The sequence below is a fragment of the Erinaceus europaeus genome, chromosome 2 (genome assembly GCF_950295315.1).
Source record: "Erinaceus europaeus chromosome 2, mEriEur2.1, whole genome shotgun sequence".
NCBI classification, from domain to species: domain Eukaryota; kingdom Metazoa; phylum Chordata; class Mammalia; order Eulipotyphla; family Erinaceidae; genus Erinaceus; species Erinaceus europaeus.
In genome coordinates, this window is record NC_080163.1 from 22,565,682 (window position 1) to 22,637,770 (window position 72,089).

The following is a 72,089-nucleotide window of genomic DNA, read 5'->3' on the forward strand; positions in this document are numbered from 1 at the left end:
TTTAGACCATGAAATAGACTCCTGATGGGACAATGGGGGTGCTAAATGTTGTGGATAATGTGGGTTCACCCACATGGGTATTATTACTCCTGGAGTGGCTCCATTATTTTCAGGTTCCATTAATTTATAAAAGCAGGCTAACTTATGGGGGAGTCAACAGATTTAAATAAGTATTGAAGCTGATCTGTGACTCTGGAACAGTAGAAACAAGTAACTTACACTTTCTGATATCCAGTCACTACTTCCAGATCTTGTCTTTTGCTCATTTGATATTACTATGTGTACAATGTAAACCTCTTCTTAGAAGAAAATACTTCTTAGTATCTCTGTGGCCAAGATAGCTGTTGAATTATTGAGTGTCAGAAATTCCTGGTAATGGATTCTTCTCCGTGTTCTCCTTTTTTCCCTCTCTTTATGGCAATTCTTGCACCTTCTATAGGATGAAAGTCTCCAGCCACTTTAGTACAGTTATTAGAAGTCCCTGAAAAATAGTACCAGTTTTAAAAAATTAACATTTTATATTTAGTATAGAGTATGGAGATAGTTTGGGATTGTTTTCTTTTCTTTTTTTTTTATTTAAGAAAGAAGACATTAACAAAACCGTAGCATAGGAGGGGTACAACTCCACACAATTCCCACCACCGGATCTCCATATCCCATCCCTCCCCTAATAGCTTTCCTATTCTCTATCCCTCTGGGAGTATGGACCCAGGGTAGTTGTGGGTTGCAGAAGGTGGATGGGATTGTTTTCAAAGAGTTAATGTTATTACTATTTTAGCTTCTGTGTTTTATTTAATTCAGAAAGGGATCAATAATAGTAAAATATAATATATATATATTACCAGAACACTGCTTAGCTTTGGCTTAAAGGGGACTGGGGGATTGTGGTAAAATATTCTTGAGGAGTTAGATGAAGAGAAGTTAGAGAGATCATTGGAGAAGAAACAAGGATATAGAAAAGTAAAATTGGATTTTTTTCTCTTTGTTTACTGCTTCCCTATGAACTGAATTGTGGATTTTATTTAAAGCATACATCTTTTCATTCTCTCCTTTCAGAAAAAAAAAATGTAACTGACTGAGGAAAATAGAGCATTACATCATCTTAAATGGTTATAAGGCAATACATTAGATTGTCATTTCAGCTGTGTACAAAGATTGTCATAGCACAAAAGTTGTTCCTCCAGGATATTGCTGTTATCACTATGAATCTTTCTCTTAGAGCTGTTTGATGGAGACCTGAACATCTAAGTCAGATGGTGTGTGCTTGTCTTATAATTTTAAAGGCAAACATATGTTTCCATTTCATTTGGAATACAAGTCTTGAAGTTACTGGCTTTATAGATGCATTCTCTATAATTTATAATTTACAGCTGCAGATAAGAAACAAAATCTAGTTGAACATCTATGTTCACTGCCAGATCTTCAATATTGTTTAATGTTAAAGTGTATACTAAGTTACTGTACACAGTGTTACTCTTGTTTTGATTACTAGGGAATGATCTGGGGCAGGCAGGGTTGGGATTGAGCAAATGGGTTTCAACGTATAGAAGCTTATCTATATGCCAGGTGATTTATAGTTATTGTCTCATGATAGCGTTATAAATAAGTGATCTGGCTTATAGTAATAACTCACTCACTATCACAGAATTAGACAAAACACTCCCTAACTTTGTATATAATTTTCTAGGTAATAACATACTGGAGTTCCTTCTCTTTTTCTTTTCTTCTCCCTTCTCTAATTTTTTTTCCCATTTCTCTTAGTATAGATGAAACCAATTATTACCATCTAATGGGGATAGGCAAAGAAGAGAAAAAAATATAATTCAGACTTCGAAAAGTTCTAATTGTGATGATTTGCTACATATTTGGTTACATAATGCTACTTTGTTTATGCTTCATTAAGCTATTGTGTTAGTTTTTATTACCACACAGCAACTACTTTTGATAAGTAATTAGCAATTCTAGTCACTAGTGAACTAATCAGCTATAATTATTAGTTGGTTGGGCTGCCATTCTGCATATGATCCGATGCTCTCATTAAATGTGCAGTCTGTAAATGCCCTGTGATTTTGTTTACATTAATGAAATTATCAAATGTGAGAGAAACATATACTTTGCCCTCGACAATTACGAGTTTAGATTAATAGTTGTACCACAGCAAGCTCTTTGCCTATCTTTCCTGAGCTTTTGCTTCTTTATCTTTAGAACTGGTAATGAGAATACTTGTTAAAGAATATATATATATATATATATACATATATATGTATATATATTATTTTTTTTAAATCCTTATTTATTGGATAAGGACAGCCGGAAATCAAGAGGGAAGGGGGTTATAGAGAGGGAGATAGACAGCGAGACACCTGAAGCACTGCTTCACGACTCGCAAAGCTTTCCCCCTGCAGGTGGGGACCCGGCATTCGAACCCACATCCTTGCACATCGCAATACATGCACTCAACCAGGTGTGCCACCACCCAGCCCCTAGGAATATATTTTTTAAAGGTAAAGTCAATTTTAAAAATTAATCTAAAAGCAAAAATTATATATATATATTTTCATGAAACAAAAAACCAAGCACCATTCCATCGTAAATGGAGCCATTGAGTTCATTTTGGCTAATCTCATGCGACACCAAGAATTGAATTTAGGGCCTCGCACATGCAAGACACTTGATCTACTCACTCAGCCACTGACTTGGTCATCTCTCTTTCTCCTTCCCTTCTTTCCTCCCTACCTTCCTCCCTCTCTTTCTCTCTCACTCTCCAAATATATATTTAATTTGAATGTTGTTTTATACATGTAAAGCAAAACCACATAATGTTTATCTATGTATAACTTATCTCTAACAATTATTAACATGAAAATTTACATCATTCGTTTAGACTATAATTATGTTAAATAAAATATTTATTCATGACACTTGCTAATGAGTTGTAAGGCAGGGTTTATTCAGGGAGATTACTATAATGGGTTTTTATATGTCAGGTGGAGAAATTGGGCCCAACTCTGAATAGAGGCAGAAGTGGAGATTTAAAGTTATGTAGTGGGCAGAGGGTAGATAGTATAATGGTTATGCAAAGAGTCTCTCATGCCTGAAGCCCCAAAGTCCCAGGTTCAACCCCCCACATCACCATAAGCCAGAGCTGAGCAGTGCTCTGGTAAAATAAAATAAAGTAAAATAAAATAAAATAAATAAAATAAAATAAAGTTATGTAGCAAGGCCAGGTGGTGGCATACCTGGTGAGGTGCCTACATTGCTATGCTCAAAGGACCCTGGTCTAAGCTCCTGGTCCCCACATGTAGGTTGAAAGGTATATGAGTGGTGGACCAGTTGCTTAGGTGTATCTTTCTCATTCTCTCTCTCTCTCCCTTAATATCTCCTCCATTCTCAATTACTCTCTGACTCTACTGATAAAAAAAATAAAATAAACAGTCAAAGACATTTTTAAACAAGTTAAGTAGCAATTACATGAGGAAATAGCTCAATAGGTAGAGAGTTGTATGTGCATGCCTACACTTTCAAGTTTCATCTTTGGCACCACAAATACCAGAATGATACTCTGGCTTCTCTCTTTTCTTCTGTTTAAATGTGAATTTATCTCTCCTTTTTGTGTGTAACAAATAAAATGCATCTTAAAAATAAAGCAATTAAGTAGCAGGATGTGAAGCACTGAATGAGGAGATTTCTGAGCAGAAGTCTACAGAACATACGTGAAGGATGGATTCTGGTTAAACTGGCTTGACACTGTCATTGGCAGAGACTGACAGGCTGATTCATATGTCATGTCTAGGGTGGAGAACAAGCAATTTGATCAATACCAAGGATGGTGGGCAGAACCAAGAATGGTGGGGGATGAGAAAAGGGTTTGAGATCTTAGTTAATCAGCAGGATTCTTGCAAAAAGTTGACTAAGCCAGTGAAAGACAGAATCTGAGACCAAATTTCAGTCAAAGAGAACTCTGAGAGGCCTGACTAAAGTATGTTTGAAGATAGTTTTCAACAAATAGCAAGATTTAGGTGGATCCATTTAGATGGCTTGCTGATTGTAAAATCTTTGGCTAATGGTGATCTTGAATTATGAGTCATTCTATGGAAGAGATATAGGGAAAGGTTCAAAATTAAAGCAAATCATTCATTGCTAAGCACTAATCTGAAAATATTAAAAGGCCCGTTATACTTTGACACCTCTGTCTTGTGTATGAATGAGCTGACAACTTTGCTTTAACAAGTTTATGCCACTTTTTTTTTTTAATGATCAAGACTTTTCATCCTTTAGACTATCAATTGGAACAGTAAAAGAGAAGCATGTATGTCAAAATCAAGACACTCCACTGATCAAATACCTAGAAGATATCAGATGTGATATCACATACTAGGTCCCCACGTTTGGACACACACACACACACACATATACACACACACACACAAAGACTTGGCATTGGCATGTATGAGGCACTAAGGAAGGAATGTGGTGACCAAAATAAAGGTTCTGTGCTAACATTTATTTGTGAGGAAAAAGGGATTTGATTTTAATTATTCAAGTATTATTCAGCCTCTGCTCTCCTGATCCATCCTTTTATCCTTTCTGCCCTAATTGGATGCCTGAGGGGCTAATTTCCATGACCATAGCATTTTGACTTCTTTTCCCTTAGGCACTTCCGGTTTAGGTCATTTGTCTGAACACAAGGAGACTTCCCTCTGGAGTCATCTTCCACTGGTGGATCAAGCAAATTAACATCAGTCGTATGAGTAGAAGAGAAGTATCAGATTTAAATAGTTATGTAAGTGTGTACGGCTTTCTTTTCTCTTTCTTTCTCTCTTTCTTTCTTTCTTTCTTTCTTTCTTTCTTTCTTTCTTTCTTTCTTTCTTTCTTTCTTATTGCCCCTAGTGTTATTGCTGGGGTATGGTGCTGGTAATATGAATCCACCAGTCCCAGCAGCCATTTTTCCCCCCTTTTTATAGTTTGTTTTGAGAGGACAGACATTAAGAGATTTTAAGGGGTCTTAGAGAGGGGGAGAATTAAACTTCTGCATACCTGCTTCATCCTTACAGGTGGTAAAAGGGGGGTTGAACCTGAATCCTTGAGCATGGCAATGTGTATACTTGCCTGGGTATGCTACCACCTGGCCCCCTGTATGCAGAACTTACTTACATGACTGTAAGCCCTAGAGTGATTTGGACAAACTGAAGGTTTATAATGGATGCAAAAGAATGGAATTCAGGTGTGGGTTATTAACAAGAAGGTCTCCTATGACATGGAGGGCTCTGATAAATACATTACTTGCAGATGTTTGTCCTTCCTTCTTATAGACTGCTCTAGTTAAAAGACTGTTTATGGAGCTGAGTTTCAAAAGTAAACATTGCCTTAAAGAATGTTTATTTATTACACAACAGAATTTAAGGCCATCTCTAGAAATAGCGCTTAGGTCCATATGCCATGATGTTTGTTATATGTTGGAGAAAGTCTATCTAGACCTGTCTTGGGAGGCCAACTCTACTGGGACAGCCACTGTCCCCCATTCTAAGAGTTTGCCCTGCCTTTTCCCAACAAAGAATTGATAAAAAGCATGATTGATTGAAAGAGGGAGAGGGAGAGGGAGAGGGGGGAGGGGGAGGGGGAAGGGGGGAGAGGTGAAGAGGGGGAGGGGAGGGGAGGGGAAGGGGAGGGGAGGGGGGAGGGGAGGGGGAGGAGAGAGGGAGGGGGAGGGGGAGAGGGAGAGGAAGAAGAAAGAAATGGGGCTTACTTACAGGCTTGATGGTCACATGGTAGTCGGAAAAGGAAAAATAAAGAAAGCCTGAAAGGTTTACCCCCTGTAAAGTCAAAGGCTCCACCTACACTTGAACCACTCCCATTTCTGGGTGTTTCCTTCTTTCCCTCAGCACTACCACTGAAAATGGAAACCAGCCTCCCTTTCCGATGTTGTGCTTCCCTATTTGTGTTGACACTCATACCTTTACTTGCCACTTTGGACTTAGTGCTTCTAGTCTTAGGGTCCCCAGTCTCCTCCCGACCCTTTTTTTTTTTTGCCTCTAGGGTTATCGCTGGGGCTCGTGCCTGCACTACAAATCCACTGCTCTTAGCGACCAATTTTTTCTATTTTGTTCTTGTTACTGGATAGAACAGAGAGAAATCGAGAGAGGAGGGAAAGACAGAGAAGGAGAGAGAAAAATAGAGACTTGCAGACCTGATTCACCACTTGTGAGCGACCCCCAATGCAGGTGGGGAGCCAGGGCCTCTAACTGGGCTCCTTGAGCTGGTCCTTAAGCTTTGTGCTATGTGCACTTAACCTGGTGTGCTACCACCGCCTGACACCCTCTTCCCTTTTTATTCCTTATTTTGTGAATGGCTGTGACGCCCATGAAAATAACCTCGATATTATATTAGCTTTACAATTCTAGCTCTCTGTGTGTTTTTTGTTTATTCCTAGACTTTCAATGGAATTCAATGGTACATAACAACAGTCACCTATTGAGAAATAACTATAACTTGAGAGTCACACACCTTGGAGCTGGGTGGTGATATCCCTGGTAAAGCATGCATGGTATCATGTATGAGGACCAATGTTCAAGTCCTCAACTCCCACTTGCAGTGGGGAAGGTCTATGAGCAGTGAAGCTGTGCTATAAGTGTCGCTTTCTCTCTCCGTGTCTACTTCTCTCTTCTCTTTCAACTGCTCTGTCTCTATAAAAAATAGCTACAACTTAAGAGAATAATTAAAAAAAATAGTTACATATCTTCAATTGTTTCTTTTTTTCTCTCTGGTTTATGGTGGTGCAGGGGATTGAACCTGGGACTTTGGAGCCTCAGGCATGAGAGTCTCTTTGCATAACCATTATGCTATCTACCCCTATATCTTCAATTTAATACCATTGTAGTCTGAAATTTCCTGAAGATGCTTATGTATTGTTATTAGTGTTCAGCAGATCAGGGAACTGAGGCACAAAGAACTTCATTGACTTGACAGAGGTGCATCTAACTTTAAACAGGGGAGTTGAGGATGTCCATGCTGTGGTGAGTAATTAACAAAAAGTTCATGCTGCTTTTAAAAAATAGTCTCTTTCTCTTTATTTGATGCCTTTCCCTCTTCCAAATGGTTTTGTGCTGCTATCATAAATGATTCTATATTTCTCCAGTGAGGGTCAAGTGTGCTCTGTGTTACCTGTATTTGATTGCATAAATCATTTCATTTTGTCCTACTTAAAATGCATCAAGTTACAGAACTCATAACATTATCACATTTATTACTCACTACGAGACCATTAATCACTGGTGGTCATAAAGGGTAGAGAAATTAACAATAGAGTTTTCTGGAAATTGTTTTAATCATGTGGCATCTTGAAAATGTCAGATTACAAAAATGCTGCTCTTTCTTGCTATTGAAAGTTCATGAACTTGTGACAGAGAAAGGAGATGATACAGAATTAATGCTACTCTTTAAAACTGATCTCACTCAATTACACAGTGCAGCTATGTATAGGGCCTGTTCAAGGTTATTTGTATGTGCTATATCACTTAAGCTTCCTAAGGATTACGCAAGTTATACACAACCATGCATTTCTCATATGTGAAAATGGAAACTCTTCAACATTGTCAAGGTCTTGTAACTACTAGGCAGCAGAACAACAACTTGGTAGCCTTTGTGAACTGTGATGTATCTGACTCTATACTAAAAGAGTGTACCCCATTTAAGAAAAAAAAAATACATATGTATCATTGTGATATGGAGGTTAGATTTTATTTCATTTACTTAATGCCAGTGGTCTGACTTAGATTTGTCAGAAATGTCTATCCCTTAGACATAGTCCGAGTCAACATCCCTTTGTGACTTGTGGAGTTGAGGGTGCTTCCCAGAGAGGGCTTATAAAAACCTATAATATTGAGTATCAGTGGGAGGCATATAGTTTTAGAGGCTTGGGTTTATGAACTATTTGGCAGGTACTTTGAAAGTTAGTGTAAGAAATACACCCATATTCAGGACTAAAAATATAAAACACACTGTCATTAGATGTAAACTGATCTTTATTACATATAACTTTTTCCCCCTTTTCTTTTATTCTGATGGTTTTGAAATAGAAGGCTTCCTGGTGGTAGTTTACAGCAACATGACTATAGGGAGCAGTCAAATCAACTGGAGAGAAGCCATGTGTCTCCATTTTTCTCTGTAAAGTGTAAGTGAATTATAGTGTATTTCATCATTCTTCTTAAATACTGTTATTTCATAATTAAAAAAATACTTTGTGTGTACTGTAAAGATCTCCTGTGTCACATTTTGAAATGAATTTTCCTTAGTTAACCCTGATTTCCATGACTACTAACAAATAAATGCCAATAAAGGTAATTGTAAGGAAGGAATTTTCAAGAACAGAGGATAATTCATAATCTTTCTTTTAAAGCCATCCCTGATAAAAATAGTAGGTCATGGTGAAGCCTAAGATGGGCCAGTTAGCCAGTAGAAAGTCAAATACTGTAAGAAGGGAAAGACGTGGTGTGGTTCAGAGTACAAAAGGTAGTATGATGCTTAAATCTATGGTTTTGTTTGTTTCAGGGAATATTTATTAAGGTGGTAGAAGATGTCAGAGACATCTATGTTATCTATTTCTTGAAAAATAGGAGGTGAATTCTGGGATAAAAAGGATGAGACACTGTGTTTATTAGATCTTTGGTCTCCTGAATCTTAATGGGCTCTTCATAGGTTTCTTCCTGGTAATAGGTCATAATTTCTGCTGTTTCTTGGAATACAAAACACAAGTAGGAACAAAGGTGTATGAATGACTTTCTGCTTGGTATTTTTATTTGCAAAGTCAGTTTTAATGAATTTACAGCAGGTGTATATAGATTGAAGTCATTGTTTTTTCCTTAAGCCAATTTATCAATGTTAGGCCACTTCCTCTTTCTAGGACTGTGTCAGGAAACCCTATCTCTTTAGGGCCACAGTTTCTCTAGGTTGTCAAGATTATTTGCACACAAACACACACACACACACACATACACACACACTTTTTTTTTTTTTACTTCCAGGATTATTGTTGGGGCTCATACAGTGTATATGATTCTGCCACCATTTCTTGCTGCCCCACTCTTGCACCAATCACAGTTCTCCATGAACACAGAGTTCTAGTGGACTCATATTGCTTTACAGACTTTATGATAAATTCCCACGTAATTGGCAGTTTAAAAACCATACACATGTTTGCATAACAGTTTCTATGGGTCAGGGTTCTGAGGAGTGCTAAACTGAGACTTCTCTTTAAGGACTCATAAAGTCTGGCTGCATGCTCATTTGGGTACTTGACTGAAAAGGATACACTTCCAAACTCCCTGGAATTATTAGTAGATTTCCTTGAAAATGCAGTGTCCATAGTATTTTGTTTTTTCAGTCTCAAATCAACAGGTTGAGTGAGAAAAAGTGGAAAAGGATTAGGGAAGAGAGAGGAAGCAAGGGTGAGGGAGACCCACTGTCATTTTTTATTTTCTTCAGTGAAAGACCTAATGTAAACTTTTCAATAATAACATTTTTGTAGTATGTAAGCATCTTTGCTTTATGCAGTTCATAGAAGTTTGATTGGGGCTAGGTGACGGTACACTTGGTTGAATGCACACTTTACAATGTGCAAGGATTGGGGTTCAACCCTTAGTCCACACTTGCAGGAGGAAGCTTCGTGAGTGGTGAAAAAGTACTCTCTGTTGTTTGTTGTTTTCGATGGGCTGGCTTCACGGGCGGGTAACAGACGACCCGGGACTCATGGCTGGGTTGTACGCAGTATCTCTTTATTCATGCAGGACGCAGCACAATCTATACCAAGCTAAGCTAAACTTAAAAACTACTAACAATCTTGTCCTTATAAATATACTAGCCCAGTAGGGTGGGAACAGGATGCGATGCAGAGAGGGTGGAGAGAAAAGTGACTGGTGAAAATCAGGGTATGACAAGGAGAGGGGGTGGAGCAGGCAAGAATTCTACCACTTAACCACCAATGCCCTGGAGGGAGGGTGGTGCTTGTTAACAGAGGTTATGTAAATAGAATACAGTGTTATATAAATAGAATGCAGGGGGGATTAAACCAAATGAAACAGAAGGGGTTTTTAAAAGCAGAATTAGAAGCATACCAACAACTCTCAATTTCTCTCTGTTCTTTCAAATAAATGAAATTCAATAAAAAGATATTTAAGCAATTTAATTGATTAGGAATGACTCAGAGCCATGGCTTTTCCAGACTTATCATGTTATTATTTAGTCTAAATAATAGAGGCAAAGTCATTTTCTTAATTTTGATAAAGAAGTATATATATAAAGACTGCATTTTTAATTTAGACATCATTGGCATGAAAAAACATAAATCTGATATTTTTGTGAATACATGTACATATTTCAGGATATGGAAGAATGACATAGTTACTTATCCATTACTATTTTTTAGAGCATGTGAGATTTCATCACTCATGGACTGATTTTTTCTTTTATTCAGATAGATCAATACTTAGAAAGAAATAAACAAACAATAGCACCATGATATTCTCAGTGCCATGACACTCTGAGGTCATGCCAAAACTTGAACCCAGACTAGATGCACATATGACATGTGCCTTACCTGATGACCTGTCTCTCCAACCCTGGAATAACATAATCTGGAATAAAGAAATTTATTTTCTAGGGAGTTGGGCAGTAGCAAATCAGGTTAAGCACACAGAGTGAAATGCAAGAACCTGCTCTAGGATCCTGGTTTGAGCCCCCTGCTCCCCACCTGTACTGGAGTCACTTCACAGCAGTGAAGCAGGTCTGTAGGTGTCTATCTATCTCTCACTCTATCTCCCCTCCCCCTCTCAGTTTCTCTCTGTTCTATAAAATAAAAATGAAATATGGCTACAAGGAGCAGTGGATTCGTAGTGTCATGTACTAAGGATCCCCAACAATAACCCTGGAGGCAAAAAAAATAGAAGAAGAAATTTATTTTGTTTTCTGGTTTGTACTGCAGCTCTCTAGCTATAACTTTGTCTTTGAGATATGCTTTCTTGAAGGGCTTAGTTTCTCTTCTATCAAAGCATTTAAAAGTTGGTAGTTATTTAAGTGTAGAAATTAACAAACATATAGTAGTCAAACATTTGTAGTCATTGCATGTATTTCTTGTTACAAAGAAGTCAAGGGAAGGACCAAACCTGTGATATTATTTTGAGAATCAACTTCTTTGAAATGCTTATTAATGATGCTATTATAAGTTCTGTAGTAGTAATATCTTCTGACTTCATCAAATGTCAAAACAAGGAATGATGCTCTTTAATCACCTACTGGACATACGGGCTGCCATAGCAATAAGAAACAGTCTGTCATCAGTTATTCCAAACACTTTCAAATGTGAATTCTAAGTACCATGTGGTGCCATTTCTAATTGCTTACCATCAGGTCTTACTGATGTAGAGTCCAGCTCTGTGGGGTCTGAAGGAGAGGAGAGAAATGATACACTCAGGCAAGGAACCTTGGAACCATTCAGGGGATGGAACACTGAGCGCATTTATTGGGAGTGTTCTTATATAGCAGTTTTCTTGTTGGTCCACTCCTCCATGAATCTGGATTGTCACCCAATTATCTAATTATTTGTCTTTTCGGTCTGAGACAGACTTTTCTTTTAGCCTAGTCTGTGAGAAGGTCAGGAGCAGCTAGTTGTGGTCTTTACAGCATGTAGTTCATTAAGATTTTTCCTCAGAAAGCTGACTCATGGTGCACAGAGGTTTGCATCTGAAAGCCATTTCTCTCTATAGGTTTACCTGGTCTATAACAGATAACAACAATGTTTGGTGCACTTTTATTTTATTTTTATTTATTTATTTATTTGCCTCTAGCTGGGCAAATAGCTGCTATAGCTGGGGCTTGGTGCCAGCACTGCAAATCTCATTATTATTTTAATGTCCTTTTTATTGGATAGGACAGAGAGAAATTGAGAGAGGAGGGGGAGACAAAGAGGGGGATAGAAAGATAGACAGACACCTGCAGACCTGTTTCACTGCATGTGAAGCACCCCCTCTGCAAGTCGGGAGCCAGGGGCTTGAACCAGGATTCTCGTGCGGGAAGGGTCCTTGTGATTTGTACTGTATGTGTTTAACCTGGTGTGCTACTGCCCAACTCTGGCGCATTTTCTTCGTATGAGGTAAATGTTATAAATACTATTGCCTTGGAGAAATTTCCCATGATTATCAGCATATTATTTGTGAAATCTGTCTGATGACTTTGAGATGTGGTCATCACAGAGTTTTATCAAGTGATGAGGTGTGAATGTCACTGAATTATATTAACTTAATCCTCTTGGGGTTTTTTATATCCATTTATCTCACTGCACTTTATTCAAATTCTTGAATTAATTTTTAGCTACATAGTGTTCAATTTGGGGGCAGATGGTGGCTCACCAGGTAAAAATTACCCATTATCATGCACAAGGACCTGAGTTCAAACCCTGGTCCCCACGTGTGTGTGTGTGTGTGTGTGTGTGTGTGTGTGTGTGTGTGTGTGTGTGTGCAGTGGTGGGGATTTTCACAATTACTGCATCAGTGCTGCTAGTGTCTTTCCTTACCTTTATCTCTTTCTCCTTATTTCTGTTTTTTACCCCCTATCAAAAGATTAAAAACATTTCATTTTAGGAACTTGGTGTATATAATTAGCATCTTGTTTTTTCCCCAACATAAATATTTGATCTTGAGTTGCTTCATGCATGTGTAAAACCACTCAGAGACCCATTGTCTACTCTTTCTTTCCCTTTCTTTCTTTCTTCCTTCCTTCCTTCCTTCCTTCCTTCCTTCCTTCCTTCCTTTCTTCCTTCCTTCCTTCCTTCATTTCTTTCTTTCCTTCTTCCTTTCTTTCTTTCTCTCTCCCTTTCTTCCCTTCTTTCTTCCTTTATTTCTCTCTTTCTCTCTTACTCTCTATCTCGGGAAAGAGAAGAGAAGAAGGGCTGGAGAAAGAGGAGAAACACCTTAATACCATTCCATCATCTATGCAACTCCGTATTCTGCTGTTCATCATGTTTTCAGGATCCTTTCAGGGGCATTGAAACCCATGTTCAGGAACCCAAGATATCCCTAACATTCCACACCCCCAATATCTTATTATGTGTCTATTTCATGGTCTAAAAATTTCCTCATCATTTCCCCAAAGGACTTCCTCCTTTAAATAAAGCCTATTCCTTAGCACATCTAATTTGAAATAGCTCATGCTATATAGGAAACACCTCTGACAAATCAATGTAACTAATGAAATCTGCTACTAGGGTGTAAAACTGTCTAGACTTACTGTATCTTGAGATGAACAGGATGTCATCCCTTCCCAACTATAATTTTTCTCAGCTGCTTTCAGTAACCAGTGTCTTTTATACAGTAAGGAACATGCTCTACTACTTGAACTATTTCCCAGACTTTTGAAATACTTTTAGGATTGAGGCATACTCCAGGTTTCTGTATGTGTTCCATGGCATTCTAATACATTTGCTGAAATCCCACTCAAGGAGTGAATGCTATTTTTGTTATGATTATGGATATTTTTATTGGTTTGAAGATGCTTCTGGAAGACTTTTCCCCTCTCGAAAGTTGTGAGTTTTCTGAAATAAGGAATTTGTGACTTTTGCGATCATGTGGTATTCTATCTCCATAGAGTTGTGATTTATGAGTAATTTGACTTGATCTATGACTGAGTAGTGATTTAATGATTTCTTGTTATCCTTCATACCTGTAATGACTTTATAACATTTTGTGTTTCTACTTTTATTATTATTATTCATTCAGAAAAAATAAAACCTTATGGGTTTTAGCTTTGTGGAGATGGGACCTCACACATAAATGATTTCACTACTTCTGGGCCACTTTCTCTTCCATTCCTTTAGGGGGAGCCATAAGCCAGAGCTCCCCCTGATGTGGTGGCACTTCCCTGTGGTACTGGACTCCAGCCTGGGCCACATGTGTAGCAAAGCACGCCTCCTACCAGGTGAGCTGTCTCTCTGGTCCAAACCCTTCTTGTGTTAAAATAGTAAAAGAGTAAAAAGATTATAATTGTATTCATTCTTTATTGAATAATACATATAATGCTAGGTATAAAGTGGATATAAGATATTATCCCAGATTCTCCACATCTCACATTAAAACATAGTGTAGGAAACTTTTTTTGACATTGTCATACACACACACACACACACACACTAATTTAATTATATAAATTGTAAATGATTCCACTCTTTGGACATAATCTAGCTGTAGAAATAGAGTGCATTTCGGAAGTAGTTGCTTAGATCAGAAAACACTTGAGACATTTGAAAATACAAATTCGATCTAGGCATGCTCTTAAACCTAAACATTTATTGCACCTGAGACAGAACCCTGGCTTGTTGGATTTTTGTCTCGCTTGAAATTGTTCAACAGTATTTGTACTTGAATATGAGTATTTTGACTGGAACATTCTAGCTCTCCTATTGTAGAGTTGGCTTCTCTCACTTCTCTTGTTTACTTTCTAACTTTTTTTTTTAACCTCTGCCTTGCTCCTATAGTATTGAACACTGTATCGCCAAATGAATGTTATAGAATTAGAGAGTTTATTGTTTGAGATTTCTAAGTGGCAAATTAATGTTAAAGTAAGATAAATTGGAGAATAAAATTATATTCTTCAAAGCCAATATTAAATTAATTGTACCAATATGACTATACCAGTGGGTTATGGGATTTTTTTCCTTCTGATTAGGTATTTCATTCATTCGATAGTTTGATCCATGCTTCACTAGTTGTTACCTGATTTTCTCTTTATTTATTTTTTAACAAAGAGACAGTAAGGGAGAGAGATAGCAAGAGATAAAATGGAAGAGACTATAGCACTGAAACTTCCTTCAATGCACTGGAGGCTGCCATTGAACCTTGGTGGTTTCCATGGCAAGGCATCACACTATCTGAGTGGACTATTTGGCCAGCTCTGTCACATCTTTTTCATATTGACCCTGATGGATGTACTGCCAACATAGCCTTGGGTGTGAGTGTGTATGTGTGTGTATGGGGGCGCATTTTTGTCCATTGCAAGCACTGTGCTTACCAGGTTTTCTTTGTGAAAAATCCTTCAACATCAGTAGCCTCCTTGTTTAACTTTGCTTCCTGCCCTAACAAATGACTTTTTCTTCAAAGATGACAAGAGATCAGTTAAGGAGAAAGAAGAATGTTATTCCAAGATGAAATAGGCCCACCCTAATTGAAGAATGGTGAACAAGAACCTGGCAAATGAATTACAACCTCATTTTAAAATCCATTCATCCATTTGATAATTAATTCTGATGGCATCTTACATAATCATCAGAGGCTTTCCCAGAAAAGTACATGAAGGTAAATGAACTTCTGCTTCAAGCTTGACATCTATCTTTGACTCACTGTTGAAGAACATATTCTAGTGAAATCAATAGACAGGATACCTGATCGCTCAAGTTTGGTGAAGAAGCAAGCAAGATTAATAGCACTGATGTGTAATGAAATAATTTTCAGCTATGAAACACTGTGTCCTTTACTCTTGAAAGAACTCTTTAATCCTGTGGATTTACAAATGCTTCATTTCAATTTTTGTGATTAGAAAAAAAATCCATTTCTTGTTGAGTATGATTTCTAACTTCAGTATAAATGGGGGGGGGGTGGCAAATGGTGGTGTACCTAGTTAAGTGCACATAGTACTGAGCACAAGAACCTGCCCAAGGATCCAGGTTTGAGCCCCCAGATCACCACCTGCAATGAGTAATGCTTCCCATATGGCAAAGCAGGGCTGAAGTTGTCTTTCTTACTATCTCCCCCTCTTCCTCCTCCTCCTCTCTCAATTTCTCTCTGTCCTAATCAATTAAGTAGAAAAAATGTCTCTTAGGAGTAGTGGATTCATAGTGCTGGCACCAAACCCCAGCAATACCCTGGAGTTAAGAAAAAAAACATAGAGGAAAGGCATGAATAAATATTCTCCCTACTAAGAGACGCTGGTTGTTGATTATGCCCCTTCACCTGATTTGGTTTTAAGTTGAAAATGAAGGAAGTTCCTTTTTTTACATGCAAGGATGCCCCATAATTAGGAGTCAGTGACTGATCCAAAGCAGTCTTCAGGTAAGCCACACTTAAGTATAGAAATAGGTCTTTGCAGCCCTCAGAAGTTGGTGCCTGTTGCTTTCAGAACTTTCATGAACTGCTGGAAGCTGCTTGAAGAATGCAGCGTATTTCTGTAGCACCTGCAGGAAATCAGGACTACGGCTATCTTCTCCAGGGTATAATTCTAAAACGTAAGCCACAGTCTGGTAACATTAGAGGTGTCAGCAATGGATGTTCCAATCACAGCGACCTCATTTTCATTCTTCTTCAGTGTCTCCAAGCCAAGGTATTTAAGCAAATTAAAGCACTTCCCACCCCCACACCAGTGGTTGGCTAAATTCGTTTACTGTTAAAAGTAGGGATGCTAATATATAAAAATAAAAGAAAAGTCCTCCAGTTTGGCATTTTGTCTGTAGGGATGAATCTGACTTCAGCCACGGGCCAGTGTTCTGCATCTAGGTCCCGTGAGATGACCACTGTTTTCACTAGACTGAACCTGTCTTCGTGTGGCATGGCACTAAGGCTCATTCAAGTGTGTGAGATTTCTGTGGGAATTCCAGCAAGGTTCACACCATATCCCTCCTCATGGATTTTAATCTTTTAGTATCTTATTCTACTTTAATCACCAGAATTGGAACATTTTTATTTTTTACCAGCTCATTAACTTTTGACTTCTTTAGTGAGCACAAACTCAGCCATCCTAGTAATAGACACATTTTTATTCTTTGCAATTGCTGGCAAACCCAAGCTTATGTCTCTTTCCTCTAAAGCACTATATTCAACACTAAAATCAACAAGACAACTCAAAACTCCTATCCTTTCTTTTCTTTAGGCAAGATATTCATAAACAAAACATTTACTACATAAACATTCTTGACAACCAGCAACTCCTATTCCCTCTGCTCTGAAGACAATATCATAAAAGTTTTAAAGGCATTCACGTGGAGGATAAGGATTGCCTTAAGAAACAGATACTGATAGCTTAGATCAGCTAGGTAATAGGAGAAAGAAATGAATGCACAAAGACCTGTATTCCTTTCCTTTCCTTTCCTTTCCTTTCCTTTCCTTTCCTTTCCTTTCCTTTCCTTTCCTTTCCTTTCCTTTCCTTTCCTTTCCTTTCCTTTCCTTTCCTTTCCTTTCCTTTCCTTTCCTTTCCTTTCCTTTCCTTTCCTTCCCTTCCCTTCCCTTCCCTTCCCTTCCCTTCCCTTCCCTTCCCTCTCCCCTTCCCTCCCATCTCCCCTTCCCTCCCATCTCCCATTCCCTCCTCCCTCCCCTCCCCTCCCCTCCCCCTCCCCTCCCCTCCCCACCCCTTCCCTCCCCTCCCCACCCCTTCCCTTCCCTTCCCTCTCCCCTCCCCCTTCCCCTCTTTTTTTTGTTCATTGAAATTTTAAAATATTGGGAGTTTTTCGGTAGCACAGCAGGTTAAGCACATGTAGCACAAAGTGCAAGGATTGGAGTAAGGATCCTGGTTCAAGCCCCTGGCTCCCCATTTGCAGGGGAATCATTTCACAGGTGATGAAGCAGGTCTGCAAGTGTCTTTCTCTTTCCCTTTCTGTCTTCCCCTCCTCTTTCCATTACTCTCTGTTCTGCCAACAACAATGACATCAACATCAACAGCAATAATAACTACAACAATAAAACAAGGACAAAAAGTGGAGTAAATAAATAAATATTTTAAAAAGTTAAAAAAAATTAGAAATATCTTGACCTCTCAGTATCAGCCTTAGATCTTTTACTTCCTTTACTCCACTAAATATTTCTTTCTTTTTTTTTTAAGTTGATTTAATTATGATCGACAAGACCATAGGTTAAGAGGGCTACAATGCCACACAGTTCCTACCACCAGAGTTCCATATCCCATCCCCTCTATTTGAAGCTTCCCTATTCTTTATCCCTCTGGGAGCATGGACCTAGGATCATTACGAGGTGCAGAAAGTGGAAGGTCTGATTTTTGTAACTGCTTCTCCACTGAACATTGGCATTGGCATGATCCATACTCTCAGCCTGTCTGTCTTTCCCTAGTGGGGCAGGACTGTGGAAAGGTGGGCTTCCAGGACACATTGGTGAGGTCATCTGCCCAGGTCAGTCAGGTTGGTATCATGGTAGCACCTGCAATGTTGTGGCTGAAAAAGCAGTAAAATATAAAGCAGAACAAATTAGTTAATAACTAGGAACCTAAAGGCAAAAATATAGAAAATTAGATTTGGGGGGTCTCCATTTTGATCATTTATTTCCTGTATAATTATTCCCTTATGTAAGTATCTTTGTTGTTGCCCATGTCTCATAATTCTGTGTGTGACATCTTGATGTTGAATATTGAGATAAGCTCTTGGAGAAATGGTTTCAAGTTTCATTTATAAAATTCATCATTTATATCATAGCACACCATATGGTCAAACACCTACTGTATCATATGCAGAATATATGTATGATATAAAAATGTTCTTAAAACATGTTTTATTTATTTCACATGAAATATAGGCTTTCCAAAAAGAGAAAAGACAGAATACCCTTCCATTACTGCTGGTCCTGGGGGCTGAATCAGGATCCTCAGAAATGCAAGTCCTTTTTTCTACTAGTTGAGCTATTTTCCCAGCCATAATATTCACAACAACAAACAAACATAAATAAATAAATAAACTGACTGAAATTTAAAGATGGCTTTTAAAAATCTTACTGAAAAGAGAACCTAACAATTTAAAATATAGAAAAATTATATGGAAGTGAAATATTCATAGATTACAATACTGGAACTTCTAAAAATATTACAGTGGTATTTCTTCTATATAGACTTTGTACATACTTATCCCCAGAGTCAGCAGTTGAACCTAAGTCCTCAGTATAATAGAACACATTCATCACTATCAAGTTTTAATTATATAGCAAGAAAAAATTCCGATCAGTTACTGCTACCCCACTAAGAGCATTTGAATATTCCTTATAAAGGAAACCCTACATAATACTAAGTCATATAAAAATATAAAAACTTTGACATTTCAATGTATAATCACAGACCTGGGGATGGTAATTTCCCCTTGTGGTCCTACAGGCAGCTAATTATTCTTGCATACAGTTGACTTTATAGCATGACCCTTTATCCCTTCTACAGCATCACCATATAGTGTATCTGTCAGATCATTTATCTCAAAACTTGACAGCTACTTAAGACTTTAGTATCAGCTGTTAAAATAATTACTCAAATATAAAGCATATTTACCCCCCATCACTTTGCTTAGAACCTTCTGCATTCATAGTCGAAATATATATGCTGGTCTGTAGAACTTTCTCTATACCGCCTGTTATTGTCCTTTTTAGACTTCAGCTCACAGTCCTTCCTGACTTTTACTCTAATGACCTTACTCTATTTTTCATTTAACTTATTGAATTTGCCACTCATATCTGACTTTTCAAACATCTGGAGCTCTTTCTTGTTATTTTTTTTTTCTTACTCTGGAATGCACCCTCTTATGACCATTTACAAGAAAAAATCCGTCAAGCCCCATCTCATATTCTACCTCTCTAAAAAGGCTTAGTTAGTACTTCTTGTAGAACCACTTTCTTATTCTAAGAAATTTTAGGGGCTCCGGTGGTAGCCCTTCTGGGTTCCACACACATAGTAGGAAGCGCAAGGACCTGGCACAAGGATCCTTGTTTGTACCCCAGCTCTCCCCCTACAGGAGGGAAGCTTGACAAGCATGAAGCAGGTCTGCAGACATCTCTCTTTCTCTCTCCCTCTCTATATTCCCACCTTTCTCAATTTCTCTCTTATTCAACACAATGGAAAAATGGCCTCCAGGAGCAGTGGACACATAGTGCAGGTACTGAACCCCAGTGATAACCCTGGAGGCAAGAAAATAAAAGCAATTTTTTAACTTTAAAAATATCAAATTTTATTTGCATCTTTTAAAACTTTAGGTTTAATTGAACAAATAGTTATTGAGCTTAGATTGTATAACAAGTCCAGGGCTGGAACTGGGATCCTTAATCGGGTCCTTGTGTTTTGTGCCATATGCACTTAACCCACTGCACTACTGCCTGACTCCCAGGTATGGCAATTTTGAAGTAATGCTGAGACAGCCAAGTAAAACTGCTGAGACAATTGTTGGGAACAGTAAGGTTGGAATTTTTAGGAGGAATATATGAACTAGTTCTCTTTTCTTGCCTCTGTCCATCTCCACATATCTAAGTCATATAGCCCTGAAGCTAAATAAAGGGCCAAAAGAATGAGTGTTATAGAAAAGACACCCTGAGTCTTTTTTTTCTGTAATTGCTTCCCTGATGAACATGAGAATTGACAGTTTGATCCATACTCCCAGCTTGCCTCTCTCTTTCCTTAGTGGGGAAGGAAAAGCTAGGGAAGAGGAGCTCCAGGACACATTGGTGGGGTTGTTTGTCCATGGAAGTCTGGTCAGCATCATGCTAGCATCTGGAACCTATTGGTTGAAAATATAGTTAACATACAAAGCCAAGCAAACTGTTGATTAATCATAGACCTAAAAGCTGAAATAGTGCAGATGAAGAGTTGGGGGTTCCTCCATTTTGTAGATGGCTAGTAGGCATATTTTAGTTATATTCCAAAGGGCCTGTGGCTATACTAGTTTTCTTTTTTCCCTGAGCCTGAAATATGATATGCAGGTGAAAACAAGTTATTGTCTGGGGAGATGATGATGTCACGGCTGGAAAAAGGACCATAAAGCTGGATCAGGGAAAAGAGTAGCTCCCAAATATAAGGAGATGTATAAATATTGTTGACTGTAACCCCCATTTATTTGATGACACTCATTGAGATATAACTGATAGGGAGTCAGTGGGGTAGCAGCAGGTTAAGGCACCTGGCACAAAGCACAAGGATCAGCATAAGGATCCTCATTCAAACCCCCGACCCCCCACCTGCAGGGGAGTCACTTCTCAAATGGTGAAGCCAGTCTGCAGGTGTCTATCTTTCTCTCCCCCTGTCTGTCTTCTCCTCCTCTATTTCTCGCTGATATATCCAACAATGACATCAGTTACAACAAGGGCAAGAAAAGGAAAAGTTATGTCTTTTTTATATTAAAAAATTATATTTAAAAAAAGACATAACTGATAAGAGAAAGAATGGCTAAAATAAGTCAAGTGATACATGATGTCAGAAGGAACTAAATGAAAATATAGTTTCAATCAGTGATACTAGAAAGAAAACCAAAGGGAAGAGTGCCGAGCTTATGTAGTGGCTCTGCCCATGGACTCTGAGGCAGAAAGAAAACCAAAGGGAAATGAAGTCTTACATGCCAATAAGACAGAATAAATATATAAATATATTGAGGAGAAGCAAGTATTTACTCCATCAAGTGTGGCCTCACATAAAGTGCAGACTGAGTGTAAGCTCTGGGCTTATTAATGTGGAGGTCATAAGGTGGGCAGTATGGAAGAGGCTGTTGGTATGCTTCTTTTTTTTTATTTAAGAAAGTATTAATTAACAAAACCATAGGGTAGGAGGGGTACAATTCCACACAATTCCCCACACCTATTCTCTATATCCCACCCCCTCCCCTGATAGCTTTCCCATTCTCTATCCCTCGGGGAGCATGGACCCAGAGTCATTGTGGGTTGCAGAAGGTCGAAGGTCTGGCTTCTGTAATTGCTTCCCTGCTGAACATGGGCATTGACTGGTCGGTCCATACTCCCAGTCTGCCTCTCTCTTTCCCCAGTAGGGTGGGTCTCTGGGGAAGCGGAGCTAAAGGACACATGGGTGGGGTCTTCAGTCCAGGGAAGCCTGGCCAGCATCCTGATGGCATCTGGAACCTGGTGACTGAAAAGAGAGTTAACATGCGAAGCCAAACAAATTGTTGAGCAATCATGGACCCAAAGCTTGGAATAGTGGAGAGGAAGTGTTAGGGGGATACTCACTGCAAACTCTAGTGTACATCTGCTTTCAGGTATATATTTCCCAGTGGTTTACGGATACGTGTGAATATATGTTCTCTCTCACAGAAAGTGGTGTATATCTAGGTTTTGGGACTTTGTTAGAAAGTGAACCACCTGAGATGGAATTAGAGTATACTATGAAAGGAAAGGTCTCACTGAGTAATGAAGCTGAAGGGTTGTCATTCCACATGTGTAGTCTCTGGACACAGTCTGAAGTGAAGCATGTTGAGGTGGCAATCGTTTTGTTGGTTAGGTTGTGATCAGCAGATACAATATTATTTGATATGGATTGGGAGAGGCATATGGGAAAGTGGGCCCTATCCAAGGGTTCCAGGACTGGGGGAAGTAGAGGCTCTATAGTGGACATGTGAGGTTCCTGCTCTCTTAGGGTTCAAAAAGACAATTGATAGTTAATGTTATCATCACATTATTTGGTAATTGGGTTAACTTTGAAAAGTCCTTTTGTTAGGGTTTGCTGTACAGTACCCAGTATCTTGTATATGGTTGTGCTATTTGTTGCTTCTGATCTACTTGGTCTAGGATTTTGAGAGAGTCTGAATATCAATTACACTGCATATATTGAGAAAAGATTCAGTTTGTGTTTTGAAAAACTTTGAGACATACAATTAATTTTCCCCCTCTCATATTAATTAACTAGTGATGTATATGACTACATTTTACTAGGAGTGTACATAAACACCATTCCCACCAGCAAAAGACTATGACCCATCCCTCCCACCCACTCCCACCCCCCACTGGCCCAGGAAGCTGCATGTTTACCCCTCACCTCAGGGTTATTACTTTGGTGCCCTACTTACAATTTGGTCAGGTCCTGTTTTTAGTTTCCCTTTCAGATCTTCTTCCTCAACTTCTGTTGATGAGTGGGATCATCCCATACTCATCTTTATCTTTCTGACTTAGCTCACTTAACATAATTCCTGCAAGCTCTGTCCAAGATGGGTCAGAGAAGGTGGGTTCATTGTTCTTTTTTTTTTTTTTTAATAATTTATTTCTTTATTGGGGAATTAATGTTTTACATTCAACAGTAAATACAATAGTTTGTACATGCATAACATTCCCCAGATTCCCATTTAACAATACAACCCCCACTATGATAGCTGCATAGTATCCCACTGTGTATATATACCACAGCTTTATCAGCCACTCATCTGTTGTTGGGCACCTGGGTTGCTTCCAGGTTTTAGCTATTATGAATTGTTCTGCTATGAACATAAGAGTACACACCTCTTTTTGGTTGGGTCTTATGGAGTCCTTGGGGTATAACCCCAGGAGAGGAATTACTGGATCATATGGAAGGTCCATGTCTAGCCTTGTGAGAGTTTTCCAGACTGCTCTCCAAAGAGGCTGTACCAATTTACATTCCCACCAGCAATGTAAAAGAGTTCCTCTGTCTCCAGCAACCTCTCCAGCATTTGTTGCTGCTGTCCTTTTGGATGTATGCCATTCTTACAGGAGTGAGGTGGTATCTTAGTGTTGTCTTACTTTGCATTTCTCTGACAATCAGTGACCTAGAGCAGTTTTTCATATGTTTGTTAGCCCTTTGGATCTCCTCTGTAGTGAATGTTTTGTTCATATCCTCTGCCTATTTTTGGATGGGGTCATTTGCTCTTTTGGTGCTAAGTTTGTTGAGCTTTTTATATATTTTGGTGATTAGTTTCTCGTCTGATGTATGGCATGTGAAGATCTTCTCCCATTCTGTGAGGGGTCTCTTTGTTTGTTTGATAGTTTCTTTGGATGTACAGAAGCTTTTCAATTTGATGTATTCCCATTGGTTTGTTTCTGCTTTAGTCTTCCTTGCAATTGGGTTTGATTCATCAAAGATGTCCTTGAGATGTAGGTGGGAAAGTGTTTTACCAAAGTTTCCTCTAAGTATTTGATTGTTTCTGGTCTGACATCTAGGTCTTTGATCCATTTGGAGTTGATTTTTGTTTCTGGTGAGATAAAGTGGTTCAATTTCACTCTTCTGCATGTTACAACCCAGTTTTCCCAGCACCATTTATTGAAGAGAGCCTCCTTCTTCCATTTAATCCTTTGGGCCCCTTTATCAAAGATTAGATGTCCGTAGGTGTGGGGATTAATTTCTGGGCTTTCAATTCTGTTCCACTGGTCTGTGTGCCTATTTTTGTTCCAGTACCATGCTGTTTTGATGATGATGGATTTATAATGTAGTTTAAGGTCTGGGAGTGTGATGCCTCCATTTCTGTTTCTTTTCCTTAAGATGGTTTTGGCAATACTAGGTGTTTTCAGGTTCCAGATAAATGATTGTAGTGTTTGTTCTATTCTCTTAAAGAAGCTTGGTGGAACTTTGATGGGTATTGCATTAAATTTGTATATGGCTCTGGGGAGAATATTCATTTTGATAATATTTATTCTTCCAATCCATGAGCATGGGATATTTTTCCATTTCTTGGTATCAGTTTCTATTTCCTTGAGTAGCGACTCATAGTTTTCAGTATACAAGTCTTTCACTTCTTTGGTCAACTTTATTCCTAGGTATTTGATTGATTTTGCTGAAACAGTAAATGGGAGTGATTTCTGGATGTCTTCTTCTTCAGATTTAGTGTTTGCATAAAGAAATGCCACTGATTTTTGTACATTGATTTTGTAGCCTCATACCTTGCTACATTGCCTAATAACTTCCAGTAATTTTCTGCTGGATTCTTTAGGTCTTTCTATGTATACTATCATATCTTCTGTAAATAGTGAGAGATTGACTTCTTCCCTTCCAATCTGTATTCCTTTGATTTCTTTCTCTTGCCTCATTGCTATGGCAAGAACTTCCAATACTATGTTGAAGAGTAACAGTGACAGTGGACAGCCCTGTCTAGTCCCCGATCTGAGGGAGAATGCTTTCAGCTTCTGTCCATTGAGTATGATGTTGGCTGTAGGTTTGCTATATATATAGACTCCACTATCTTGAGGAATTTCCCATCTATTCCCATTTTTTGTAGAGTTTTGAGCATGAATGGGTGTTGGATTTTGTCAAAGGCTTTCTCTGCATCTATTGAGATAATCATGTGGTTTTTGGCTTTGCTTTTATTGATGTGGTGAATGACATTGATTGACTTACGGATGTTGAACCAGCCTTGCATTCCTGGGATGAATCCCACTTGGTCGTGATGAACAATCTTCTTGATATGTTGCTGTATCCCGTTGGCCAAGAGCTTGTTTAATATTTTGGCATCTACGTTCATCAGAGATATTGGTCTGTAGTTTTCCTTTTTTGTTCTGTCCCTATCAGCTTTTGGTACCAGAGTGATGTTGGCTTCATAGAAGGTAGAACGGAGTATTCCTGTTTCTTCAATCTTATGGAAAAGCTTCGGAAGTATGGGTACTAACTGTTTCCTGAATGTTTTATAGAATTCGTTTGTGAAGCCATCTGGTCCAGGACTTTTGTTGTTGGGGAGGTTCTTAATAACAGTTTCAATTTCTTTGTCTGTTATTGGTGCATTTAGATTTTGTAGTTGTTCTTGGTTCAGTTTTGGAAGCGCATATGCTTCTAGGAATTGTTCCATTTCTTCCAGATTCTCTAGATTGGTGGTGTATAGTTCTTTATAGAAGTTTCGCAGGATTCTCTGGATTTCTGTGGTGTCAGTTGTGATATCTCCTCCATCGTTTACAATTCTATGAATTTTAGTCTTCTCCCTTTTTTGTTTGGTGAGTCTGGCTAGGGGTTTGTCAATTTTGTTTAATCTTTCAAAGAACCAACATTTGGCTTCATTGATCTTTTGTATGGTTCTTTTATTTTCGATGTTGTTTATTTCTGCTCTAACTTTAGTGATTTCTGTTCTTCTGGATGCTTTAGGGTTCCTTTGTTCCTCTTCCTCTAAGTCCTTGAGGTGTGCAGTAAGGTCGTTTATTTGAGCTTCTTCTTAGTGTTTAATATGTAATTGTATGGCTGTAAGTTTCCCTCTCAGTACTGCTTTAGCTGTGTCCCAAATATTTTGATAGGTTGTGTCTTCATTTTCATTTGTTTCCAGGAACATTTGAATTTCCTGCCTGAGTGAATCTCTGACTGATTGCTTCTTAAGAAGTATGTTGTTTAGTTTCCAAATTCTGTGACTTTTAATAATTGTCTGTCTGTTGTTAAATGTTAGTTTTAATCCACTGTGGTCTGAGAAGATACTTGGGATGATTTCAATGCTCTTGAATTTATTGTTGCTGTCTTTGTGGTCTAACATGTGGTCTATCCTTGAGTATGTGTTATGTGGATTTGAAATGAAGGTATATTACAGTTTTTTTGGGTGAAGGACTCTGAAAATGTCCAAGAGGTCTAGTCTGTCAATCTCTTCATTCAATTCTCTTGTATCTTTGTTGGTTCTCTGCTTTGTTGATCTGTCTAAGTGTGAGAGTGGGGTATTGATGTCTCCCATTATTATTGTATTACTATTGATGTATTTTTGAAATTCTTTCAGTAAGTGCTTGACGGATTTAGATGGTCCCTCATTGGGTGCATAGATGTTACTGATAGTTAAGTCTTCTTGGGTGATTTATCCTCTAATCATTATGTATGTCCTTTCCTATCTTTTATTATTTTATTTAATTTAAAATCTATCATGTCTGAGATGAGAATGGCTGTTCCTGCCCTTTTTGTGGTCCATTAGCCTGTATGATAGTTTTCCATCCTTTCACTTTAAGTTTGTGTTTATCTTGTTGTGACAGATGGGATTCTTGCAAGCAGCATATAGTTGGATTATGTTTTCTGATCCATCCCCCAACTCTCTGTATTTTGATGGGTGAGTTTAAGCCATTGACATTTATTGATATTATGGATTGAATGTATTGTAGTGCCATTGTTCAAAAAAAATTTTTTTTTGTTTGCTCTGATATATTGCCAGTATTGTAGTGGTGTTCTCGTTTATAAGAGGTCTTTTAGAACCTCTTTCAGGGCCGGTTTGGTGATGGTTGCCTCCTTTAACTGTTGTTTGTCTAAGAAGGTTTTGATCCCTCCATCTAGTTTGAATGAAAGTCTAGCAGGATATATTATCCTTGGTTGAAAACCTTTTTCAGTCAGGGCTCGATAGATATCTTGTCATTCTCTTCTGGCTTTTAGAGTATGAGTGGAGAAGTCTGCAGATAATCTTATGGGTTTTCCCTTGTATGTGACTTTTTGTTTCTCTCTTGCAGCCTTTAGGATCCTTTCTTTATCCTTACTTCTTCTCATTGTGACTATGATGTGTCTTGGTGTCTTCAGGTCTGGGTTGATTTTGTTTGGTACTCTCTTGGCCTCTTGAATCTTGATGTCCTTTCTGTTATTCAGGTCTGGGAAGTTTTCTTCTATTATTTCCTCTAGAGTGTTTGCTTCCCCTTCCTCTCTTTCTTCCTCTGGTAGGCCAATTCTGCTAATGTAACTTCTTTTGAGATCATCCCATATGTCTCTGTTGTTGTTTTCAGTGTCTATCAATCTCTTTTTAAGCTCTTTCACCTCTTTCTTCATTTTTCTCTAACTCATTCTCTGTCTGACTAATTCTGTTTTCTGCTTCTGTTAATCTGCTTTCCCTTGCCACAGCTTCTTTCTTCATTACAGTTATTTCAGCTTTCAGTTCTCTAATTGCCTCAAGATAATCAGTATTTTCCTTGGGGGTCTCAACTATTGTTTCCCTACTACTGCCATTCCTTTCCTCCAATGTTGTTTTCATTTCTATGATTAAAAATTTTATTATTGCTTGCATACTTTTCTTATCTATGGTTACTTCTGGCTGATTTGTAGTTTCTTCTGGGCTCTTTTCTTCATTCATTGGAGTAGTGGTTTTTTTGTTTTTGATCTACCATTTTTTTTGATTTATGTGTTTCTTTTTTTATGCTCTGTTGTTCCTCAGTTGTTGTGTCTTGAGTACAAGCAACACTGTACCAAATACCTTTATGACAATTACACTCACCAACCTCAGGAATTACAGTAGCAACTGAAGCAAGTATTGAAGCAGTTTAATCACTACCAGTTAGTCAAGCAATTTCTCCAGTCTGTGAAAGAATAGTATCCAAATCCCAGTGAAGAAGAAAGAGAAAAAAAAGGGGATAGCAAGAATAGACAGTTATGCAAGTCTACTATCCACTGTAAATTCTAGGGGTAACAAGAGGGGAAAGGGAACTAGAGCAGAGACACACACCTAGAGAGTCCACTCTGAGTCAGAATTATCCCCAAAATAATTCCCAAATGTGTATCAGCGAGTTCAAAAAAGCACACTGTTTGGGGGCTGGGGCCTGTGGCTTTGGGAGCTGTTGGATTAAGGAAAAAAGGATGACAAGAATGAGAAAAAGAATTAAAAAAGAGAGAGAGAAAAAAGAAAAAGATAAGAAAAAGAACAGTCATAAAAGAGCGGTAAAAGGAAAGAGTTTATTTATTTATTTTTAATTATTTAATTAACTATGTGGGGTGAGGTGGGGGGGTTGGCTACTAAGAAAGAAAAAATGCCAGAGGTTTCAGAAGGGTATTGACTTAGAATGAATGATACTCCCTGGTGGGACAGGAATTTGGTAACTAAAGAAGCTCAGCAGGGGATTCTGCTAGGAGCTGGTCCCCAGGGACTGGTTAGGGGCAGGGGGTGGGGTGGTGTGCTTAATAATTAAAAGGAAAAAAAAAATTGTTCCCTTTTTTTCTACTCTAATTCTTAACCCAAATTAAGTTATAGTCACCTCCTTGGTGTCACTACTAGGACCCCTTATTGACTGGCCTACTAAAGGCAGAAAATCCTACCATTTCCAGAAGATGTGATCAGAGCTCAAGCCACTAGCAGCTTCTCAGTCCGCCATCTTCTGGGAACCCCTGGTATGCTTCTTACACCCCTTTCGTTTCATTGGTTTAATCCCCCCTGTTTAACACTGTATTCTATTTACATAAACCACTGTTAACTAAGCACCACCCTGCCTCCAGGGCATTGGTTTAATCCCCACTGTTTCATGATGTCTTTTTGCTCAGCCCCCTCTCCTTGTCACAGCCTGATTTTCACCAATCTCTTTTCGCTCCACCCTCTCTACTTCACATCCTGTTTCCACCCTGCTTGGCGAGTATATATATAAGGACAGGATTGTGATTAGAGATAGCTTATCTTGGCTTAGATTGTGCTGCATTCCACATGAATAAAGAGATACTGCGTATAGCTCAGCCATGAGTCTCTGTTAGTCTGTCTCCCGCCCTCGAAGCCAGCCCAGCAGAGGCAACAGAAAGAAGGAAAAGTGTGGGAAGAAAAATAAAAATACAGCACTCAAAAAGGTTTAAATGGAAAGACTATACAGAAACAAACATGTATTTTCTATTAAAGTGATAAAGTAAAAACAAAACAAAACAAAACAAAAAAACAGACGGTAGGGCACTGGGTAGTGGCACAGCAGGCTAAGTGCACTTGACATGAAGCTCAGGGAACCAACCGCATAAGGATCTGGGTTAGATCACTGGGCTCCCCACCTTCAGGGGAGGCCCTTCACAGGTGGTGAAGCAGGTCTGCAGTTGTCTATCTTTCTCTCCCCCTCTCTGTTTTCCTCCTCTTCTCTCCATTTCTCTCTGTTGTATCCAACAACAATAATAACAATACTACTAACAATAATAATAACAGTAATGATAAAGAACAAGGGCAACACAAGTGGAAAAATTAGCTTCCAGGAGCAGAGGATTCATGGTGCAGGCATTGTGTTCCAGCAATAACCTTGGAGGCAAAAACAAACAAAAAAAAAACAACAAAACACATGGCCAAATAAAGGGTTTGGATGATGATAAATGCTGAATTTTGAAAAGATAGTGGAATTTTAAGTGATGGGGAGTGGTAGAGAAAAGAATTAGATGTACCTTTGCAATGTGATTTTTTTTTTTGCCTCCAGGGTTATTGCTGGGGTTCTGTGCCTGCACCACAAATCTTGATACCATTTTCCCCACTTTGTTGCCCTTGTTGTCATTATTGTTATTGTTGCCATTGAGGTTGTTGGATAGGACAGAGAGAAATTGACAGAGGAGGAGAGACAGAGAGGGGGAGAGAAAGACACCTGCAGACCTGCTTCACTACTTGTGAAGTGACCCTGTCTCCGCCCCGCAGGTGGGGAACCAGAAGCTTGAAACGGGATGTTTACTTTGGTCCGTGTGCTTTGCCCACACCATGTGCACTTAACCTGCTGCACCACCGTAAACCCCGACCCCCTCCCTACCCCGAAATGTAACTTTGAAAGTTAACCTGATAAAGGGCAAAGGGAATAATCAGATTCCCCTTGTTGGAACCACATATACTGTGGCAATGTTGTATGTTTAGGGTGTGGTGAATAGTTAAACTGGAGTGCTTACTTTTGGACCCATGCATATAAAAAATCAAAATGCTGTAGAATGCCTTCTTAGTCTGAATATTTTCATACAGATTTCTCCTTGATAAATGAGGTAAAAGAGAGACGAGGCATAGTCTGCACTTTAGTCATTTAGTTATAGAATGAGCTTCTATCAAATGTGGAAACTTCACTTTAACCCTTTTGAGCCTGAGGACTCTGGGGAAGCCTAGCATCTCTCTGTGCTATGTGATTCCTGTGGCCATAGCAAGTAGAGTCCTTCAACTCTGAGTTCAGTCGAATGAACCAACCAATTTAATTACCCACATGGCTCACACTTACTTCAACAGCATCTTTGCACTCTCTGGAGAGAATTCCTACGTGAGGAGGGAAAGGACCAGGCACAGTCAATCAGGTCCATATCAAGGGTGGATACTAAGGAGAGAGTGAAATAACCATGTGTTCTATATGCAACCCTAGTGCCTGTCAAAAATTTCAGAGCTCTAATGCCTCCTGGAAAAAAAGCAGTCTGTAGCAGATAGCAGTGCAGAAATAGTAGTGGGACCTCAGCATGAGATTGAAGACTGCCCTTCAGCAGTCAGATAAGGATTAGCAAAATTAGAGTTATTACTGTTAATAAGAACTCCATTTATTGCCAACAGACTAATGAGGCCTGAAAAAAAATTGTATTACACAGTAATGAAAGCAAATTGCTCTGTTCTACTGGCTTGTGAGTTTGGGGATAAGGTAACACTTTTATTCCCTACTGCATACAGCTTAATGAATTTGTTGAACTGGTTATATAAAAGGATAGACTTGGTATTGTAAATTATTTGTCATTGTTCAGAAGGTTCCTATAATAATTTTCAGCCCTAGTAGCCAGAGGGGCAGAGGAAAAGAATCTCAAGTTATGCTAGTGTGGCCATAATGGTCTATTACCAATGGGTTCAGTTATTATTATTTTTTTCTGTACAAAAAAATCTTGACAAAAAATTTCCAGTGATAGTTTACAGAATGAACCTGATCTTTGTTGCACATCTACAATAGTATTTTAGGACAATATCACAAATGTTTCAATATGAGATTAATTCTAAATTCAGATTTAACTAAAATTTATGTATTTTGGACAAAGATGATGGATTTTCTTTACAATTCCTCACTGAGAGGTTACATCCACAGTCATCAACATAGAATAAGTGTTGGGTAAATTAATATGACATTTAGATATGGATGAGAAGAAAATTAGTAAATAAGGATATGACACTGAAGACTAAAAATATGAAGAAATAGAAAAAAGCAAAGATTGGAATATGTGGAGATTTTGCTTCTCTTTTTTCTTGACATAAATCTCATCTTTTCCAAAGGATCTCCTTGAATCACTCCACCTAAACATGATAACATTTTTATTTTTCTCTGACTCAATCCATAGTTTTTGTATCTGTTAATTTTTTAATTTTATTTTGTGGCCATCTTCACCAATGGAAAATTTTGTAAGGTCAGAAACAATTTTGTACTTTATTAATCACTTTTCCTTTTTAAAATTTTTATTATCTTTATTTATTGGATAGAGACCTCCAGAAATCAAGAGGGAAGGGGGTGATAGAGTGAGAGAGGCAGAAAGACACCTGCAGCTCTGTTTCTTCACTCTCAAAGCTTTCCCCTTGTCGGTGGGGACCTGGAATTCGAACCTGGGTCCTTGTGCATAATAACATGTATGCTCAACCAGAAGTGCCACTGCCAATCCCCAACTTTGTCTTTTTATTAATCCTGATATCTAGCATATCAAAGGCATCAGTATTATTTTTATATATGAATAAATGAATGGAAAGTGAAAATATTTTGTGTTGTGTTGCACATTTATAATTTTCCATATACATTGATCATATTAATCTTATTTAATCTCTGCAAATAGAGTTATGTCTCTCAGTTCCAGGAAACCACAAACACTCCTAAAATGAGTTAAACACTTTTGATAGGTCATTAATGAGAAAAATATCACTTATTTATAGTACTCTGAGTATTGGGGATAATATGAATCCACCTAGGTATGCCTAGATTGTCTTGGGCTATTTAATTCTAAAGTCAGAGAGCTGGTGACAGATCCCATAGGATAGGTATTACTGTAGAAAACAGACTTCATTTAAAGATAAATAATTATCACAATATACCAGTTTAAATTCCCTCAAAGTAACCTCCAAAAGTCCCAATTTCTTGATAAATAAATTAACAAAATTTGCTTTTGCAGAATCTGCTATTGCTTCCACATGATCTGGTTGTTCTATTGTTGGGATTGCATGTCATGAGTTGATGTTATACTAATCTTTAAGAATAGTTACTGAGTATGATGTATTGCACCACAACAAAAAGACTCTGGGCAAGGGAAGAGAGGGAGGGTGTGGAGGGAAACTTGAGGCCCTGTTTCATGATGTACAGGGATATAAGAAATTCTATCCGTGTGTCTACAACTGCACCATAAACCACTAATACCCCCTCCAATAAAAATAAAAAAAAACTCTAGGAAACTTCTAGAGCCCTAGCTATGTGGTAACAGCAGACTCACTTTGCTCTTTTTGTCACCTAGAAAAGCAACAAAAATCACCTGAAAACTCAACAAAATATGACCAAGATTTCTTCAAAGACTTACCAAGCCGCAGGTCAGTATAGACACATATTGTTCCTGAATACAAAAGGGGTGTGGGAGAGATTCCCAAGAATAAAAAGCCAGGATTGGGCACTGCAGGTGCAAAACTGGGAGATTAGCAGTTGAGATGCACCAATTCCAGGTCTGAGTCAAAGCACTAACTGCTTAAGAAAGAAAGAAGGAAAGAAAGAAAGGAAAGAAGGAAGGAAGAAAGGGAGGAAGGAAGGGAGAAAGAAAAGGAAGGAAGGAAGGAAGGAAGAGAAAGAAAGAAAGAAAGAAAGAAAGAAAGAAAGAAAGAAAGAAAAGAAAAGAAAAGAAAACATAATTACCTAAGCCACAGGTGAGTACAGACACATGTAGCTCCTGGACAGAAAAGACGAGAGGGAGAGACTCCTATGCCTAAAAAGCCACAATCAGGGATGAACACACAGAAGTAAAAGAATACACCTTGTTCCTGGATTGGAAGAATAAACATTATTAAAATGGCTATTCTACCAAAATCAACCTACAATGGAATTTTTCAAAAAATTAAACAACTAATCAAAAAAAATTGTGTGGAACCACAAAAGGCCACAAATTACCAAAGCAGTTCTGAGAGAAAAGGAAAAAAAAAAAAAAACCAAAAACATACTCCAGTTTATACTACATAAAACAACTTTAGTTTATACTACATAGCAATAGTAATCAAAACATCTTGGTGCTGGAATTAAAATGGGCACTTGAATCAATGGAGTAGAATCAAAAGCCCAGAAATGAGCCCATACATATATAACCACCTAATATCTGACAAAGGGGCCAGAACCATTCAATGGAGTAGTGAAGTTCTTTTCAACAGATAGAGCGGGGAAAATTTTACAGCAGCATGTAGAAAAATGGAACTATTCCACTACCTAACACAACATATTATCCTCAAATCAAAATGTATTAAAGATCTAGATATTAGACCAGAAACTCTAAACTTTGTAGAGTAAAATGTTGGTGAAGATTTGCAGGGTTTTCATATCAATGATATATTTGGAAACTCAACCCTCTGAGCATGGAGAATGAAAATAAGAATAAGTAAATGAAAAAAATGAAAATAAATAAATTATATCTTCTTCTTCTAGCGTTTGCCCAATAAATTACATGAAACTAAAAAGCACACATCAAAAGAAAACTACACAGGATAACCAGGCAACCCAGTAAATGGGAGAAGATATTTGCACGTCACACATAAAACAAGTGACTGATATGAAACATCTATACACAATTGGTCCAAATATTCAAATGAAACAAAAATAACCCAATTAAAAAGTGGGTCACAGAACTAACAAATAGTTTTCCATAACCCTCTAGGAGCATGGACCCAAAATCAATGTGGAAGGTCTGGCTTCTGTAATTGCTTCCCCACTGAACATGGGTGTTGACAGGTTGATCCATACTCCCAGCCTGTTATCTCTCTTTCCCTAGTGGGGCAGGACTCTGGGGAAGCAGATCTCCAGGACACATTGGTGAGGCTGTCTGTCCAGGGAAGTCTGGTTGGCATTATGCTAGCATCTGGAACTTGTTGGTTGAAAAGAGAGTTAACATACAAAGCCAAGCAAATCGTTGACTAATCATGGACCTAAAGGCTGGAATAGTGTCACAGAATGTGAGTTCAGATCTATAGGGATGCAGAGGTCACATAGGCTCCTAAGCTGAATATGGGACCCAGACCACATCAAATCGATGGGTTTTTATACCCCTTTCCCATATTACAGAGCTACTCTATTCCCTGATCCAGCTTTCTGGTCCTTTTTACAGCCGTGACATCATCTCCCCAGACAATAACTTGGATCCATCTGCATATCAGATTTCAGGCTCAGGGGAAAAAAGAACAAATAGTTTTCTAAAGAAGAGAAACACATGGCTGCTCACAGAATACATGAACAAATGTTCCACTTCATTTATCATTAAAGAAATGCAAATTAAAAATACACTGGAGAACCATTTCACACCTGAAAGAATGGCTTCTATCAACAATGTAGTAAATGGCAGATGTTAGAGAGGTTGTGGAGAAGACAGAACTCTGCTTCACTGCTGGTGAGAATACAAACTGGTACAGCCTCTTTGGAAGACTGTATAGACAACCCTTAAACAAATAAAAATGGAGTTACCTTATGATACAGAATTACCATTCCTAGGCAATTATCTAGGGGGGACTGGAATCTTAATTTAAAGATACATGCACCTCTGTGTTCATAGCTATCACAATAGACAGAATGGAAGTTGACTAAATGTTCCTCATCGGATGACTGGCTCAAAAAAGTATGGGATGCAATAATAAAAAAGTTGATATTGTGTTCTTTGAGGGAAAATGTGTGGAACTGGAGGGGATTATGCTTAGCCATATAAGAGATGAAAACATCTACCAGATGGTATCATTCATATGTGAAATCTAGAGTGCTAAGTCACATGAACTTGCCAAAAATAAAAACAAATAAAAGCAAGCAAACTGTAAGACCTGTGAGAGCTATTGCTTTTTTTGTATTTTATTTTATATATTTTCACATTTGTTGCCCTTGTTGATTATTGTTGTAGTTATTGTTATTGTTGTAATTGATTTCATCATTATTGGATAGGACAGAGAGAAATAGAGAGAGGAGGGGGAAGACAGAGAGGGGGAGAGAAAGATAGACACCTACAGACCTGCTTCAGCACCTGTGAAGTGACTCCCCTGCAGGTGGGGGGCTGGGGGCTGGAACCAGGAGCCTTAAGCTGGTCCTTGTGCTTTGTGCCACATGCACTTAACCTGCTGTGCTACTGCCTGACTCCCAAGAGAACTATTGCTTTTATCTTTGTGTGAGTGGAGATACAAAACTTGGTGACAGGTGTGGTATGGAACTATACATTGTAATCGTATAATCTTAAAACCTACTGTTAATTACAAATAAAATACAATAAAACTAAAATAAAATTAAAAAGAAACCAGTTATTAATTGAAGTATCCATAACTTACCTATGGGAGTATATAGGAGCAGGCTTGTACAAGAAGTGTGGTATTAGATCTATTCCTCTTTCACTCCTCAGTTGTGCCCATCTTGAGCAACTAAACAGTTGAGGTTGCCCACAGCTCAGTCAAGAGACCAGAACAAAAGAGAATAGAACAAAAACTACAATCATTTATCTGGAACTAGAAAACACCTAAATTGCCAAAACAAACTTGAAGAAAAGAGACAGAAATGGAGGCATCACACTCCCATATCTCAAACTATATTATAAGGCCATCATCAACAAAACAGCCTTGTAATGGAAAAAAAAATTAAATACACAGACCAGTGGAACAGAATTGAAAGCCCAGAATTAACCCCCAAACCTATGGACATCTAATCTTAGATAAGGGGGGGGGTCAAAGTATTAAATAGAGAAAGAAATCTCTCTTCTATAAATGGTGCTGGGAAAACTGGGTTGAAACATGCAGAAGAATGAAACTGAGCCACTTTATCTCACCAGAAACAAAAGTCAACTCCAAATGGATGAAGGACCTGGATATTAGACCAGACACTACCAAACACTTAGAGGATGTCCCAAAGCATAAGAGCTGAGTAAGGATCCTGGTTCAAGCACCCGGCTCCCCACCTCCAGGGTAGTCACTTCACAGGTGATGAAGCAAGCAGATCTGCTGGTGTTTTTCTCTCTCCCTCTCTGTCTTCCCCCTCCTCTCTCCATTTCTCTCTGTCCTATCCAACAATGAGAACAACAATAATAACTGCAACAATAAAACAACAAGGGCAACAAAAGGGAATAAATAAATAAATATTAAAAAAAACACTTAGAGGAAAACATTGGTGGAACACTTTCCCACCTAAACCTCAAGGACACCTTTGATGATACAAACCCAATTGCAAGGAAGACTAAAGCAGAAACATATCAATGGGACTACATCAAATTGAAACTATCTACTGCCTTCTTAAACCCTAGTACAACAGGAACTGCATCCACCTACCCCAACCTAAAGAATGCTTCACTGTGTCCAGAGACATTAGGCATGGAATATCAACCTTTCAGCCTCATTACTGGGGTGAGACCTTTCCTTTCATAGGATTCTCTAATTCCAGGTGGTTCACTTCCTAACAAAGTCCCAAAACTTAGAAGTAGACCAGGTCCTGAGATAGAGCATATATTCACATGTATACATAAATTAGGGCAAAATATATACGTGAAAGCAAAAGTGCACAAAATTCTGCAGTGAGTCAATATGAAGTTCATAATGAAATAGTGTCTACTTATACTTAGATACCCTCCTCACCTACTTCCTATTACACTTCCCTCACTCACTCCAAAGCAACCCTTATCAAAGCAAGGACTGCAAAAGCTGAATAAGGGCAAGAGACTGGCAGACTTTAACGATGACTCTTTAATCATTATCAGGCACCTCATCAGCTGGGCCCCTAATCAGGGAGTCCTGAGATTTCCAAAGAGGCATGATGGACCTAGACCTTGAATAAATCACTCTCTCCATTATTACTGATCATTTCTATCAAGAACAACACAATAGACACCTTTGTGGACCCCTATAGGGCCTTGCCCTCAACTTGGATCAACAATGGTAAAGAATGTTCCATCCTCTGAAGGGAGGATAGACAACATACTCTATGCTACACATGAGGAAGATGGGTCAATATTGGGGCTGCTTGGAATGTGACCACAGAATCTGAGCTCAGACCTACAGGGATGCAGTGGTCACATAGGCTCCTAAGCTGAATATGGGCCCCAGATCACATCAAATTGATGTGGTTTACAGTCAACAATATCTATACAACTTTCCCATATCTGGGAGCTACTCTTTTCCCTGATGCAGCTTTCAGGTCCTTTTTACAGCCATGACATCATCTCCTCATACAATAACTTGGATCCACATGTATTTCAGATATCAGGCTCAGGGAAAAAAAAAAAACTTGTATAGCTATGGGCCCTTTGGAATATAACTAAAATATGCCTACTAGCTATCTATAAAACAGAGGCCCTGCTACTCTTCATTTGCACTATTCCAGCCTTTAGGTTCATGATTAGTTAACAACTTGTTTGGCTTTAAATGTTAACTTTCATTTCAGCCACAAGGTTCCAGATGCTAGCAGGATGGCAACCAGACTTTCCTAAACATACAACCCCACCAATGTGTCCTGGAGCTCCAATTCCCCAGAGCCCCACCCCACTAGGGAAAGAGAGAGGCAGGCTAGGAGTATGGATCGACCTGTCAATACCCATGTTCAGAGGGGAAGCAATTACAGAAGCCAGACCTTCCACCTTCTGCATCCCACAAGGACCTTGGGTGCATACTCCCAGAGGGTTGAAAAGTAGGGAAGTTATCAGGTGAGGGGATGGGATACGGAGTTCTAGTGGTAGGAATTGTGTGGAGTTGTACTCCTCTTATCCTATGGTTTTGTCAATGTTTCCTTTTTATGAATAATAAAAAATAATAATAAATAGAGACTAGAGGCAATGTCTGTATCTCTTCACATTGTGACATTTTCCCCTCCCCTTTTAAGATATTTATTTATTTATTTATTTATTTTGTGAGCATAGAGAAGCAAGTAGTCCAGACACTGTATCCTGTTAATGAGACTGATGAACTGCTAGAGTCTCTAACCTACTGCTTATGGGTTTATATCTCTTGCACATTTATTTGTAACTCTCCTCCTGGCCTCAAGAACCTTTTGTACTGAATTTTAAGTACAATATGATGTTGTTCCTCATGAGTTCCTGTGGCTACTAAAGTTTAGAATGGAATCCCCAAGTAGTTTTTAATCTAGTGACCAATATGTATGCAAAATACCCAGAGATACCAATACTGCTCCTAAAACTCATTTCTGGCAAAGCATTATTTTATTACTCACTCTTTAAATTATATTTCCTTTCATGTAAGTGATAGAACAGAACATTATTCAGCTCTAGTATACCTGAAATTGGACCTGGGGTCTCAGGCATGCAAGCCATGTGCATGAAATGCACTGATCTATCTCCCTGGCCATGGTAAAGTTTTTTTAAACTAGTTTCTAAATATTTATGACTTCGAGGCTTGTCTCATTGTTTCTAACTATTTGCACTAGTGGACTCTAGGTCTTAATTGGCACTATAAAAAGTTAGATAATATAAAGTGTTAGATACAATGATTGAAAGGATAATTCTTTTTAAAAAAAACTTTATTTTATTCGATAGAATAGAGAGAAATTGAGAGTGGGGGGATGAAAGAGGGAGATAGACACCTGCAGCCGTCTTCAACACTCATAAAGCTTTATCCTTGTGAGTAGGGGCCAGGGGTTTGAACGCAGATCCTTGTGCATGGTAATATGTGCCCTTAACCAGGTACACCATTACCTAGCTCCATTGTAAGGATATTTTTTTCTTTCCTTCTTTACCTTTCCCCTCCTCCCCCTCCCCCTGCCCCTCCCCCTCCTCCTCCTCCTCCTCCTCCTTCTCCTTCTTCTTCTTTTTTGCCTCCAGAATTATTGCTGGAGCTCAATGACTACACTACAAATCCACTGCTCCTGGAATACATTTTTTTCATTTTTTTTTGCCCTTGCTGTTGTTGTTATTGTTGCCATTGCTGTTGTTGTTGTTGGATAGTACCGAAAAATTGAGAGAGGAGGGGAAGACAAAGTGTGGTGAAAGAAAGATAGAGACTTACAGACCTGCTTCACTGCTTGTGAAGCACCCCTTACCCCTGCAGGTGGGGAACTAGGGACTTGAACAGGGATCCTTGAGCTGGTTCTTGCGCTTTGCGCCATGTGCACTTAACTAGCTCTATTGCCTGGCCTCCAGGATAATTCTTTAGAATACTCATGTCATATATATTTTCCCAATAAAACAAAACTGTAAGGGAAAATTTCAAGTAATTGTTAAATAAAGGAAGAAGATAACTTTGAAGTTTAAAATAAAAATTGCTGTATTTGTAATAAACTCTTGCCATGTCTTGCATTTGGTCATCAGTATAATGTTGGTTGACCCTCAGTTTCCTGGATTGTGCTGGATGTAATCAGAACTGGTGTCTGTGGATGGCAGCTTTCTAATAAATTCAACATGTGCATGTTTGATAATACTTTTCTCCCCTTCATAGACACTGAGCACTTATTCCAGATCACCAATCTTGTTTTCTATTAGCTTCTTGAGATTGCAAGAGAGCAATTCTGCAGAAACATGGTTACCTTATTTTCTTTTATCTTTTACCATCATATTAGTCAAAACAAAAATAAATATCCATTTTTCTTTCTCTGTCACTAGCCAGCTAAAGGTCATTTCATGTGTTTACTCCATGAAGAGAACTTGTACAGGCACCTAACTTAAAGAGATTTCAATTTTTGACTTGAAAACTCATGTTTTCGGTGCCTATTTTCACTCCATAAATCAAGCAGATTTTAGCTTTCATCACAGCTCTCTCTTTATTTTAATGAGTAAATAAGGTGTTGATGACAATGATTTCATGAGTTTTTATTTCTTAATCTGTAACACATATAGATGGTAAAATTCAAATGAGTGGGAATCCTGTTTAGACCACCCAACATCCAGATTTGCTAATAGCTTGTGCATGATAAATGTTCAGTACTTTTTCACTGTAAGAAGTATCAGACCACTTTTAAAATTATATGTTTAAGCTACAGAAATAGTCTGCATCCTTGCTTTTAGTTATCTTTTATGTTTATTTCTTTAAACTTCTATTTTCTAAATAAGAATAATCTAAAAAAAATCTTTTCACAAGACTTGTTTTTTTGTTCCATTATGGATAAAGAAAATTGCAATAGCCTATGGATAAAAAGTTTGAATAGTTTACTAGCTCATTTGTAAACTAATGTGTTTCAAATGCTGGACACAGCAAATGGTTTCTTTCTGTGAACCTTCCCAATCATTCTGTGGTAAGATTTACCTTCAGGTTCATTAAGCCGATGCTACTGGTGTTTAGTATACATATTGGGAGTGCTTCATTAGTGTTTCTTTTGCAGAACATTTGGCAGGATAGTAAGAATAGTAACAGAAGCCAGCTAGCATTAATGTTCCACGATAAAATTTAACCTTTGACTATATTACCAATGTGCAGTGCAATGCTATACAGAGAGAAAAGGTGCTGTGTCCAAATAGAAGTAAATAGGCTAATTAGGTGCTAGACTTTTAGATCTCACCCAGGGGCCATGATCCTGCTTATTAGGGCAAAAGAATGCAGGGAGGGGGCTTGGGTGATGTTGTACCCATACAACATACAAATTACTAGGTGCAAGGCCAGAGTTAGAGTCCCCAGTCTCCACCTGCAGAAAGGAAGCTTCATGAGTGGTGAAGTAGTACTGCAAATGTCTTATTTTATTTTATTTTTTGACTTTGTATATAAAAGGAGAAAAATAACCTCCAGACCTCCAGAATCAATGGAGTCCTAGAACAGACATCAAGTTCCAGAGATAGCCCTGATGGTACACACACATACACACACACACACCAAACAAATGAGGAATGAAGAAAGGGTCCATAAATGGTTGTTTTGATTTAAACATTTTAAGAAAAATGACAAGAGGAAGATTACTTCAAGAAAGTTAAGGTGTGAGGGTAGGGCGGTAGCACTGTGGGTTAAGTGTACATGGCACAAAGCACAAGGACTTGGTGTAAGGATCTGGGTTTTAGCTCCCGGCTCCCCACTTCAGGGAGGGCCACTTCACAAGTGGTGAAGCAGGTCTTCAGGTGTCTTTTTCTCCCCCTCTCTGTCTTACCGTTCTGTTCTCTTTCCATTTCTCTCTGTCCTGTCCAACAACAACATCATCAACGACAACAATAGTAATAACCACAGAAACGATAAAACAACTAGGGCAACAAAAAGGGGAAAAGAAAGACTCCAGGAGCAGTGGATTCATGGTGCACACTGACCCTCTGTGATAACCCTGGAGGAAAAAAAAATGAAAGAAAGAAAGAAAGAAAGAAAGAAAGAAAGAAGGAAAGAAAAAGAAAGAAAGAGAAAGAAAGAAAGAGAAAGAAAGTAAGTAAGTTAAGGTGCATCTGCAGGTTTGGGGAGGGGGGTCTGGGATCTGCTGTTCTCATTTGGTGGCAACAGTACAAATCCAGAGAACTGTTTAAAACCTAAGACTTCTGGCAGCAGTTGTGCAAAGAAAGCATGTTTCACTGGCACGTAAGATGAATCATTCTGGCCAAAAAGATATAACAGGGCTTGAATATTGTGGAATTTTTGTATGGTATAGTTTACCTGGGTTACTGGGAGCCTTTGGGTAGGCAGTACCAGAAGAATATTTGTATTATCCACATTGTAGCAATAGCAGCTACAAAGAGTTAGTGAGCATGTGGTGCAGTGATTTTTCTGGAACATTCACAAAACTGATGAGATAACCCAGCATCTGCACATCTGTTCCTGAAAGGAACCATTGCTGGTTGACATTGGCAATCACTGTGAATGACTGCTCTTTATTTATTTTTTAATTTTATTTATTTACTTTATTACTTTTTTTTTTTAGAACCAGAGAATTGCTTTGTTTTGATTTTTAGTGGTGTGGGGGATTGAAACTGGGACTCTGGAGCCTCGAGCATGAGACTCTGTTTGCATAACCATTATGCCTTCTCCTCTGCCCATGACTACTCTAGACTCATAAGCTTCTTCCTTCCTGATTCAACCCTGGTAATGTCAGAAACTACAATCAGTAGAGGATGAGACATTAGCAAGTGGCTAATTTTAGCAATGGTCTTAGAAGAAAGTTGACTTTGGGTTCTAATGTAGGGCTAGGTAATGAAGACACCTGCAGAACTGGCTTCACCACTCAGAATGCATCACCCCCTGAGGTGTAACCATGTTACATTTGCACTCAACCTAATGGAACACTGCCCAACCCCTGGCTAATAACTTTAATTACGGTACTGGGGAAATCTTGGTTTTTAAAGTGACTGGAGGATAGTATGTACTTCAAATGAAAAGTGACAACTAATGGAGATCACTAAAGAAAGAATTTCTTCCAAAGGCAAAAGAAAAACTTTTCCTTCATTGAATAAATTGCAAACGAACAATGGGGGACACATAAAATTGCATTCTGATTATACCCACTGGGCATGTGGGTCAGTTTTCCTGTTGTACTATTTTCAGTGAAAAAAGGAGAATTTATGGAAATATTTTTGTTGGAACTCAATATCAGGAAGCATAGCTATATCTCACACAGAGACGGTACTAAGCATTGAAAAGCTACCATTACATGTATGTGCATGCCCCCAGATTACCTCTGCTCCCCTTGGCATTTCATCTTCACTTTTTCCTCTCTGCAGGTCATCTTTTTCTTCTTTTTCCACATGATAGCTGCAGGTAGCCAGTGAGTCATTTCAGTTCAGACACCACAACAATTATCAGCTGTTTAGAAGTCTCATTTCAAGTTTCTGGGTAGGAAGAGAATTTTCCTGGCTTATCTTGACTTCTGTGAGTCAAAAGTGCATGATTTCAATATGATTGCATGAATATTAATAAGCAATCATTTCTATAAAGACAGGAAATTTTATCTGCTAACTAGGAATGCCAGCTTTGTAATTTAAGATACAGAAGCATGCTGAGGGCTCAGATATTAGCACTTTAGTTGTGGTGTAAGTGGGTTTGGATTTTGCAATAGTATGTGTAGAAATATGTGTGTGTGTGTGTGTGTGTGATATATAAAATGATATATAAAACATATATATTTAAGAGAGAAATAAAGAGAGGAGAGCATGAGAACCAGAGCATCACTGTGGCACATGTGACCCAAGGGGTGAAACTTAGGACTTCGTACTTCTCAGTCCAAAGCTCTAGCCACTGTGTAGCTACTTACCTACTGGGTCACATTTACAGGACATCTCAAACAATTTCTGGGGAAGTGAACTTATTCTATACTTCAGATATGTCTGGAATTTCTGAAAGAAAGAAGGGGATATTCTAATGGCTATTATTTGAGAAAAGATCCATACCTTTGCATGCCTTGATGGATAATAATAGATTCTACTCTTTATCTTGTTGCATTTTTTTGGCCTCCAAATAATTATAAATAGTTTGAATTAAGGGGACAGAGTTGGGGATTTGGAAGGGTGTACAAAGTTAGAGTTTTTAGGGAGAAGTGCTATAAAAGAGAGAGCTGCAGGGGTGGGATTATCTTTGAGGGGGGGTTGTTCTAGGAAGTATATTCAAGATTGAGAAAAAAGGTAACAGTTCTGAAATAGTGATGGTGTTTTTCAGAGTGAATAGGAAGGGGAAAAGGAGCAAGATAGCTAGATGGGGGTCTCTTTTGTGTAAGAACACTGAAACTTTGGTGATGACTATGGTGAGTCATAGGATGTGTGCTTGTGTATGTGTGTGTGTGTGTGTGTGTGTGTGTGTGTGAGTGTGTGCACGTGTGTGTGTATCCCCAAAATTTTATAATTGTCTTCCACAGTTAAATCAATAATATAAAAAAGGTTTTCCTAAGCTCTACACCAAGACACTCTAAGTGACTTTGAAATGCTAATGTTTGAAGGGATTGCTTTTTTACTTTGTTAGGAGGAACCAATGCTTTTACTATTGTCATTATTATTATGATTTTGCATATGTGTGGAATTTGGGCCTTGTGCCTATGTAATTTCATTTCTCCTGGGCTTCTTTTTTTATTCAGAGACAGAGATATGGAGAGACACCACAGCACTACAGTACCATAGTAATTCTCATGCGGTTCTGGGGCTTGAACTTGAGACACATACGTAGAAAGCCATGTGCCCTGGCCAGTGGGCTATCTCTCTAGCCCAGGAATACATTTCAAAAATTATAGGTGCTCCATGATTTACAATGGTTTGACTTTACTATGATGTGAAAGCAATACACATTCAGCAGTCAAAACCTTATTTTGAATACTGGAATTTGTTCTTTTCTCCAGTTAGTGATATATGGTGTGATCCTCTTTTGTGACGCTGGGCAGTGGTGGCCAGTCATAACTCCCAGTGAGCCACACCATCTATGGGTAGGTAATTGACACTTTAAGTAGAGTACTAGATGACCAGAACATCTTTGATGTTCTGTTATCTCTACCCATCTGTGTCTGAAATACTCAACACTTATTGGATGACCCTCTCAAGTGTAGGCTAATGTCAACCTCCTGTGCACAATAAGAACAGCTAAACTGTGGTTGATTAGATATATTGAGCAATTTCCTTCTTTCTTTCTTTCTTTCTTTCTTTCTTTCTTTCTTTCTTTCTTCTTCCTTCCTTCCTTCCTTCCTTCCTTCCTTCCTTCTCCTTTCCCTTCCTCATCCTCCTATCCTTATTCTTTTATTCTTATTCTTATTCTTTGTATGCTGGGACCTCATGAATGTGCAATTTCATTGTTCTGAGTCAACTTTTTCAGACAGAGAGGGAGAAACACTATGAAATAAAGCCTGCCCCAGTGCCTTGGCACTCCCATGTGGTACCAAGGCTTGAAGCTAAGTCATGTGTATGGCAAGTCAGTAGCCCTCCCAGCTGCATTTCCACACCTATTTTTTCTTTATGCTTACATCTGATATTTCCCATATATGTTCAGTTTATTGGAATAACCCAATCTCATAATTAAAAGATGTTCTGTAAAATAATATTTGAAACCTGATAAGATAAAATCCACAACTCCACCTTGCTGTTATTTTTTTTGACAATTTTCTTTCTTTTCTTTCTTTCTTTCTTTCTTTCTTTCTTTCTTTCTTTCTTTCTTTCTTTTTCTTTCTAACTGATTTAATAATGATTGATAAGACCACAGTTTAAGAGGGGTATAATTCCCACCACCAGAATTCTATATCCCATCCCCTCCATTAGAAACTTTCCTGCTCTTTATCCTTCTAGGAGCATGGACCCAGTATGGATATGGGGTGCAGAAGATGGAAGGTCTGGCTTCTGTAATTGCTTCTCTGCTGAACATGGGAATTGGCAGGTTGTTCCATACTCCCAGCCTGTTTTTATCTTCCCCTAGTGGGATAGGGCTCTGGAAAGGTGGAGTTCTAGTATATATTGGTGAAGTCATCTGCCCAGGGAAGTCAGGTAGGCAGCATGGTAGAATCTGCAACTTGGTGGCTGAAAAAGCATAAAGACATAAGGCAAAGCAAATTGTTTAGTAATCTGGAACCCCAGAGGTATAAAGCATAGGGAAGCTATCAAGGGAGGAAACTGGATATGAAGTTCTGGGGGTGGTAATTGTGTGAAATGTACCCCTTTTACCTATAGTTTTGTCATTTCCATTTGACAATTAAAACTTAAAAAATAATCAGGGACCTAGAGGCAAAAATATAGCAGATGCTATTTGGGATCTTTATGTTGAAGAAAGCAAGTAGGACTATTTTAGGTATATTCCAAGGGACCCATGACTTTACTAATTTTTGCCTGAGCCTGACAGTTAACACTCAGGTGGGCTAATGGTATTGTCTAGGGAGCTGGTGGCAGTATTGGAAATAGGACTAGAAAGCTGGATCAGGGAAGAGAGTAGCTCCCAAATATGGGAAAAACATATAAATATAATTAACTGTAAACCCCACTGATTTTATCTGGGTTCCACATTCAGCACGGGAGCCTGTGAATCCTCTGCATTCCTGTACATCTGAGCTCTCATTCTGTGGTCATAGGTAGGAACATTTGAGGTTGCACTCATTGCAGGAGCCATCTTCCTTGAGTGGCAGAGTATATTGACCCAACCTCTTTTCAGAGAATGGGGCATTCCCTACCATTGTTGTTCTACATTGAGAGCAAGATCCTGTAGAGGCCCACAAGAAGGTTCACTGTGTTGTTCCTGATGGAGACAAGGATATAGGTTTTTTTCTTTCCTTATAATTCTGAGCCTGATCTGAAGCTTTTTCTGCCTTCCAGCTATAGGTGATGAAGATTTCCTTATATACTTCTAATGAGCCCCTTCAATGTTTATATTTTATTTAACATTTGAAATGAATCCCTCCAGTGTAGAAAATTTAATTTTTGCGTTGCATGGCCAGAAAGATTGCTGTCAGTTATGTAATTTTTAGAATTACTTTTCCCCCTAAACCTCTCAGAACTCTGAGCCTGCCAGTGTTTTCTGATGCTCCTTTTCTCCCAGGTTACCACAGGTAGAAGTTTTAATAATTACATCTCTACATGTCAGCCAGGACAAGTACTCCAGCTACTACCAGCAGTAATCCTCATTGTTAGTTCCTCTGGATTTCATTTTAAAATTTGCTCTTTAAAACAATAAAGAATCTTAACATCTGATGCTGGGTTTCTGGAACATGGACTTGAAGCAGTGTGACAGGAGGATATTAGCTCATGCTCTTGAATGAAGCTTGTAAAGGAGAGAAGGAAACAGGACAAGATTTGGGGAGAAATTGAAACAAAATATGCCACCAAACTAGAGAACATGGAACAAATGGATGAGGTCATTGATATATACACAATCCCAAAATAAAACAAAGATGAACTAGAAAATATCAACAGGCCAGTCACAGCTAAAGAAATTGAAACAGTTATCATGAACTTTTCCAACAATAATAGTCCTGGATCAGATGATTTTACAAATGAATTCTAAGGAAGAGTTAATACCTCTCCTTTAAATTTTTTTTAATATTTATTTATTCCTTTTTGTTGCCCTTTTTTATTGTTGCAGTTATTATTGATGTCGTTGTTGTTGGATAGGACTGAGTGAAATGGAGAGAGGAGGGGAAACAGAAAGGGGAGAGAGAAAGGTAGACACCTGTAGACCTGCTTCACCACTTGTGAAGCGACTCCCTTACAGGTGGGGATCCAGGGGCTCTAACCAGGATCCTTATGCCAGTCCGTATGCTTTGCTCCACATGCACTTAACCCACTGAGCTACCACCCGACTCCCAATACCTCTACTTTTAAAAATCCTCCAAGAGAATGAAAACACAGGAATACTGCCTTCTATCTTCTATGAAGCCAACATCACCCTAGTACCAAAGCAGACATAAATACAACAACAATAATAACAACAATCAAAACAAAAAAGAAAAAGAAATAAAACTAGAGACCAATATCTCCGATTAACATAAATGCTAAAATATTGAACAAAATTCTAGCCAACCACATACAGCAGTATATTAAAAAGACTGGGTTTATCCTAGGGATGTAAAGTTGGTTTAATATAGGTAAATCAATCAATATGATCTACCACATCAATAAAAGCAAGACCAAATCCACATGGTTATATCAATAGATGCAGAGAAAACCTTTGACAAAATCTGATATCACTTCATGACAAAAATACTACAATAAATGGAAATAGGTGGAAAATTCCTCAAGATTGTGGAGTCCATATATAGCAAATCTACAGAAACATCATACTCAATGGTGAAAAACTAGGAGCATTCTCCCTTACATCAGGTACTACACAGAGTTGCCTACTATCACCATTACTATTCAACATAGTGTTGGAAGTTCTTGCCATAGCAATCAGGCAGGAACAAGGAATTAAAGAGATACAGATTGGAAGAGAAGAAGTCAAACTCTCTCTATTTGCAGATAATATGAGAGGATACATAGAAAAACATAAAGAATACAGCAGGAAACACTTGGAAATTATCAGGTAATATAGTAAGGTGTCAGGCTACAGTATTAACATTCAAAAGTCAGTGGCATTCTTCTGTGAGAACACTAAGTTAAACAAAGAAATCCAGCAATCAATCCCTTTTACTATAGTAACAAAAACAATAAAATATCTAGGTATAGCCATAACCAAAGAAGTGAAAGACTTATCTGCTGAAAAAATATGAATCATTATTTAAGGAAATAGAAAAATAAAGAATTAGAAAGATATTCCATGTTCATGGGTTGGAAGAATTAGCATCATCATAATGAATATACTATCCAGAGCCATATACAAATTTAATGTTATCCCAATCAAGATCCCAACCAATTTTTTTTTTGGGGGGGAGAATAGAACAAAAACTACAGATGTTTATCTGGAACTAGAAAAGACCTAGAATTGCCAAAACAATCTTTAGAAGAAAGAAGAGAACTAGAAGCATCATGCTCTCAGATCTAAAATTGTATTGTAGGGCCATTGTAATAAAAACTGCTTGGTACTGGAACATGAATAGACACACTGACCAGTATAATAGAATCAAGAGCCCAGAAATAAGCCCCCATGCCAACAGACATATAATCTTTGACAAAGGTGCCCAGACTATTAAATTGGGAAAGGAGAGTCTCTTCAACAAATGGTGTTGGAAAAATTGGGTTGAAACATACAGAAGAGTGATACTGAACCACTATAATTCACCAAACACAAAAGTAAATTCCTAGGGGATCAAGGACTTGGATTTTAGGCCAGAAACTATCAAACACTTAGAGGAAAGACCTATTAGAATGCTTTTCCATCTATTTATTTATTTGTCTCCAGGGTTATTTGCTGGGACTTGGTGCCTGCAATACAAACCCACTGCTCCTGGAGACTATTTTTTCCCTTTTGGTGCCCATTGTTGTTATTTCTGTCATTGTTCTTGGATAGGACACAGAGAAATCGAGAGAGAAGACAGAGAAGGGGAGAGAAACATAGACACTTGTAGACCTCCTTCACCACTTATGAAGTGACCCCCCCCTGCAGGTTGGGAGCCAGGGGCTCAAACCAGGATCCTTAGCTGGTTCTTGTGCATTGTGCCATGTGCACTTAGCCCACTGCACTACTACCTGGACCCTCCATCTACATTTTAAAGTCATCATCCATGACACAAATTCAATTACAAAGAAGACTAAACCAAAAATTAAAAGCTTCTGCACAGAAAAAGAAACCAACAGCCAAATAAAAAGTCCCCTTATATAATGGGAGAAGATATTTACATGCCATACATCAGACTAGAGGTTAATAATCAAAATATATAAAGAGTTCACCAAACTCAGCAAAAAAAAAAAAAAAAAAGACACCATTCAAACATGAGGAGGATATAAACAGAATATTCACCAAAAAAGATATCCAAAAAGACAACAAATATGAAAAAATGCTCCAATTCACTGATGGTCAGAGAAAAGCAAATTAAGACAACAATGAGATACTACTTCACTCCTGTGAGACTATCATATATGAGAAAAGGTAGCAGCAACAAATACTGGAGAGGTTGTGGAGACAAAGGAACCCTCCAGCACTGCTAGCGGGAATGTAAATTGGTCCGACTCCTGTGGAGAGCAGTTGAAGAACTCTCAGAAGGCTAGAAATAAACCTACCCTATGATCCTGCAATTCCTCTCCTTGGGATATATACCTGTCTAAAAAGATTTGTGTATACCTATGTTCATTGCAGCACAGCCAAAACCTGGAAGCAACCCAGGTGTCCAATAGCAGATGAGATGAGTGGCTAAAGTGTGGTATATATACACAATGGAATATTACTCAGGTATTTAAAATGGTGAATTTAAAATGGTGAATGGATGGAGTTTGAAGGAATCATGTTAATGAGATAAGCCAGAAAAAAGAAGGATGAATATGGGATGATCTTATCATAGACAGAAGTTGAAAAATAATATCAGAAGAAAAAACTCAAAGCAGAACTTGAACTGGAATTGGTGTATTGAACCAAAGTAAAAGACTCTGGGGTGATGGGGGAGGGTTCAGGTCCTGGAACAAGATGGCAGAGGAGGACCTAGTGGGGGTTAAATTGTTACATGGAAAAGTTGAGAAATGTTACACATGTACAAATTACTGTTGAATGTAAATCATTAAGCCCCCCAACAAAGAAAAAATATAGTTAATAACAAGCTGCATTCTAATCATTAGATTGTTCTGGAACAGGGCTTTGCCAGAGTTGCCCCAAGTTGAGGCAAGGTAGTGGAACTCTAGCATATCTTCAACAGCAAGAAGCACATTATTCCTTTGGGAGAAGCTTGTGTTGCTATCCTCTGTACCTTTCCCTTCCCTTCCCTTCCCTTCCCTTCCCTTCCCTTCCCTTCCCTTCCCTTCCCTTCCCTTCCCTTCCCTTCCCTTCCCTTCCCTTCCCTTCCCTTCCCTTCCCTTCCCTTCCCTTCCCTTCCCTTCCCTTCCCTTCCCTTCCCTTCCCTTCCCTTCCCTTCCCTCTTCTCCTCTCTTCTCTTCTCCTCTCCTCTCTCCTCTCTCTCTCCTCTCTCCTCTCCTCTCCTCTCCTCTCCTCTCCTCTCCTCTCCTCTCCTCTCCTCTCCTCTCCTCTCCTCTCCTCTCCTCTCCTCTTTTTTTTTTTGGAGGAAAACATGATATTCAATAAATCAAGATTTTAACCTCCAGAAAGAAATTGGTGTTAATTTATAATATCCTTATTTGTTCAAATCTTTTGCATAGCTTCTTGCAAGAATCATCTAGGTAAAACTGAGATCTCAACACTCTTAGGCTCTGATTCTGTTCTTTTGAAATGGACTCTGTCCTGAATGTTCTTAAGATTGGGCACTAAACATATGCATTCCATATAGCTATTCTTGTTTTGAAATACCTGCTTGTTTTCCTTTTATTGGTTTATTATTTTTTTTCTCCAGAAGAAACAATTTTCTCTGAAATTCAGTTATCTGCTTTGAAAATTATCTGTTTCCAGACACAAATTATTTTCAGTTTGGCAGTGAAAAGTTTAGTAATCTTTTTATTGAGCATATATAAAGTGCTAAGTATTCAGCTTATCTCTTCAGAAACAAAAGTGATAAATATATGATAGCTTCCCTATAGAGATTTAGGTCTAATTGGGACAGAGACAAAGCTGTGGAGAAAGAACAACACCTCAACACCATTAAGGAATGTACATTGCCAAGATATGCATAGGAGTGCAAGGATTACTTTGATGTGACTGAGGTAGCAGTTCACATGTACACTGAGCTGTTCTCTAGTTCTCCTAATTAGCATGCTAAGCAGGAATGATTGATAAGGCTAGCTAGCAAAGATTATGGACCATGAAGGAAAAAGGATGAAGGACGTGAATTTCTATGCAGTGATGTGGGAAGCTGGGAGTAGAGACTTGAGTAGAGCAGGCTCATGGCAGAGATAAGCTCTTGCTGGTGAGAAGAAACAAATTACAAGAATAAATAACACCATCTGCTTTAGATGGCAACTCACCATCGCTGTGGGAATCAGTAAACAGCAGGGAGAGGAGCCTGAGAACAGGGATAAACGTGCCCAGGCTTCAGTTTTGCCTGGGGCCCTCTCTGCTTGCTTTAATTTGACACTTTCCTGGAACATATGTTCTATAGCATTACCTAAATCACCTTTGGATATTGGAGTAATTGTGAAAGTCTTGTTAAAGTTATTACCAATGTATGTTCTGTCTACAGGGACTGCTTTTTTTTTTTTTTCATTAGGGTAGTGATTCCATTTGGCCATATAATAGGTACTTAAAAATATCTTACTAGCTTCATGTTTACATTTGCATTTGAACAAGTATCAAATGTCAGCTCCACCTTTTTATATCTTCTCCTCACTTTCCAAATTGTTGACATTTTAAATGTTCACTTTAACACACACACACACACACACACACACACACACACACACACACACACACACACACACACACACTAGGGTGTCTTCTCTCTCTCTCTTTATGGGAAACAAACTTTTCCTTACTTCCATTAGTAGGTCTCTTGGTTGGTCTAACTAAATCCACCCAAGAAAGGTTAACATATGAAAAAATTAATTTTATTCATATATAGTAAGCATTATAGAAACAGGGCCTGTTTCTATAATGACCAAAGCAGTCAGTTTACATATCTTTTTAAAATTTATTTCTTAATTTTTATTTATAAAATAGAAATATTAATAAGACCATAGGATAAGAGGGGCACTATTCCATACAATTCCTACCACCAGAACACCATATCCCATCTCCTCCCCTGATAGCTACCCTATTCTTTATCCCTCACAGAATATGGACCCAAGATCATTTTGGGGTGCAGAAGGTGGAAGGTCTGGCTTTTGTAACTGCTTTCCTACTGAACATGGGTATTGACAGGTTGATCCATACTCCTGGTTGATCCATACTTTCCCTAGTGGGGCAGAGCTCTGGGGAAGCAAGGTTCCAGGACACATTGGTGGGGTCATCTGCCCAGGGAAGTCAGGTTGGCATCTTGCTAGCATCTGGAACCTAGTGGCTGAAAGAGTTAAGATATAAAGCAGAACAAATTGTTGACTAATCATGAACCTAAAGGCTGGAATATTGCAAATGAAATATATTTTAAAGGAAGAAATACTTAACTTGTGACAAGATGATTCTGAGCTTCTCTACTTTTTAGTGAAATCTAAGCAGAGTTTACGTAGATTCTTTGAACCTGAGCTCCTTTCTCTGGAGATGAAGATGTCCTTCTACTTCATGGTACAGGACATAATTTGTTTTCCCTAAAGGATAAAAAGGAAGTTCTGCATGTCCTTTTTCCACCAAAGGTTTTTTAGGTCAATTTAATTTTTAAAAAAATCCACGTTCCTTTGGATTATCTGGGGGAGTCCTGTTTGACCCCCCCCCCAAAGTTGCAAGCAATCTAGGCATATAATTTCTTCTGGATCATTTGGAAATTGTACACATCATGATACTCTTCTTCAGCACTCCTAAAATATGAACATTTTCCCATAAAACTGCCTTATAGCTAAATATGATCATGCCTATAGAAAATACTATGAACTATAATTCATTGTCATTTTTTTAAAGTTTATTTTCATTTATAGGACAGAGAGAAATTGAGAGTGGAAGGGGAGATAGAAAGAAAGAGAGAGACACCCATAGCACTGCTTCACCACTTGTTGATGTAGAGAATAGATGAATATTCCTTTGTCATAGCCTGTGCTTATATTTCCCTCATGTCCTGGCCTTACTCCAATCAGAGGTTGCTGTGACTGCACCTACCCCCACCCCCCATTCCTAAACAGGATGGCCTAAGGTAATGGTGCTTTAAAGATAAGAGGGAGTAGGGCAGTAGCACAGTGGGTTAATCAAACGTGGGGCAAAGCGTAAGGATCTCAGTTCGAGCCCCTGGCTTCCCACCTTCCAGGGGGTCACTTCACAGGCTGTGAAGCAGGCCTGGAGGCATCTATCTTTCTCTCCCCCTCTATGTCTTCCCCTTCTCTCTCCATTTCTCTCTGTCCTATCCATCAACAGTGACAATAATAACTACGACAACAATTAAAAAAAGGCCAACAAAAGGGAAAATAAATAAATACTAAAAATAAATAAATAAATAAATAAAATTTAAAAAATAAAAATAAGGACAACCAGGCCTGGCCAGAACAAATAGGCTTAAGACCCTTATCTCAGCCAGCACCAAGGCCAAAGATCTTGTGTCTGCTTTATGTCATCATAAAACGGTCACCTTGTTTGCGTTCTTGGGAAATAATCCATCTTGTCTTGTCCCCCTTGTAACTAAAATGTAAACACACCTGTAAAATCCTATAAAGCTGGAAGTCACCCCTATGAGAGGTGCAGAGAAATTACTGAAATTATTCAGTTCTCTTGCCCACCCGTGTATAAAAAACTCTTTCCTTTTCACCTCACCCAGTGCTGGGCTAGCTTTGCGGATGGGAGAGAGATGACCAGGAACTCATGGCTGAGTGGGAACACAATCCAATGTGTTTATTGATCAGAAAAGAATACGCCTTTATATCTTCGGAGGTGGAAGTGGCTGGCTGGAAAAGGAAGTGGATAGGAGAGTGGGTGGAGAGAAGGAAAAGAGCTAAAATTTCATCTAACCAGTGGGGATTAATCCAATGCCCAGCAGGCAGGGCTGGTCTCAGACAAAACAATGATTATGTAAATAGACCACAGTATCAAGCAATGCAGCAGACCTGGTGTAATCACCAACAACCCAGCTCTGGTCTCCTTTTGGGGGATGAATTTCTGCAACATTCTGAAGCTTCCCCCCACAGGTGAGGACTGGGGGATTGAACCCAGGTCCTTGATTATGGCAATGTTTATGCTCAGTCAGATGTTCCACTGCCTGGTTATCACTATGTCCTGTTCCATACATACAACAGAAAACTGGTTTCAGGACAGATTCAACATCCCCTGGTCAGTCTCTAGAAGACTCAAAATTTAAAATAAGAGAACTAGAGATGTGATTCCTAATCTTTATCTTCCAATCCATTCAAATTATCTTCAGCCTTCTATTCAAATGTCATATTATCCCTAACTTCTTCTATGGAGTAGAGCAACCAAACTAAATTTCTCTTTCTCCTACTTAATTTGCCTTATTGGTCTTAGTGTGTCTCATCATTATATGAGTCCATTTTTATTCTTTATCTGTTTTTACACCTAACTATAAGTTGTTAGTGAACCAGTAAGTTGAAGAAGCATATAAAGCAAGCACAACCCCAAGAAAGGAAGGTACTTAGTCTATATTCACTGTTTAAATTTACTGTATGTCTATACATGTGAGAACCACTCTGTGAGTGCTTCTCTAACATTTATTTTGTTTTAGTTTTTATTTATTTATGTTTCCCCTGTTTATTTGTGATTAACAATGGGTTACAAGATTGTAAGATTACAGTGTTTAGCTCCATACCACAGCCACCAACAAAGTTTTGTGTCCCTGTACTATCACCTCTCAAATATAACCATCATTGTTTTAGAAACAATTAATTTACTTTTTTTTTTTTGCAAGTTCATGTATATCAGTTCTCTAGATCCTATATGTAACTGGTACTGGCAACCAGTAGTTGTCTTACAGCTCTTTACTCATTTTGCTAACCATAATCTCATTCAGTTCTGTCTATTTTGTCCCAAAGGGCATCATATCATTTTTCTGATTGCAGAGTAATATTCCATGAAATGTACATCCCATAACTTCCTTTTCATTTTATTTTTATAGTGTTACTTTTGATTTACAATATTACAAATCAACAGGGATATAATATTTCCTCTTCCCACCACCAGAGTTCTGAATTCCTAATCCCTCCAGTATAAGTTACACCGGTTTCCTAAAGTTGCAGATAATGGGTGAACTATTATTTCTACAACTATCTATCTATATTTGTATATAATCCCCCTGTTTTTTTTCAAGGTCCCATATCCTCTTCCTTTCCAAGTCAACATTTTATTTTTTAAGGATTTATAGATTTATTTATATCAATGAGAAAGATTAAAGTATTAGCTGTATTTTATGAAATATTTATCAGAGATAGAGCCTGGGTCTGTTGATTACAGGCATGGTAGCTTGGAGAGCTACCATTGTACAATGTTTTGGCCCCTTTTTCCTTTTCCTTTTCTTGTAACACCACATGGCTATCACTCCACAATAATATCTCCTTTATTTTTTGCATAACATCCTATAGTTGGAAGACAGCTTAATTGACCTCTTCTCTTCTGAATATCAGTATTCATTCAGGTTATTTCCAGTCCTTTGCTGTCACAGACAAGCATCTCTTTACTTACAGTTGAAATTCATTTTTAGGGTTGATGAAATAGCCTAGTTTATGTGGATAGTATATTACTTTGTTATGTGTATGACCCATGTTCAAGCCAAGTCCCTACTGCTTCAATAGAATGTTTTAGTATTGTGGTCTCTTTCACTGTTTGTCTCTACAAAAGAAAACATTTAAAAAATTAAAATAAAAAATTAATTTATTCTAAATAGTTTCAACAAAGAATAATTCAAATGCACTTTAAAAGCATAATCCTGATTGCAAGGGTATTTCCTAGTTTAGGTAACCTCTTTAATAGTAGCATTTTTAGTTAAACAAATAGTTTTCAGCAATACGATTAAATATTATAATTTTAACTTTTGGAAACAGTAAGACAAGAAGAAATATTTCTCTATAGGCAATGTTATCTAAAAGTTAATTTAAATAGTAAGAGAGATTTCTCTGAATAGTTGAAAAGACTAAAAAGATAAAAACTTGCAATTTACATATAACTTAAAAGGTCTGTGTGGAAGCACTCACACTTGAATTATTTTTTATAATAATAAGCAGTGGTGTGCAAGAATTTATCATTAAACCACACAAAATCCCTGTATTCAGACCTGTCATTTTAAGATTTATTTTTCAGAGTAACATGCTTTGTGAAACAGTTCACTGATGTATAGTTTATATACTATGAAAAATATTCAATTAGTTTACTTATTCAGTTTTACCATCACTTAGTTCTGGCTAAGTATGGAACCTGGGTTCTAGGAAGAACCTCAGTCATGAGAGTCTTTTTTGCATAACCATTATGCAATCTTCCCCATCCAGTTACACAATTTAAATGTGTAATGGAGGTTCTGAATCTATTTTTAAGAACTTTATTTATTTATGAGAGAGGACAAGAGATGCTGAAGGATTGAATTTAGGACTTGATGCTTGAGAGTCTAATACTCGATTTACTGCACCACCTTCCAGACCACAGGACATTATAACCTATTAAGTTCACTGCAAAATTGAGGACTTCTGTGTCCATACATGCAATGTCCCTGTAATTTGTTCACTAGAATAGTACATTTGTTACAGTAGATGCACCTTCTTTGAGACATCGTCATCACCTAAATTCCATAGACTCTGTGGATCACACCAGTACTCAGTCTTGGTGTTGCATGTTCTATGGGTTCATAATTTGAAATATTCAATATGAAAACAGCATGTAGATACTGTGCATAGTGTAAGTAGACCTGCTATATCTGTTTCAGTTCTTCTATACCTCCCACGCCATCCCTGCTGAAGCTCTTTTCTCTTTACTCTGGCTTTCTACCATTTCCAAATGTCATGTGCTGAAACCATAGAGTAGGAAGTCTTTTTAGGTTTGATTCTTTCACTTAGCAGTGTGTACTTGAGACTCCCTTGTGTCTTTTATGGCTGGATTGCTCTTTTTTCTTTTTAGCACTGAATATTTCATTGTCTGGATGTACCACAGTTTATTTATCCATTTACCTACGGAAGTGCATCTTGGTTGTTTCTGATTTCTGGCAGCTTTGAATAAAGCTGCTATGAGCATATGTGTGCAGGTTTTTGTGTGGACATAAATTTAGTCCTGTGTAAATACCAAAAGGAGTATGATTCCTCACTCAGATCGTGTGAGTGTGTTTAGTTCTGTAACAAACATCAAATTGTCTTTTAAAGTGGTTATTATTAATTTGCATTCCTACCAGTATTGTAGAGAGGAGTTTCACTTCAGACTGTATCCAGAGATGCCAAGCATGGGATGTCATCCTTTCAGGTCCATTGCTCTCCCACCAAGTTGCAGATGCTACCATGATGCCAATCTGACTTCCCTTGACAGACGACTTCACTAATGTGTCCTGGAACACCACCTCTCCAGAACCTGGCCCCACTAAGGAAAGACAGAAACAGGATGCAGGTATGTCCAGCAGAGAAGTAATTACAGAAGCCAGACCTCCCACTTTCTGCACCTCATAATGATCCTGGGTCCATGCTCCCAGAGGGATAAAGAACAGGAAAACTTCTAATGGAGGGGATGAGATGTAGAACTCTGGTGGTGGGGATTGTGTGGAATTGTAGCCCTCTTATTCTGGAGTCTTGTCGATCATTATTAAATCAATAATAATAATAAATAAAACATGTTCAGTGGGGCCAGGTGGTAGCACACCTGATTGAGCACACAACATACCGTGCATAAGGACTCAGGTTCAAGCTCCTGGTCCCACCTGCAGGATGTTGAAACAGTGCTTCAGATGTCTCTCTTTCTCTCTACCTCTCTACCTACCCTTCCCATCTCAACTTCTATCTTTCTCTATCCAATAAGGTAAAAATAGAAAATTAAAATATAAAAAAACATGGTTGACATATGTTAAATCATAAGACTCCATGTTTGAAATGCAAAAGATGGAGTAAATTTGGTGCTAATTTATATTCCTATGAAATTTATTAACTTACTGAAGTGCTGTACATTGTTCTAAAATACATTCTTTTAATGTACAATAAAGACTATTTTATTTTTAAAATTTACTTTATTAGTGTTTTAATAATGATTGACAAAATTGTGGAATATGAGAGGTACAATTCCATACTATTCCCACCACCAGGATTCCATATCCTATCACCTTCAGTGGAAGATTCCCTAGTCTTTATCCCTCTGGCAGTATGGACCAAAGATCTTTATGGAGTGCAGAAGGTGGGAGGTCTGGCTTCTGTAATTGCTTCTCCAATGGGCATGGTATTGGAAGGTGATCCACACCCCAAGCCTTTTTCTTTTTTTTTTTTTTTTTTTTTTTTTAAATATTTATTTTATTTATTTATTCCCTTTTTGTTGCCCTTGTTGTTTTATTGTTGTAGTTATTATTGTTGTTGTCGTTGGATAGAACAGAGAGAAATGGAGAGAGGAGGGGAAGACAGAGAGGAGGAGAGAAAGATAGACACCTGCAGACCTGCTTCACCGCCTGTGAAGCGACTCCCCTGCAGGTGGGGAGCCGGGGTTCGAACCGGGATCCTTATGCCGGTCCTTGTGCTTTGCGCCACCTGCGCTTAACCCGCTGCGCTACAGCCCGACTCCCCACAAGCCTTTTTCTATCTTTCCCTAGTGGGTCAGGCCTCTGGGGAGGTGGGGTTCCACAGTGGTGAGGTTGTCTGCCCAGGGTAGCATCTGCGACTTGGTGGCTGAAAAGCATTAAGATAATAAAGTAAAACAAATTATCTAATAATCAAGAACCTAAAAGTTAGAAAAGAGCAGATGATATTTATGGTCTTCATGCTGGAAGAAGCTAGGAAATATTTTTATGTATGTTCCCATGGGCCCATGCCATTACTAATTTTTACCTGGTTTGGACCACTAATGTGCAGATGGGCTAAAAGTATTGTCTGATAGGATTATGTCAGAGTTGGGAACAGAGCCAAAAATCTGGGTCAGGGCAGAAAGTAACTCCTAAATATGAGAAAAATATATAAACAATATTACCTGTAACCCCCATCAATCTTATCTAGTGCCCATGTCTGTTCATATTTCGCATAGGAGCCTGTGTAACCTTGCATCCCCATCGGTCTGAGCTCACATTTAATAAAGAGTCTTCCTTCCTTCCTTCCTTCCTTCCTTCCTTCCTTCCTTCCTTTCTTTCTTTCTTCCTTCTTTTTTTCTTTCTATCCATACTGTCTAACTGGAATCTAACAAATTCTGCATTTTTTAAAGAAAAAATTTATATACTGGGAAAGGCATTCTATTCTGTGAGTTTACACTATACATTTAACTTTAAGTCTGTTTGCTAGAACACCATTTCCTTTGTTTGAATACTCAGAATGATCCACTTTTCCCTCTTACGTATTGAATGATAAGACTCTCTTTCTTGGGCTTACCAAAGGGAGTTGTCCAAGTCCTTATCATGAAATAGTCCGAGAAGATAGCTCCAGGGACTGGGCAGTGGTTGAGTGCACATGTTACAATGTGCAATGTGCAATGTCCTAGATTCTAGCCCCAGGTCCTCACCTGCAGGGGCAAAGCTTTGCAAGCAGTGAAGCAGAACTCTGTCTCTCTCCCTTTTTATTTTCCCCTTCTTCTCAAATTCTGGTTGTCTCTATCCAATGAATAAATACAGATAATAAATTTTTAAAAATATATATGGCACTAGTCATAAGGACTAATTTGATGATGATAGGGAAATGGTCCACAGAGTTCTGGAAACCACAGCACTTTACATCAGGGACTGAAGTTGGAGAACTGTTGTCTGTGGGTAGGCAGAGAAGGATGTAAAATTTTCTTCTCCTTTTTTTTTTTTTTTTTTTTATGAAACACTGCTGAGAATTTCAAGGAGGAAAGTAGTAGTGTTCAGTACTTTGATTTAGAAAGCCGTGAAGTGAAAGGATCTCCATGAGCTGTCTGTTGTTTTAAAAATAAGAGAGATGTTGGGAGTTCTGCGGTAGGGCAGCAGGTTAAGTGCATGTGGTGCAGGCATAAGGATACCAGTTAGAGCACCCGGCTCCCCACTTGCAGTGGAGTCGCTTCACAGGCAGTGAAGCAGGTCTGTAGGTGTCTGTCTTTCTCTACCCCTTTCTGTCTTCCCCTCCTCTCTTCATTTCTCTCTGTCCTATCCAAAAACAATGACATTAACAACAATAATAATAACTATAATAATAAAAAGGGCAACAAAAGGAAACAAATAAATAAATATTTAAAAAGCAACAAGGAAATTAGGAAGGAGCAAAGATGGTGACTTTGGAGCCACAGCTGCTGTGAGCTCCAAGAAGAAGCAGCTTACAACCTGGGATCTGCTATATAGGGTAGGATACTGGACTGTCTGTAGGAGGGTGAACACTGCCTGCTCAGAGTGACACCAAAATACAGTCCCATAACTCTCTCTTGGGCTGACAAATGGAGGTCAGGGGGACAAAAGAAAATCCTTTGATTATTTCTGAGCTCACCACCCCCATGCCAGTACCAGCCCCCAGGGGCAGTGCAGCTGATCCTAGTAGGCTTTCCACTGAGCTATTTTTTACTAAGATTTTTGGCTCACCAGGAATGTCATTACAAGCCTCTTCCTTTAACTTCTCTCTTTTTTTAAGTGGCTGGAGCTCTATCTGAGTGAGAAAATACCTGACCAACCAGAGTCTCACCCCTGCCTGGGAAAGACTACCTGGAGGTTTTATTTTATTTTATTTTTTTGATATTTCTTACAATTGGCTGTCTTTGCTCAGGCTGCCTACAGCCAATGGAGCAATCCAAGCTGCAGACTGACTCTTAGGGGTTTTCTATTTATTTTATTTTATTAATACTGTTATTATATACACTTGTCCCTTTTCCATCCACCTTCTTCAGGTTGACCAAAATTCACTGTTTTTTTTTTTCTTTGCTAGGCGACTGGGTGTCCTATTGTGAGAGTAACTTATCTCTTCTCTCCACTCTCCTTTTTCCCTCCTCCTAGAAAATTAAAAAAAAAAAAGCCTCTTTCCTTTCATTGCTCATCCTTTCTTCTCCTTTATTTTTTCCCTTTCTTTTTGTTTATTCTTTTCTTCCTTCCTCCTTCTTTTGTTTTCTGAATTCACTGATACTCGCTTATGAATTATTTTGAGAAAGAAATCTGACTCAGAGTGGACTCTGTGTGTGTGTCTTCTCTACTTCCCTTTCTCCCCTTTCTGTCCCTAGAATTTAAGTGGACAGTAGATTTGCATAATTGTCTATTCTTGCTTTCCCTTTTTTCTTTTCTCTCTATTTTTCATTTGGATTTGGTTGCTGTTTTTTCCTGGACTGGAGGTGTTGTTTGGCTAAATGGTATTGGTTGAATTGTATCAATCCTTGCCTCAGTTACTATTGGTGTAAATTCTGAGATTGGTGACTGCACTTGTCATAAAGGTCTTTAGTACAGTGTGGCTTGTACTCAAAACACAAAAACTGAAGAATGACAGAACAGAAAAATAAAAACCACATCAATAAAAGAAAAATGGTTACGTCATGAGCAAATAAAACTTCTACCACAATGAATTAGGACAGGAGCCCAGAAGAAACTCCAAATCAGTCAGAAGTAACCAAAGATAAGAAAAGTATGCAAGCAATAGTAAACCTAATAATCACAGAAATGAAGACAACTATGGAGGAAAGGGCTATCAGAATTAGGGAAACAACAGAGGAGAACCTCAAAGAAAATACAAGCTACCTCGAGGTAATTAGAGAAATGAAAGCTGAAATAGCTGAGCTAGAAGACGAATTAACAGAACAAGCTAATACTATAACTGAACTGAAGAAAGAAGCTGAGGGAAGGGGAAGAAGATTAACAGAAGCAGAAAATAGAATTAGCCAGACAGAGGATGAGCTAGAGAAAACAAAGAAAAAGGTAAAAGGGCTCAAAAAGAGATTGAGAGAAATTGAAAATAACAATAGAGACATATGGAATGATCTCAAAAGAAGTAACATTCATATAATTGGCCTACCAGAGGAAGATAGAGAGGAAAGGGAAGTAAATATTCTAGAGGAAATAATGGAAGAAAACTTTCCAGACCTAAACAACAGAAAGGACATTAAGATTCGAGATGCCCAGAGAGTCCCAAACAGAATCAATCCAGACCTGAAGACACCAAGACACATCATAGTTACAATTAAAAGAAGTAAGGATAAAGAAAGGATCCTTAAGGCTGAAAGAGAAAAACAAGAAGTCACATACAGGGGAAAACCCATAAGACTACATCAACAGACTTCTCCACTATAACTCTAAAAGCCATAAGAGAATGGCAAGGTATGTATCGAGCCCTGAATGAAAAAGGGTTTCAACCAAGGATAATATATCCTGCTAGACTTTTATTCAAACTAGATGGCGATATCAAAATCTTCTCAGACAGACAATAGTTAAAGGAGGCAACCATCACCAAGCCTGCACTGAAAGAGGTACTAAAAGACCTTTTATAAACAAGAACATCACTATAATACTTGCCATATATCAGAACAAATAAAGAATTGTTGAATAATGGCACTACAATACATTCAAGCCATAATATCAATGTGTCCTGGAGCTCCACTTCCCCAGAGCCCCACCCTACTAGGAAAAGAGAGAGGCAGACTGGGAGTACAGATTGACCCATCAATGCCCATGTTCAGTGGAGAAGCAATTACAGAAGTCAGACCTTCCACCTTCTGCATCCCACAATGACCTTGGGTCCATATTCCCAGAAAGACAAAGAAGAAGAAAGCTATCAGGAAAGGAGATGGGATATGGAGATCTGGTGGTGGGAACTGTGTGGAGTTGTACCCTTCTTATCCTATGGTGTTGTTAATATCTCCTTTTTTAAATAAATAAAAAAAATTAAAAATCAACAAGGGCAAAAAGGGAAATAAATAAATAATTATTAAAAAAATAAGAAAGATATTAAAGAGAGATGACTCAAGGGGTCCAGGTGGAGTACATGGTAGAGTATTCATGGAACAATACATAAGCATCTAGGTTCAAGCTTTATCCCTGCCCCTACAGAGAAGAAGCCTCACAAGCATTGGAATGGTTCTGAAAATTCTTCTCTTTCTCTCTATTTCTCTTCCATCTCAGTTTCTATCTCTATCCAAAATAAATTTAAAAATATATTGAAAAGTTAAAAAGATGTATTATCCACAAGAATGAGCATATTTTGGGAGTTGAGCAGTAGTGCAGTGAGTTAAACTCACATGTTGAAAAGCACAAGGACCGGTATAAGGATCCTGGTTTGAGCCCCTGGCTCCCCACCTGCAGGGGGGGTCACTTCATAGGCAGTGAAGTAGGTCTGCAGGTGTCTATAATTCTTTCCCCCTTTCTCTTTCCTTCCTCTCTCTATTTCTCTCTGTCCTATCCAACAACAAGGACATCAATGACAACAACAATAATAACTACAACAGTAAAAAACAAGGGCAAGAAAAGGGAGTAAATAAATATTTTTAAAAGAATGATCTTATTTTTTTCAGATAGCAGGAAATTAATATGAGGTAATTATCAAAAAGTGCCTTAGGTTGAACTCTCCTGAAATGTTTTTTACAAATACGTATAAATCTAGAACTATGTTTGCCAATATAATGCACATAAAACTTTCCTGGTATTGGGCTGTGTTATGGTACACCTGGTCGAGTGCACATGTTACTATGTACAAGCACCTTCATTCAAGCCCACAGTCCCACTTATAGGGAAGAAATTTCATGAGCTGTGAAGAAGTGCTGCAGGTGTTTTTCTTTCTCCGTCTCTATAACTCCTTCTTTTTGCAATCTTTCTCTGTCTTGTCAAGTAAAACACAATGAATAAATAAATAAAATAATGTAAAAACTTTTCTTTTGCTCTAAGACACACTGACTAGATTATAACAAAGAGCAAAAGAGGAAGGACTCAGGCTAAGTAAGATAAGTCCAGGAGGATAAAGATAAATATGAGATGATGGTAGCCATGCAGTATGTAAGAAGCACAAAAAGGGAGTAGATAGGCATGAAAGTATCCTTGATGTAATTTAGAAGATTTGAGGGCATAAAAGGGAAAGGTTGGAGGATCCTTGCTGGGGTTCAGTGGGGGACACTGCCTTTTAGAGAGGGGTGGCACTTTTGTGGTGTTTGAAGTGTGCCAGTACAATTTCTTTTGGTGGAGATGTGAAACTGTACTCCTGAAACAACATCAATCTTATAAAATGGCATGTCTTTAAAAAAAAAAAAAAATATATATATATATATATACATATGTAGCTAAGCTTTCAAAGAAGGAAGAAATCAAAGTAAAGTCTGAGTGTTTGCTATACTACTTAAAGCAATTTGAATTCTTGTAGCTGTCTTTCAGCTTTATGTACAACTTTGTCATATCCATTCACACATGTAATTGATAATATAAGGTTATTGTACCTAAGTAATATTTGACTCATTGTAGTGCATCAAAGGGATTAAAACCTTTCAGGTCAACTTGGCTTGGTAGGAGATATTGAAGTTTTCCTTTCGTTTTTGTCATTAGTGAAATAAACCTTCCTATAGGGTTCCCTAATACATAAATAAAAGATAATCCTGACAGATAATAAAATATCTTAAAATTATTGACACTTCTCAAATGTATCTTAAAATAACCAAACTCATTCTACTGTGTCTATAAATCAACCGTTCCTATGAAAATGCATCCGTTCTCCTTCTTAAAATTAAAGATGTTGTTGGAGCAATAATCCCCTTTATAAAAATATTTTTATGTTTATTTATTTATTTATTTATTTATTCCCATTTTGTCCCCCTTGTTATTTTATTGTTGTAGTTATTATTGTTGTTGTTATTGATGCCATTATTGTTGTATAGGACAGAGAGAAATAGAGATAGATGGGAAAGACAGAGGTGGGGAGAGAGAGACACCTGCAGACCTGCTTCACCATTTGTGAAGTGACCCCCATGCAGGTGGGGATCTGGGGGCTTGAACCAGGATCCTTAAGCTGGTCCTTGCACTTTGCACCACCTAATAATACCTTTTTTATATGGACCTTTTTGGGGAGGTAATGACTAGTTGGGTTAATGACCTTAGTTTATTAAGATCATCAGCTTTTCTATGTACTCATTTATCCTTCCAAAATGTTCAGGTCTGAAATAACTAGCATTCAAATAAAAACAGAAATAGCAGATTCAATAGGATGTTGGTGAGAATTCAGTGACTGTATTTAGAGTGTAAATCATGAGAAAATACTGAATCTGTGATGAATCTGTTGGCACATAAAAAAAGATCTGAAGGCAGGTAATTACTGGAGTAATAGGAAAAAAGGAACAGAAAATAGCATAGGTTGTCCAAAGAAATAATGAATAGGTTGTCACATGTCATTCAGAGTGAATAAAAAATATTTTTTTCTCACTAAAAGTGGTTGTGAGAAATAGTAGCATACATAGAATCTTTTTGGAATGCTGGCTTTCAAGAAACAATATTCCCTGATAAAATGGGCCTGTAAATTAGAATGATATAAAGAAGGAAAGAAGGAAGAATATAGTTCTCATGGAACTTGATGGCTGAATGAGCTTCATTTTGACTTTCATGGCGGCAAATTATCCTGAATGTTTCTTGCTTGTTATGATACAATACAGACAGACCTAAAAGAAAACATATACCTAAGTGCTCAATGAGAAATATACACAACAAACTACCCTCTTATTTCTCAAATCTTATTCCTTATAGCCCAGCAAAATATTAATATATAGCACATTGTAAATATGTCATTTCTTAGGAAAACATATCTCATGATATAAAATAAAATTAGATTGGATGGCTTGAGCGGTGGTACAACCAGTATAGTATACATTACCATGTGGAAGAATCTGGGTTCAAACCCCTATTCCTCACTTTTCAGTGGGAAGGCTTCACAAAAGGTGGAATATTGCTGCAGATGTCTCCTTTTCTCTTCTTTCTCTCATCTCTTTACCTCTTTCTCTTTGTCTCTATCACAAACAGTGAAATAAAAATATAACAAAAATGAATTCAAATGGAGTCAACATGATATCTTCAAGCTCCATCTTAAAGAAGGTAAATTCACCATTTTTAATAGCTGAGTAATATTCCATTGTGTGTATAAACCACAATTTACTCAGCTACTCATCTATTGTTGGACACCCGGGTTACTTCCAAGTTTTGGCTATTATAAATTGTGGTGCTATGAACATAGACATACACAATTTTTTCTGGATGGGTGTGTTGGGTTCCTTAGGCTATATCCCCAGGAGAAGAGTTGCAGGGTGATAAAGTAGTTTCACTTCTAGTCTTCTGAGAGTTCTCCAAACTGCTCACCACAGGGGTTGGATCAATTTACATTCTGACCAGCAGGGCAGAAGGGTTCCATTGTCCCCTCAACCTCTCCAGTGTTTGTTACTGCTACCTTTTTTCACAGGCCTGAAGTGATATCTTGTTGTTGTCCTTATTTGCATTTCTCTGATCAATGACTAGAAGCTTTTTTCATATGTTTATTGGTCAAGAGGCCAATACCTAGTGAACTACTTCTTCAATCATCTTACTGTAACATTAAAAAAAAAGGACAAGTGGGAAGCTGATTTGATATCTATTTTATTTGGAATTTATGAAGAGTGTACCTCAAATAGAAAGGGATTTGGAAGAGAAATTACGTCTATAGATTGGATATTATTCCATATTATAGTGAGTCACTCTTAGCACTTAAACAAATGATTGCCAGCAGAGAATGCTACATTTGAAATTCATTCCATCTGATTCTCAGAGTTCTGAGGCAGATCATAAATCTTGTGTATGTGCTTAACTTGAGCATGAGTCTTTTATTTTGATTTATTTATTGATTTTTTGGCATCACCTTCGTCATTCATAAGTTACAAAATCACAATTGGAGTTGGACAGTTGTCTGGAGATGTCAACAAAGTTCCTCTGCATCAAGTTACCTAGTCGTGTAGTAAACACTTCCAGGAACAAAATGTTTCATGACTTCTCCAAGGAGGCAGTTAAATCACTCCAGCTAGGAGTTCTGCTCCACATGATATGAGAGTTGTCCTCTCCCACTCTATTGGGCTTCTTATTTAGGAGTGTGGAGGGTTTCTATATTCCTTTATCCAACTAAATCTGTTTGCTTTCCTTCTGGATTCTTCTTGTTCCTGTGTCACATTTGTTTTCCTTGCATTTTAATTTCTCAGCATCCTCAAACCTTTTAAAATTTTCTTCTGAGTCCTAAATTTATTTTACTTTATTTTCGAGTGAGAGCAAATGAGCTAAAATGTTATAAATCAAGCTGGGAGGAAAAGGAAGGTTTGGAACATGTGAATTTCTAAAGAGCTATTTTCACCAAGTGGGGGACTGAAAGGCATTCTTGCAGACACAGGAGAACTCCAGTGGTGATGGCTGCCAAAATCTCTCTGAGGTTTACTTACCCAGGCAAAATTGTTGAGGGTACTTGCTGGCCAAATCTATTAACATATTTAAAGCTCTCTGCTGGAATGTTTACAGAATCAATTCTAGTTCAGAATATTAAAAAAAAAATGAGGTTGAGAGAGTCATGCAATGAATCACATTTCAGCATCTTTCTAGTCTTACAAGGATGTCTATATATTTAGCAGGTGAGTTGTTAAACTGATGGGAGACTCAGCACTTTGAAAAGCATTTGTTTATGAAGATATTTTCCATACAGTAGATTGCCACAGAAGTTAGTTCCTCAAACCATAATTGGTTAAGTCCCGTCAAATTCTCTTGTGCATAACCTCCATTTTAAAAATCAAGAATCACTATTTAAATGGATCTATAAATAAATCTAAGAATTCTTCTCATGTGAACTCAATTTTTGATTCATTTATGCTGATGATATTTAAAAAGGGTCCCATTGAGTTTTTACCATCCAGGCAGACCCAGTGCCTTGATTTGCTTAGCATAAGTGGCTATTTTGGTGCTAAGGAGTATAGTTATTCTAAGTCTCAGTTTTCGAATGACATGGGATTATATTCTAAAAGGAGGTTATGCATATTCATACTCATTCTAGGACTAGAAATAAAAGCAGGATTTTAACTTTATATTATTTTTTATTAAAAGAATTTGCATAGCTTCTTATTTGGTGAAGTTTCTATTTGCAGGATATATTTAGTAAAGAATTAATGTCTGTGAATAAAAACTTGATTATAAAGCCATACAGAAGGACAGAGTACTTAGAGTATGGATGTTGAAAATTTAAAGTTGGAGATCAAAAATACAAAAGTAAGAATTTTGGGAAATGTGACACAATCAAGAATTATTTTTTTTTCAGCTAAAGTAGTGTACTATTTAATTGGAGTGTGAGAGAAGGCTAGCTATGATAGACAATTGAAAGAAAGTCCACATTTTTATCCTGAAATAGTGCATATTTTATCTTATGAGATGATAGATTAGGAATATGAGCTTTATATAATGAATGCTGTGGTCAAACATAAGTTGAAAGAGAGTGATCCTCTTCTATACTGTTAACACCAAGATTTATGCAAGAGTTTGAATATCCAGCCTGCTAATCTTGTTTATGTTCTTCATAGTCTGCCTTGTAGGTAAGGAGACAACAGTCATTTTCTGAAAAAGATCAGATGGTAAATATTTTATGCTTTTATGGTTTCCATTGCAACTATTTGATATTTCTTATACACTAAGAAAAATAGCATGTACCATGCAGAAGGGAATGGATATGACTGTGTTCCAACTCTCAAACCTTTTATCAGTATGTGAATGGGATTTTGTCCACGTCCTTTGTTCTAGGTTCCTAATGATTGCTTAGCACAAAGCCCTGCATTTTTTTTCTTTTTGCCATGCTGAATTGATTTTTATTTCAGAACATGTCATGCCAAGCCAAAATAAAACAGACATTTTAACTAAATTTTTTATTTTCTTATTTTGGGTAGAGAAAAATTGAGAAGGAAATGGAGGTAGAAATGGAGAGAGAAAGAGAGACAGCTGTAGCACTGCTTCACCACTTGTGAAACTTCCCTCCTCCAGGTGGGGACTAGGAGATTGAACCTGGGTCCTTGTACATGTTAATGTATGTGCTAAACTGGGTGCACCACTGTCTGATACCACAAGGCTCTATCTTTCTTAGAAGGCAGTAAATAATTTAACATTCTCATTTAAGAATTCTTTAAATGACATTTTAAAGATATTTTTGTGTGTGGTCATGGAGTAGTTCTTTTTTTAATTTTTATTTTTATCGGTGATTTAATAATGATCAACAAGATTGTAGGATAAGAGGGATACAATTCCATAATATTCCCACCACCAGAATTCCATATCCCATCTCCTTCACTGGAAAATTGCCTATTTTTTATCAGTCTGGGAACATGGACTCAGGATGAATATGGGGTACAGAAAGTGGGAGGTCTGGCTTCCCTAATTGCTTCTCCAATGGACATGGAATTGGTAGGTCAATACATACTCCTAGCCTGTTTCTATCTTTCCCTAGTGGGGCAAGGCTCTGGGGAGGTGGGGTTCCAGGACACATTGATGAGGTTGTCTGCCCAGGGAAGTCATCTTGGCATCATTGTAGCATCTGCGACTTGGTGGCTGAAAAGCATTAAGATATAAAGCAGAACAAATTGTCTAATAATCAGGAACTTGAAGGTTATAAAAGAGCATATGGGACTGGGGTCTTCACGTTGGAAGAAGCTAGGAAATATTTTTTATGTATATTCTGATGGGCCTGTGACTTTACTAAATTTTGCCCAGGCTGGACAGCTAATGTGCCAGCTTGCTAAAAGTGTCTGGGAGAATTGTGTCAGAATTGGGAACAGGACAAGAAATCTGGGTTAGGGGAGAGAGTAGCCCCTAAATATGGGAAGATTATAAAAGTGTCGTTAACTGTAAACCCCAATTATCTGACTTGGGGCCCATGTTCAGCACAGTAACCTGTGTAACCTCTGCCTCCCTATCAGTCTGAGTTCACATTCTATGGTAATAGCTAGAAAAATTCTAGGCTGTACTCATTTCAGGAACCATCTTCCTCAAGTGGCAGAGTATGTTGACCCAGCTTCCCTTTGAGAATGGGGCAGTTTCTACTACTTTGTTTGACATTGAGCGCAAGGTCCCTTAGAGGCCCACAAGAAGGTTTATATTGTTTCTATTGGAGATGACTAGTGATGCTGGATAAAGGAATGTTAGAGGTCTAGGCACATCATATCTGTGTGGTAACCCCAGGAGACCCTGACTAGGGCCCCAGATTATGGGGTGACCTGATAATGACCAAAATGGCCTTCATTAAAATGTGTTGGTCTCTTTCCCTAATCCAGTTTTTAAAAGAGCTTTTAATCTGTATCAAGCAGAATAGATTAACTATATAGTCAATACCCTTCTGATGGTAAACAGTATCCCATGGGGAAATTAGAATTCTCCTCCTTTTTTGTAATTACAGGAATTTCTCCCAGACAGAACAGTGGTTGTGTATCAGAAGATCTCTGGGCTAAAATCTAGGAGGCTTATGGTTTAATTTCTTTCTCTGGTTGCAGGATTCTGTCTCCTTAGTGCCAAAGGAAGATATCTGTATTAGACATAATACAAATACTCTACCTGTTCTAGGATTTTAAGATGGTAAATTAAGGGACTAGATAGTGGCTCCTAGGTAGTATATACATGTTATCCTGTGCAAGGATGCAGGTTTAAGTCCCCAATCCCCACTTATAAGGAGTATGTTTCATGAATGGTGAAGCAGTGTTGCAGGTGTCCCTCTTTCTCTCTCCCTCTCTATCTCCACTTCCATCTCAATGTCTCTCTCTACCCAAAATAAATAAATTTAAAGTACTGTTAAAGAGTCTGCTTTATTTTGGCATATTTAAACTGTATCTCACCTTATGTGGGAAATGGGCCCACTGTATGGGAAGTCCAGGCCATTGTTTCCATGAGAGTCTGAGCGGGTAGACCCCAGGTTATCCCCCTTCCTGGGTAGAGACCATGGCAGGTCCCCCCTGACCTCATTAACTAATGATGGATGGCTTCGCCAGATGGGGGCTACCTTTCTGCACATGCTCCTCCTCCCCCTTAAAACAAAGGCCATGAATACTGTATATTGTGTATGGCTGAGTTGAAAATAGTGGCAAATGTCCTGATCTTACTCAACTGCTCCCTTCCTGAGGACTTGCCCTGAAGTGCCTGTGATTTGTCCCCAGAGAAAATTGTGTTGTGAACCCATGACCAAGCCTTGCATGGTAACTTTTTAGTTGTTATAAAATACATTGTAGGTCAAGATGTAACTATGCATTGTGTAGCATTGTGTTTGGGTTAATGATTACCTCAACCTTCTTTCTGGGCTATGGGTATATTTACTTGCTTTCTCCCTCAATAAACGAAATGACCCTCTGAGGCTCTCCTGGAGTGACCTGCAACCTTAAATCAAAAAGGAAATAAAAATAATGACTACTGAGAATGATGAATTTTTTACATGCTAGAACCCAGTGATAATTCTAGTTGGGATATATATATTTATAAAATATAATTATATATATATATATAATTAAGTTTCTTGGCAAAGCAGCTAACTATTGGCAGCTC